Source organism: Coturnix japonica, chromosome 34, assembly GCF_054131305.1.
Source record: "Coturnix japonica strain WE chromosome 34, WE-NBRP24, whole genome shotgun sequence".
NCBI lineage: Eukaryota > Metazoa > Chordata > Aves > Galliformes > Phasianidae > Coturnix > Coturnix japonica.
In genome coordinates this window covers 4,356,633-4,413,593 of record NC_140696.1, presented here as the reverse complement: position 1 = coordinate 4,413,593, position 56,961 = coordinate 4,356,633, and the positions used below count along the sequence as shown (strand labels likewise).

Below are 56,961 nucleotides of genomic sequence, written 5' to 3'. Positions count from 1 at the left end.
CAGAGCAATTATGGATGCCTCTTCACTCCAGACCTAATGAGCATTCTAGTTCATCTCATTTGTATCCATCATTTTCCAGCCTGGAAAGTAAGTCTCCTCACACATCCTTGCCTGCTGAGATCGGTGTTTTTCCCATGCTAACCCTACAAGTCACCTCATTTCAGAGCAAGCCCTTCAGCTTCTTTATTTCCTTCAACAGCATGTGCTGTCTTATATGCTCAGTTAACATTTTCAAAGTGCATTTTGAATTGCTAACCACTTGAAAGGCAGGCTGATTGCTACTGAGAACAATGATTACTCTAGGGATGTCAGCAGGACACCACTAACTGGGAAGCTCTAAGTCAGAATTCAGGACTTGATGCCAAAAGCCAACAGAACAGAGAAGGGAGTACCAGGAAACAAGGGCAACACAACAGTTAAAACACAAACACGATGCTTTAAGTATGGGTTCACACCATTGTGCAGGCATACATCCATTTCTGCGTGTGGAGCATTTGGTTAACGTTTAAACTGGCGCTGTCTGGACTACCTGCATAAACAAAAGTCCTTGCTCAACTGTATTTGTCCTGTATAGCAAGGGCTCCATCTGCTGGGACACAAGACAGGCCTTAGGTTCTGGTGGGAACAGCACAGCAGGTTAGCAGCCAGCAGGCAGTTCAGGCTTCTCTGAAAACTATATAGAATCATTAGGGTCAAAAGGAAGCCTACAATGCCATCTGGTCAGTGCAATGAACAGGGACACCCGCATCTCTATCAGGTGTTCAGAGCCCATTCCAACCTAACTCTGGGTGTCTCTGAGGATGGGGCAACCTGTGCCACTGCCTCATCACATCTATTCACTGATGCTTGTATTCAGCAAGTTCATACAGCTGCAAACCTAGAATGCAGATAGCTGGATAAGACACTGGATGTTCTGTACTTGTTCAGGCTCTGAATACTGCTGAAACTTCTTTCATCTTTCCATCTGCTAAACCAAAATGGTCTGTGCTTCCTGGGGCATCGAGCTGAGAACAAAAGAGGAACAAGCAAGTGTGGCTTCCAATCATAGCTATGAAGTAGCTTTAAATCAGAATAAACCACCTCCCAGCCAGCCAGCCTCCTTCATTTTATTCCACTTCATACCTATCCATCCCCATAGCATTTGTAGTTTGTATGCTAAGCCTGTTTTCTGATGGACCCAAATCCCAGTCATGCAGTGCTTGTTCTACATATCAAGATAATCACTGTTAACATGGAAGAACTGCTGGCAGTCTCCCCCAGGAATACTTATTGTGAAATGAAAACAGAAGGGATGCTTCTGGTTTGCAGGCAACCCACAAGCTCATTTTACACACGCTTGTTTCTTGTGACAGAAATCTGGTATTTCAGTGGCAGCATGAAATAATGAGCAGACGTTTGTTCCCTCCCAACCCTTTAATTTAAAGCTATGCTTTGCAAGATTCAGTAAGAATTTGGTTAACAAAAATGCAGCAACATTTCAGTGTGGATTTTCCTATTTAGAACCAGGCTGTTCTACACTCAAACAGTGAGAAAAATAACCACAATAATATACGTAGTTCTCTTCATGGCTGTGATCTACCGAATTTAAAGCCATTATGCATACAAACACCGAGACCAAGGGCTTGAGATCAAATGGTAAAGCATTCTGGCAGCCAGCATAATGTATATGTCAAGTCTGGATTTAATATAATGGAATTTTGTAAAAGATGGCCATTTTATGAAATTAGAGCATTTTTCTAATATTTTATTCATAAAAAATACCCAAAGAACACCCAACCACAGCATGAAGGAGGCTGTGATATCTGAGAAGAACTTAAGAAATCCACACAGCTTCCCTTTGCCCTATTAACAGATTTGCTACTTCTGTCCATCACTGTCACAACAATCACAGCATGCCACAATTACTGTGCGGATGCTGAAGGCCAAAGTATTCCCCCAGCCACTCCCCATCCTTTGAAAACACACCACATCTTCACTAAGAGAAAGAAAGACACGGCGATTCCTCTATACACAAAATGACTTCTTGGGTATTTTCCTTTTCAGGGACTTGAGGATAGTCCTTCTTCTGAAGTCCTCCCTTCAGCCCTGGGAAGTGGAATGATTACAGGCAGCCCCATGCAATGCAAATGGACCACCATTGCACAGCAACCCTCCTTGCTACCCACATGGTGGCATCATTACTAAACAAATAAGGGAAGTGATGAATTTCCAGGCTCTGTCTCATAACTGGTAGCCCAAGGAAGGAACCTGAGATTTTACTGCATGGTTTGCTAACACATTTTCCAGACACACATTGCCAAGTTTTCCTTTAGCCCAACAGAGAGGAAGAAATGAAAATCAGGGACAGTGTTCTGTATTTGCAGAGCATCTGATATCAGTGTGCACAGTTCTGAATGAAGCCTTCCAATGATGCTGTAACACATGATATTCAACAACCCACCCCTGTATCTAAGTGACAGGATAGAGAGATGTGGAGTCTCGCATCAGGGTAATTTTAATCTGAGCATCTCTGGACTGTAATTGTAATAAACCTGTGTCTGCCATAGCCCTGAGCTTTCATCTTGCTGTGCATCTTCACTCCACTCCTAATTTTCATAACAATAGCATCAACAGAAGCATTCTCTCATCAGTTTCATCGGTTTTGACATATGCCTCAATATTTAATGACTAGAATAGACTGTTTTCCATTTATAGGTCCCTTGTTCCATTTTCATTTCAAGGTACTCAGAATTTTCCTATTTCACCTCAGACTGATGAATACACTTGTTTACCATCCACACTGCTGACATCCCTTGGAAATGCTGTGCCCAGCAATTGCTGAGAGATGTTATATTTCTGTTTAACTCATTGATACAGCTATACTCATCCTCAGCACAAAGCCATGACATTTTTTCCCCACTTTCTGATAGTACCAGGTTAATAAACACTCCTAAAAATGGCAATATCCCCAGGCTGCATACTACAGGCATATTATTGCATCCACTATAAGTCTCAGACTGGGGATCAAACTCATTCATTCTCTATGTAGGCCATAGAATGAAGCAGCACATCAAGTTACGCTGCAAGACCCATTAATCTTCCCCTGTAGAAATGAAGTCAAATAGATGGAGTCATCCCATGTTCAGTAGTACCAGAATTCAGTCTGGAATCACTGACACCTTCAGCATTTTTAGGTAACACACAGCTGGAATCAAAAATACTCAAAATTAATACAAATCAGTGCTTGACTTTACCTTGCTTGCCTGAGAATGGAGTGCAAGCAGCACCTACTTTGTAGATGATTCCTTCAACAAAACACAGAAGGCACAAAAGGGGGCATTCCTTATCACCAACCCTGTCTTACTGCCACATCAGTCAGAGCAACAAATTGTCTTAAGCATATAATGATAAGCATATAATGATAGGCTGGCAGAGCTTTACTCTTTCCTGAGGTAAAGAATTTTGACTACAATGGCTGAGTGCTGCATATAGCAGTGATAAACCAGCCCACTGAGAACAGAAAGGAAGATCCTTGTCAAGAGCAATCTAGCTTAGCACATGCTATCTACTAACCATCAGTGCTTTATCTATTCTGAATATCAGCTTCTAACACTTCTTTAAATTCAGAAATGTAAGGAGCTGTAGTTGGATGTAATTCAGCTTAAGGTCCAGCTCTGTTGGAAATTTACCACCAGGATGACCAATTTTTAGCATTACTTGCAGAGCACAAAAGCTGCAAAAAATCATGGGTTTCTGCTGCTAAAGATCATCCCATCCTCCTCTAAGATCACTGTAATCAATGTGACAGAGGAGAATCTGAAACGAGGAGACATTTTCTACTTCACTGTACAAAACACAGAGCAGGAACGGGCTGCATTCCTAACTACCAGCAATCACAAGCATCTTGATGAATGAAGGTAAGATGATTTACAGGAAGCTTGTAGCATCTTTAAGCATCTTTCCTGGGTGTAATTTCTACCCTGACCACAGCCTAAAGCTCTTCCTTTTCTATCCCTTCTATCTATGACAATATTCACTCCTCTCTTTGTTTTTCTCTCAGCCCACGTAAGTTGATACTTAAAGGTTTTGGAACATAGAAACGGGCTGAACAGAATTCACATCAAATTAACAGATTCAAAAGCCTCTGCTTGTGGGTTTCAGTGCATTGCTGGGGTCAGCCAACAGCTCAAATCAGATAGAGCCTGAAGAAATCCTTATGATCTGCAGCACACTGCCCAGCAATTATTGTCATGCACATGCCTCAGATGCAGAGTAGACCACAGATCCTAAGAACTGTTATTGATTTCATTATCCTTCCTTATGGGGCACCTACTTACACACTCATTGCAAAAGCAAGCTGTTACTGAGACAAACATCTTCACTGCAATCCTCAAATTCATGATCTGTTCAGCAAACAAGCTCCAGAAGAGGAAGATGTTTCAACTCTTCCATCTCTCACTCTAGAAATCCTGCTTGCTTAGAAAACAAAGACAGATGTTTGGTTATGAAATGAGTCTTCGTTGTTCTTGCAGTTTGCTCCTCCATTTGCTTGTAGGACGATGCTGTGCTGCTGGAGAGAAATTAACACCCAGTCACCAAGATTTCAACGCAGTGAAGCTCCAGGAAATCCAGCAATGTCGATGGGCATCTATAGTTAGAAGCACTAATCCTAACAGAGCATGGGCTGTGAATTATTTATGAAACAACTCTTTCCCTTCTTGCAGTTCAACTCCAAAAAAATCCACAACATGCTGGAAACATCTGGCTCTTTATCTGTAACAACTGACACGTGTGTTTGAAATACATTAACAGGCTTCTGGACGTGTTTGATAGCAAATGCAGACCTTCTGCATTCAGGGTTCAGGGGACTGCTCACAAAATGCCCACACAGCCTTGTGAGGAGCACGGCAGCCCAAAGGGCTGAGCAAGCATCATGGAAACCAATTGCTGAGGTACAGATCCCACCTTCAGCTCACATCACAACGCTGATGTGCCACTTTAGATCAGGTGCTAGCAAATGTGTCAGCTTTTCTGCAGTCTTTGTCCACCTACTCTGTCCCACAGCCACATAACATGGAACTCACCTATAGCTGATCCAACATTCCTTCCCTTCTGAATATCCACAAGAACAAAGCTAAAGATTCATAACCGCACAGTTAGTAAAAGCAGCTAGTTTAGGAGATGGCTTGTTCTATGCATCTGTTAAACCAGAAATATCCCCTTTTACATAACCCCAGCAACATCAGAGCATCTGGTTTGCCCAGAGATGAACTTCTCAGTAAGTGATCTCATTGTTCTTTTGCCTCAGTATGAATGATGCGATGCAGCACAAAAAGCTCCATTTGCTTGCACTGTGAGGGCTGGAACTTGCTTCCCCAGCCAGCAACAGCCAGACCACCCAGCATCTCCCAGCTCAGACAGCAGGCACAGCTTCCACATTGTAGGCTCCAAAGAGCTTTCTGTGTTATCTTCCAGACATGTTATTTTGTCTTCAGTTCCAAACAGACACACAGTGTACTTACAAAACAATATTTACATTTGAGAGCATTGCCATTAACCAGTTGGGTGGTTTTTTTTTCCCCTTTTCCTTTACTTTTGAAGGTCAGTCATAAATAATTCAGAGCTACATGCTGAAGGAACACATAATGCTCAACCTTTTACATACACCAGGGTTAAAGGACAACTTATCATCAATAGAAAGATCCCAGACACTGTAATCTGCACTGCTACATATATTTAGTGAGTTTAAGCACAGGCATAAGCACAAAACCAGGAGGTGTTTCAAGGAGTTCAGTCACCACCATGCACAGACATACTTCATCCCGTGGCACACAGGATGCTGATAGGCCACCTTATCTCAACGTGTAGTTAGAGCATAGCTAAGCATACACTGAATACGTTAAAGCCTCAGACTGTTTACAGTTGGTCATTTCTCAGCTACAGCCTGTGGCTCACAGAGTCTTTAAGTTACTGTGTGCAAAAAAGCTAGGATATTGTACAGAAGATCTCACTATTCTTGCATGTTTCCTATGCTCTACCACTACACCTTACTACCAACCAGCATCACACTGAAAACTCCATTTGCTGGGCTTCTACCCTCACCAAGCTCAATTGTCCTGCCTTCAAATTTTATCCTCCACAAGGCAGGGAGAAGAGTATCACAACCAGGACAGGATTCTTTACCTGAAGCTTTGGCTGCCTGCAGCTCTCAGCAGCTCTTCTCTTTGGAGGAGGCTATTAAAAACCATTTGTTTTTAACACAGTCAAAGTAACAGCATGGTTCGCATTGCTATCCCTTTACAACCTGCTTATGGAGATTCTCCTTGATTCTCACAGTAACACATTGTGACAGCTTGCTTAAAGGTTCACTAAAACATTTGCAATGAAAGCAACCAAAACTCTTGCTCTGACAGAAAGAACTCATTCCTGCCTCTCCTCTAACAAACTGTGTCCTATCCTCATGTTACTAAAGACAGAGGGGGAAGTAATTACAAGTTAAATATCCAAGCACAGTGACATAGGAGGAGCAAGTAGATCAAAGGGTAATAACCTAAACCTCAACTCTCCTGTGTTTTCAGAACAGCAGTGTTGCCTAGTAATTCCAGGAACTGAACACCCCCCACATTCAGTTTCCAGTTAGAAAAGGGAGGTAATGATATACATAGCTGCAATAGATCTGCTCAGTCTTCCTTCAAAAGGAGGTAATATTACTGAAGTCTGAATGTTTCATTGGATCCTTAAGCATCAATTACTCAATTCCAGTCCATCAGCAAGATCTGAAGGACGTATGGATAGGAATACAAAGTCACAAGTCTTTATTCCAGAAGTCAAAGACTTTCCCTTGCTTATTCCATATGTTTTTTAACTTTAAACTCTGAGAATGCCTAGAATTAGTAAAATGGCAAAGGCAGATCAATGAACAGGAGGGCTGAAGCTTGATGATCCTTGAGGTCCCTTCCAACCCAAGCCATTCTATGAACATAACTGTGAGAGAGAAAATAACCTCAAGTTCAGCTTTGTTTGCGCAGGCTTTTAGCAGCTTGCTTGTGCTTCTAACATGTCTGTTGGTCATTCAACTGGAACTCTAGTCCTAAGCTAAGAATATATCACACTGAGGAACTCCACCTGCATAAGTAGTCAAAATTAGAAGCTGAAGCAGAAAAGACATTTCATGAGGTATTTCAAGCTTTGGTATTCTGCCAATGTAAACTGAAAGCAAAAGAGTAAGTGCAGCAGGTCATACAGCCTAACTGAACCAGAATAACTCACTTCAAACCTTCTTCTGTTGCAATAATCCAAAGCTCAAACATCTGAAAGTAAGTTGGCTCCATCTAGTTCCTGTCCAGATACAAACAAGCAAAAGCTTCCTAAAGTATTGTACACTGTTTGCAAACTGAGCTGGTTATTATGCAAAGTGGTTTCCTCCAAGCAATGAACACACAATCCTCTTCCTACCCAGGGACAGATTCTGTATCTCAAACTCAGAGAGTCAATGGTTTGTTTTCCTTTGTCTAAGAAAGCAGTAGAGGGAGGTGGGGAGGGAAGAGCATCGTTTCCTAGGTGCCAATTTCCACACTACTTCAAAGCTCTTCAAAAGCTGACAGCTCAGGACAGAGGTTCCCAAGCACCACCTCTGCATTTTCCCAATGTCTCCCATTACAATCTAAACAGAGTTGCAGTCACAGCAGCCCAGGAGGAACGACGGCTGCTATGCAGCTGACACACAGTAAGTGGTTGAAGGGCAATATCTTCATTGCTTGCTTGAACAAAGACTGTGTCCTATCCGAGTCAGGCTGCAGGGTTGATTAATTCCATGAAACGTATTGTTATGACAAAACATACAAGTGCCACTCAGGACAGATTTATCCTATATCTGTCAGATCCAGGAAATGACTCACCAAAAGTTGGGATCTACTTTCCTGTAGCATCTATTCCTGACTTGATGATTAGCCTCTACAATGCAAGATACTGAGAATTAACCTGCATACAGGATACAAAGGGATTTTGAATATAACACACAGAAGAAGGTGCAGGTGGTAACCCAGGGAGGGGTAGCGAAAGGAGTGGACCAGTAAGCAGCTTCCTAAACATCTTGAATGCCAAGAGAAGGAAAATCCTGTTCTGTGTTCAGTGTTCTGGGCAAAGGCACAGTGTTCTAAATGACTGAACCAGCATGCAAGTGAGCATCCTCAGCTAACAGCATACCAATGAGATTTTCCCCTACATCGCTTCTCATTTCCATTTCTACCTTTAACCTTGTTGTCCTTCCCACTCCCTCACCTCCATCTTTTAAATAAATATTTTGTATTTTAAAGTTAGTTGCAGAAATACAGTTTGGAGCTTTTCCAGGTTGGAGCCTTCAAGTCCCTGTCAGCAGAAGCCTGTGAGTTAGAGAGAAATTTGCAAAAATCTGACACCTGCCACTTTCCATTGAGCTTTGGGTGGAAAATGTCCCTGGCTTCTTCCATTTTTAATGTCAGACTCAGCCTGGCGGAAGAGATTACCTCCAGGTAAAGTCATTCAGAACAGGAGTTTGTGTCTGCCAAGCCCCTCCTCTTTCACCACCAGAACAGCAACGTGTACTTGGGCTGAGCATCTCTTTTCCAGTGGCAATGTTTAATAGAAGAGGTGCGTGTTGTCTGTAACTGCAGGATTGCTGCCTCTCAGACTGTATGTCTGAAACTGGGGCTAACAATACTTGAATACTTTTTCCTCTACAGGAATGGAGCAAGCATGATAAAAATGATAGAGGTCTGATCATCTGAAGGGACAGAACAGGTGCCACAAGTCAGCTCCAGCTTCCCAGAAATGTAACAGCCCCCAGATGTGTAAGAAAGGGGAGAATCTCAGCTGTATAGTTTTGTTCCAGAGGTTATGGGATTATGCATTATTTTCCAACCTGACCTGTATCTTTACCTAGCAAACAGTCTCCTCCTATGCTATCTATCAGCACTTACACATCTCTATGTTGCAATTAGGAAGGAAATGGGCATTAAGAAGTTTATCTGAGTTTATTCTGCATTAGTGTGGATGTTGGTGAGCTTTAGATCTGAAAGTATTTTTGTAAGAAAAGAAACTTTGAAACACTTGGATTTTTCTCCCCATATTCTCCAAGATCAAGGCCTCCATCCTAGTAAGGGGTATGGCATGGAAGAACTGGCAAATCAACATACTTCTCTCAGTGGGAACTACATAATACTGTATTAGAGAGGTAATGATCCATTGTTGGACAGCATACAAGGCTTGCAGACAGCTCCAGATAAAAAGGATGCTGCCTTGCAGGTGATACATTCAGACTAGGACTCAAGTAATAGACTGTAGGTTGCCTACAGTTACCAGCCCTGACAGAACACTGAGATCCAACAGCTCACTTGCTTCCCTATATACACTTATTGGGGAACCTGTCTTCCTGACATTCCTCCAAGCCATCTCCAGCCTGAAATCAAGGCACTCAAATTCATCAGCCAGCTATTTCAGACACCTACACGCCCAATGGAGATGCTTGGGGAAGTCTTGCACATCTGTACATTCCCCACTGAGCTTAATGGATTCCTTTAGTACAACACAAAGTAGATTTTTTTAGTCGCATCTTCAGAAACTTGCTTCAAGTGTCATTTTGAGCTGAATATTATAACCTGAATGTTCTAAAATAGAAGGAAATGGAAGCAAAAGATGTCATTCTTTCCTCACTAATGTCGTAAGATACTGATGCTCTTTATTTATTGATGGTGTGCTCTCACTCCAGCCTCGCAATCTCAACAACTTCATGAATATTTCTGTGTGCACAGGAAGGAAATTGTTATGCGTCTGTCCTTACTACAGGGACCGTGAAGTTTTTTTCCTTAGAGATGCTGGGCTATTGTTATTCAGCTTTCAAGAAGCTTAAACAAACCTGTCTTGTCCACCTGCTCCCCCTTTAACTAGAACTAAAAGGAAGCACAGGCTACAATGCAGTAGTTTACAGAACAGAAGTCATCATGTCTATAATTTGATCAGTACATCAGGTAAAGCTGCATCCTTTTATTACATGCCAATTTATTGGAAGTCTCCCATCTGAATATTGCCCATGCAATGACTCACTCTAATTGCCAAGATCTCAGTCTCAGGTTTGATTTGTGCCACTGAGACTGTCAGAAAAGGTTTCCCAATTGAGCTGTAAACCTTTCCAAGTGTCTTTTAGCCATGCAGAGACAGCATCAGTGACCACACTGGTATCTTAATAGGAGCTGAAAGAACAGGTCTTGGAACCTTCGCTCCTTACAGCTCGTATTAAATTAGTAATATACATTAAATGATTATCTTAGATGGCATTATTTATACATAACCTCACAGGACATTTGCCTCGAGCAAGCTGCAAAAGAAAAGCTGAGCAATTATGCACCTCACATATGCATGAGTGTACAACAAGTTTGCACATGTAAGTGTGCCTGGGCAGCTTCATAGGCTTCAGCATTTTCAGAGCATATGGACACAGGGCACCAACCCAGATCCATTAAGAATGCACTAAGCCAGCACTTTTAGACTGAAACAGTCATTTTTCAACAGACTGAAGTTTAATTTATCAGTGGGTATGATGCATACATCTCATCAGAAGAAAAATACCTGGTGTCTCTCTCACCATAAGCATAGCACAGTATTTTGATGCCAACTACAGTGACCATAAAGCACACAGCCTGCCCTGAAACCATCCTAGATTTGTTGTTTCCTCATAACTCACTCCACACATTTGAGCCTGTCAGAACAGTTGCACACTGCGTTATATCAATACAAGAGCTGAATAACAATGAAGAGAATGTTTCAGAAATTCAAGCTGTTCCAACCAAGAGGTAAACATGCCTCTCAATCCAGTAAGACATCGAGACCACAGCACACAGTCATTAAAACTAAATATTGAGCAATTTCAATAGAAGCATGCATGCTTCAGCATTCATATTATTCTTGGGATCTCCTAATCTTGACTCTGTAGAACTATATGTTCTATGTGGCATTGGCAAAAAATGGATTTATCCTAAATGGCTTCATTAATGCTTCCTGCAACACTGGATACCTAATGAAATTATTCTGTTGTTCCAGCCACCACAGTGAGAAGATCTGACTGCTGAAAAGGAAAATACAACTCAAGTGCAACAATTGTAAACACAAGAAGGAAGAAACACACCATGCCAAACCAAAACACATACACAACCTACAAACAGCCTTCATCTTATGACACCAAATCACTTCTAAGCATCTAAGAAAGACCATTTTCAGGTGGTTAGCAAAGCAACAGCTTGTTGACTCTCAGAGAAAAGCTAGAGCAGACTCCAATACTCAATACTCTCAATACTCAATAATAGACTCCAATACTTTGAGCTGGTGCTCAAAACCAGCCATTCAATAGCAATAGAACACAACTCCAGTTTATTGCTTCCCACTGGTTATTCTTGAATAAATAGGCTTTTAACATTCCACATATTGCAAGCGAAATCCATATTAGCAAGGGCTAAACCAAAAGCCCCAGGGACAGAGGGCTTCTGCCTGGCCCCTCGCTTGCAGCGAGCTGGCTGCCATTCAAAACCACATTACCCCCATCCCATCTTCACTTTGCAGGACTTTTTAACCCTGACCTAGAAGAAAACAAATGTTTTTTATAGAGCAAGCCCACAAATCTCCACTGATGATTTGAATTGCAGCCTCTTTGCCCCTGCTGTGGCAGGTCACTGTAACAGCATGGGGATGAGGACACCTATCAAGCAGCTGGGTGATGTTTTCAGGTTTGTTTCCTGCAATGCTGCAAACCTTTGTCCACTTGTAAATTGAGTCTGGTGATCAGCAGCAGCCAACAGATCGGTTTTACAACATGTCATGGTTACGAGTAATGAGATTAATAAACGAGAGAAAAATTTCTACAAAATAAGTAATTTCCTCGCCTTTTCTGGTTCAGAACAAATCTTCCTGTTTCCTTTTGGAGCCCAAAGACCTCACCCCATTGCTAACTGCTCTTAGGGGATTCGATTTCACTCAATCCTCCTCTAACATCCTTTTTTCTTACCCTGTATTTAACATCACATGCCCAAACCAATCCCTACTCCAGAAGAGATTCATTTACTCCAAAAACATAATACAAAAACCTTTAGTCATAATTGACTCAAGCAAGTCAGTAGCACAAAATAGTCTTTCTTACCTCAAAGAGAAAAGCATAATATATTAATCTTTAAAGTGTCCTGTATTAAAAACATTTTCTAAACAAAAGACACATATAGAAATATTCCTTAAAATGAAAACAGCTGCTGTTTTGTATGGTATGCTTTTCTATTTCATAGTGAAGGTGTATTTTTACAGGATAAATGTTTCGGAACTAAACTGTGTGGCCTGAGCTGCTTTAAGACTAAGCAGAGCTTTAAGAAGCTTTTTAGTTGTTTGTTTCCCCATTGAAGATGCACTTACTGACAGCGAGTGCTAAGGCTGGTTGAAGTGAGACTTTTGACTAATATTAAATGACTAATGGTGCTTTTATGATCAATTATTGAAGCCTGCATGAGAGAGAAGAGACTTCCAAACAACTGGTTTGTAAGTAAATGTCTGAGCACTGATGTGGTGCGAAGTAAGCTTTGCAACAGCAGCCTTGTGAAAGCTGCATGGAGGGTTTATTTTCTGCCCTAGTATTCCTCCTTGTCTGTTTTGAGCTCTCCCATAAAGAGGTCGACTTATTTTCATGGCTTGCTTTGTCAAAGTGTGTTTTGCCAAAGGCTGAACCTAGCAGAGCTTTGCTCAGTGGCTTCCCCGTGTTCTTTTGGTTGTCCTTGCAGATGCCACCTGTCTTTCTACTGGCTGCATCAATAAGCTCCTTCAATAACTTCATCTGAATGTAGTAACTTTCTACTCAGAGTAATGGAGAGCAGACAAAAAGACTAGATGTAAGAGGGCTGGGTTTGCAATTGCCATGTACCAGCACTCCTGGAGAAAAACATAGAAAAGTGATAATAGAGCTGCATTCTTTGCTCTTTCTTTTCCTGAATGTCCAAGAAGGATCTATGATTAGGTTTAGAGAGGATCTGCCTACAAGTTTCTGCTAGCTGAGGTATAGGAATGAGCTGAGAAGGTCTGGGCAGGTTCTTGGGATGTGTGTGTTTGAGGGGGTATTATTCTTGATGGGACTTAAAGAAATAAGGAGGAGGCCTATGTTGATGTGGGACTGGGAAGACCAGGCAAAGCTGGTGTGTGGCCCATGAGGGTTTCTACAGGTGTTCTGCATGCAGCTATTTTAATCCAAACCTTAATTTTTCTTAACATTCGTGACAGCAACAGTTCATCTACTCTGCTCTTCCCCTGCTGAGAGATGTCTGATATACCTTTTCCATGCTGTGCTGGTGTTGTATGAGAGGAAGAGAAATAATTTATGAGCCTGCTGGAAGAATTAGCCCCTTCTGGGGATTAAAAAAAGAATAGAGCACTGTTCATAAGACCTACATAAGCCCCAAACAGTCAGCAGACATTGTGAGAGAGGATCTGCTCATGTGAGTGGCATGTTTGTCCCAGCACATGCTGACCCCAGCCCTTACTGGGTGACACTGGTGGAACATCCCTTACTATAACAGGTATGAATGCCAGAGGGAGAATCCCCACTGAACCCCAAAGTGTAGTTTCCTCTCGAGGAACTTACTGGAATGACTGGAGCATGGAAGCAGGCTGAGGAATTTCTTGTCTGAGATGATGGAGGAGACTTTATATGCATGGTCTCTTCTGATTCTCAGGATCCTCCCCCCTTTCTGCAGTCACCTCCCAGCTATCCCAGCTCTGTTTCTGTGGAGGATGGGCAGCTAGCACTGGGTGACACCACATCTCTCTCTCTCTGTTTCTGATGCATTTATTCTATGAAAGCAAAGCAGCACGCCGGGTATTTACAGCATTGCTTGGGACATCTTCTGTCAGACTTGTAATGCGGAGAGACAGATGCAGTGTTGCTTCTCTTCTGGAGAGGGAGATAAAGGATTAAATACACTTTTCTCCATTGATTTATGTCCTACACTGAAAATTGATGATATTCCCTCAGATCCACTCAACCATTTGAAAGCAAGCAGCCTGTTTGATCAAATGTTTGGGGAGAAGTTAGGAGGGTGTCCAGCTCCCAGCTATGGTGTGTGATGCTCCGTAGGAACTGTTCCATTCACCTGTGCTGTCAGGCTATATTAGTCAAACACTGTCCATCAGTTTCCTCACTGTTACAGAGAACAGATGTTTTGGAGAGGAGTCGTGGTTTTATTTTCACCTCTGAAGCAAGGAGGGGTAAAGGAAATTGCTTATAACATATGAAGAGAATTTCCATCCGTGTTACTTCTCTCAAATGGATCTACCTCTATCTCGGGTCCTGCTTTGTCTGGGGTAGCAACGTGTCCCATCTTCCAGTAAATGCTTGCAAAGCTCATACCTTAATAAGGAGTTAAGGTAAGTATGTCCCATAGAGCTTATTGTAGCCCTGGTGTTAGCATAGCTGTGGCAACAGATTGTCACAGAGCAGCCATCTGAACACTCTATCAGCTCCTTGGTTGCTTTCACATCTCCTGTGGTCTTCCAGGTGGCCAACAAGACCATTCTGTTCCTATCTGTGTGGGGAGGCTGCAAGGTCTTGGTTTATCTGTGCGGGAGATGTACCCCAGGGTACACAGGTAAAGGTGTAAGCATGCCCTGTGTGCATGAAGTACAACAGATCAGAGCAGGTGTGTGTATAAAACACCATTCCCACGGCCCTGCTGGGAGCAGTGAGGTTTAGAAGCATTTTAGTGAAGCATTAAAAAGTTCATTTCTGGCTGTTTCAGCTCAAAGGTGGACAGAGCTGCCCGTGAGCTCTGCTCCCTATCACATTGGGAACTGTTTCATCTTCACAGCAGAAAACCTGGTAAAGCTGAGGGACTATTTCTTAATCATCCATGGTCTGATCAAATCTTAGGATTTTTTTCTCCTAGAGACTCAGACCTACTCAGAAAGGAAAACTAATATAGATAGGAAGTAAACCTTCAGTAAGACCAAAAGCTGTAATTCTGGAGCTTAGCTGCTATGTAGACATTGTATATATTGAATGTATACGTGTGTTTGTAGCTCTGAAGATCATTTCTGCTTTCCCCAAGAGCCGCTGAGGGATGAATCTGATTTTTTTCCATGCTGCCTCCAAACTTAACCGCTCCGACACTCGTAAAATCCTTCCATCTCCTCCCGAGGTAAATCTCTATATGTCACTGCTAGAAGTTAGCTCTACCTCACCCACATGACTGGTCTTCACTATTAATCCCAGCTGATGGCAGGGAGGGGCTCTTCTGGGAGGCAGCCATGTGGTGAACATTGAGCGCAGTGTTTTCCCCCGCTTCTCTCCTTTCCTTTTCAGACGTGCAAAATCACTCCGTGCTGCTGTCGATGTGAACTCCTTGCTGCTCTGTCTCTTCTCTTCCAGACTCCAGGCCCTGAATTAACAGCCATAGATCTGTGAGCTCTGGCTGAATCTGGACGGAATATGGACAAGGAGATGAATATCAGAAGGGAAGAAAGAGTGAAGTTGGTTATTTCTCTGGCACATGGATGCAATTACTCTCGGCGCATTCCAGAGGCGTTCTTTTGAATCCCGTGCAGGTCTGCCTGCTGTTCATGGGAGACAGAAGGAAGAAGGGAGGAAAAGTCCCTTTCTTACTCGGAGACGGAATGTCTGCACTTTCCATCTTCTTTTTAGGTAGGTTGGTTTTTTGCTGTTTAATCCAACTTCCACCCGCCCCTCTCTGTGCGACTGAAATTCATTTCTCATGAGCTATTTGGATCTGCGGAGGAAAAAAACTTATGGCAAACTCTGTTTTCAGTGTTGTTTGGATTCAGTGCTTTTTGTGTTGGTTTAGTTATTAGCAGGTTGATGGCCGGGGACCTTTTAGTACCCAGATTCGTTATGTTTCCTTCGTTTAGGAGTCATGGTCATACAGACCCCTCTTGGAATGTGTGTTTTTAGTTTAAAAAGGGCAACGTTTTTTGAGCGTTGTACCACTAAGGGGTTTGAACTTCTTCGGTAAAACAAGGTGAACAAAATGTCTTTGTTCCAGCCGTAGTGTCGGATTCGTTTCCCTGTTTTGCTTTGCTCAAATATTTAACGTTCAGGTTTTTAGAATAAAAAAAAGGGTTATTGTTTCCAATTGATGCCTCTGATTAAAAACAGATGTGTTGAAGTGCGAGAGGGAGGAGTTAAGGGGGGAAAGAATAGGAGAAGGAGGGGGAAACAAAAGGGAGAAAGCAAGAAAAAGGGAGGGAAAAGGGCTGCTGAAATAAAGGGGGGAAAGATAGAAGTTATTGGTTAAATAGGAGCAGAAAACTGGGGAGAGAGACTGAAGGGCTGAACAGAGCTGTCTGGTAAAGCCTGTAAAGAAAGGGTTTGCAGTCCTGTGGTCTGTTGAGGGGGGGGACTTGCACATGGGACTGACTCAGAAGCAGCCTGGGTATCTGCATCTCCAGAGGCACTGGGATGTGATGAGTGAGCTTCTGTCTTCACTCTGCTCACCACATAGTGCTGACAAACAGACAGCTCTGAAATCTGTTGTGGTTGAGCAAATCTGATTCCTGGGTCCTCCTGCCCCCCCAAAACCCTGGGTACTGGTGTGAATGGGGCACAAGTCTTTGATTCCCATGGAAGAGCTAAGCCCCGCAGGGTGATGGGCTGATGTGGGTGGATACAGTTAAAATAAAGGCTTCAGACAGGATGATAGGAAGAAATGCTGTGGGAAGCAGCCTTCATTTAGACTCACAGGTGTGAAACGTGGACCAGCCAGATTTCTAAATGCCCAAAAGTCTTCCTGCAGAGGCCACGTGTTGAAGGCTTGGAGCAGTATGGATAAGCTGCTGCCACAGGAGTGTTGTAGTGATAAGAGTAACTCTCTTTTGTGTGACCACTGCTGGTTTTATCTGGGGAACACAATGGCCTTTAACCATTCTTCTTTCTTTGGGATCTCTGTAATGCTTACAAGGCATAAGCCCAGCAGAGGAGACAAGCCATGCCCTGAAGAGCTTTTGCACTGAATCAACATCCAAGTTCCTCAGTTTCTCTAGGAGTTGTTCCAGCTGTGGTAAAGGGAGGATGAGCAGCTGCCCAAAGCTCACAGCCAAACCAGGAACGTCTCATTTTCCTGGTGCTTTGTTAGTATTGAACTGCCCTGTGATTTACCCTTGTTGTATCTGCATTGTCAATGGGCAACAAGGTGTAGAAGTATCAGTGAGTGTGTGCTTCTGCTCACTGTTGAAGTAAAGAAGTAATGTGGAGATAGGAGTTTGAAGCCAAGGAAACCTCAAAGGAAAGTCGCTGGTTCAGAGTATTCATTCACACTGCTAGTATATGTATATGGTCCTTGTATTTGATACTGGTTACCTGTATGGTAAGTAGACAGCTTTGTGACCTCTCTATATGGTGTCTTTGGGAAAAGATGAGTACAGTTTAGTGAATGATGGCACAGGGAATTTATGTACCGTACTGAGGCTGATGGATATAGGTGCAGCCGGTAGCTCTGATTTGTGCACTTAGTCTGGCTTATGATATGGTGCACTCAGTGTGTAGGCATTGGTATGTTACACAGGAGTGATTCTGCTGGAGTGGACGCAGCTGTAATGGCAGCACTACCTTCTGTACAGATGTAGCTGAGCTCTGTTCTCCCAGCTCTAAGGTCAGTGCATCTCTTACAGGGCTGTCCCAGGGGTGCACAGTTACTGCACTGAACACCAAGACTTGATCGTCTCACTGTGCTGGGAAAGGTTATGGTGCAAATCCCTGTAGTGCTTGTTGGCATGAGCAATTGGGTCTGACAGCATGCATTTGCCTAGGTATCCACCAGATATCCTGAAAATCCTTGCTGAAATGGGAGCTGCTCTGCAGCATTTGGCAGTGGCAGGTCAGCCTGGGGCTGTGCTTTCCTACACTGACTCTCAGGCTTCTGAGACTTGCTTCCCCTCCTGCTTTAAGAGGCATCCTGAATGGTGCCCTGTCATGCTTCCTTAAAGCCCTTCTCCTTAAAGCTGTGCAACATGTTCCAGAAAAGCCAAGAACCTGTTCTAAAAAACAGCACTGCTGCTTCTAGTGGGCTTAATGAACTTCCTAATAGACTGCTTCTGCCTCAACTAGTAGAACAAAAGGGAGATGTTTTGAACAACTGGAATATTAAGCTGATGCATCTTATATCTGCTGCTGCTCTGGGTACTTCCCACATTTCTGAGGTTATGGATGTAGGATACACTTGCAAACTCCTGGTTTTCTCATGGCTCCTTCTGTTGGCTTTATCAGTTTGTTCTATGGAGTATTTAGCTGGGGTGATGATTTTGTGTCATGTTTTAACAGCTCAGAACAGGATCAGAATAAGAAAATAAGCTTCTGTACAGGATTCTGCCATTGGATTTCATCTTTTCCTTCATTGGGTTGTGAAGGAAGGAAGGTGATCACTCTTGGTGCATCGAGCCAAAGAGGGAGCTGTTCTTCAACTTCACAACAGCTGATAATTGCATGAGCTTATTTTCTTCAGCAGTCAACAAAACAGCAACTGGATGCAAGAACTGTTGGGAGGTGTGAATTTAGCTCTAGGACAGGGCCCAGAGCTCCTTACTGGAATGCTGCTCTAAGAAACCCTAGGGCAAGGGAACAAAGATGATATGCATCCATTTGCTGCTCTAGGGCGAGTTCAAGGAGGCAAGACAATTGAGTGAGCTGCTATCTGGTGGGATATCAGAGTTATCAGCTCTGGCTGTGAGATAGAAAGATTCTTTTAAAGTCAGGGTGGGTTTGCATCACATTCCCTATCAGGGCACTCAATAAGAATGTCCTCTCTTTCTCCAGCATTGCTTTCTTTTACATGAAAGCGTTTGGATTTCTGGCATTTAGAAAACCTTAGCTTTACTTTGAGGACTGGTTTCATCCCTCCTTTTCTGTTTTACCATAAGGAGAAAAAGGGTAAACCTCTAGAGTGGGGGAAAGCAGCAGGCCAAGTTAGGGTTGAAATACTGAAGCCCCATCTCTTATTCCTAAGAAATAGCGTGCTGAGGGGAGGCATGATTTCTGAATTTCCCATGTGAAACAATTTGTGCTTGGCCATTGTGCCCACAGCGGGCCCTGTTTATACAGAATTAGTGGTCTGTTTCTGTGGGGCACTCGGGGCCACTTCAGAGGGACGTTTTGTGTAACATAAGAGCAGGCTTCCCAGCAATGCCTGTCATTGCACAACTGGCTTGGAGAGAGACCCTGATGTTTATCCTCTGGATCACAACAGATGCCCCTGTCTTCCTCAAGGCAAACACAGGGCTTTATAGGGAACTTAACAGGTTTGCAGCCTGGGATTTGTTTGAGATCTTAGGAACTGCCTGAAAAGAAATGTAAACAGTCACTCCAACAAAGCAGAGAGTGTGTTTGCAAAAACCTGTGGAAGCAGATTGTTATGTGATGCAAAATGTGCGTGTTTAGTAGCAATGAAGAAGGGTGTTGCAAACTGCTTTCCATGCCTCTTCCCGGCAGTATTTGCTCCCAAAGCTTTAGTCCAATGATTCTTCTGGTTTGCAGCTAAAACACCCCCATCTGTTAACCAAGACTTGTGTATATTGCACAGTACAGATATGAGTTCTATATGTGTGCAAAGAAAGCTTGGCTCTTGGGGATGTGATGTGATGTTGTGCATATCGCTTGCACTAATCTGTTACAAAACAGAGGCTACTTTGGGTGCAGTGGGAACTTGGTGGTGCCCTGTCTGTAAGATGAATGGGTCTCCTTTTTTCCTCAAGCTGTTTCTTCATCTGTTTTTAGAAATGGTTATTTTACAGAAGCAGCCCAGCGAAAAGCCAAGGGTGAAGTCAGGTCATTGAGGTCTGTGAATAGAAGCTGAGTGGACAGGGTAGTGGAAGATGAGGAAATGGAGAGAGCAGGAAGCACAGCAGTGGCAAACGTGGCAAGTGATGGGAAGTCAACAGGGGGAAAGAGGATCCTTCAGTTTACTTCTTCAGTTTGCTTGAGTGGAATGACAAGGCAGCGGAGCTCTGCTACCATCAGCCTACATCTCCAGACAGGGCTTCAGACCCAGCCTAAAACACACTTTTTACACGGGCACAGTACAGAGAAGGAAAGTGTTGGCAGTAGAGCTCTGGCTGTGGATTGGCACTCAAGGTAGAGCTGGTCCTCGTCCTCTTTTCCAGAAGCTCACTGAGTACTGGAAGAGCAACCAGGGAATGTGAGTAGGATGGAAGCTGCCCTGCCTTGGCATAACACTGCTGCTAGCATTTCTAAAGCCCTTTTCCCTGTTGTCTCTGCTTTTCCATGTGACTAATTAGGAAAACTCACCTTTCCTAAGTCACAAGGAGGACTGAACAATTGTGAAATGCATTGAAGGTGATGAACAACATGGAAAAAATCGTGACAAGTCTTTCTCCTGTTCCTTCCTCTTTGCATTGGTTCTAATTAAATTTGTAGGTTTTTTTTTTTTTAAACTCAGCATTTCTCTTAATGGGCCAGACACAGTTTCGTGCCGTTAGAATTGCTGTCCTTCGAGAATCAATATACATTACAGAGGGTATTTTCAGCCTGGCTTTTCTTCCACGTAGCTGACATCCCCATTTTAGTGGCTGCAAAATGAATACGAAGCTTCACTGTGACTCGTTCCCGACTGACTAGGTGGAAAGGTGAAAGTTCAGCTTAGTGCCTGCAGTTTAATTGCCTGTGGTAGGAAAAGGTCAGTGAGAATTTTGTTGTGCTTACAATATATGCATTTGCAGAAGGGAGGCTGTTCTCCTGGAAACAGTCTTTTGAAATGGAGCGTGCACAGTTAGAGGCAACTGCTGGCAATGACAGTAGACTGCATGTGGTCTGCCATAGCACTGCTGCTTGTGTAGCATCCTTTGTGCTAAGCGTCATGTATAAGGGCCATGCTGGGTAGAGAATACCTAGGAGAGTAGGGATACTGGGAGTTCCTAATAGAGAAGGAAACTGAGACACAGGGGTGTATATGACATGACAAGGTAGCAATATTGTTGTATGTCTTAAGCCCTTGTGCTCTGATTCAAAACTGTTTTCCTTTCTAGAGTGTCCCAAAACACAAGCTGAAGTGATTAGTGGCAAGCAACTGAATCTGTCAGCCATCATATATCAGTGTCCTGAGCAGTCATTGAGATGAATTCTAAGAGATGAGAAGGTTTGAGTTATCCCTACTTAATTAAAAAGAGGAATCATGGATTTTATAGCATCAGTGAGCTAAGAAACTTCCACACGTAGAATAAATGTCACTAGAAGAGCCCTCACAAAAGAAATTGAGCTGCATGTGTTCAGTTCATGAATGAGTTTACCCTCTCCCAAGTGGAGAATGATCTCATGCCCATGATTTCCTTTGGCTTTTGAAGCTGTAATGTTATTCAGCAGGTGGGTCTCTCCTTACATGCTCAGGTAGCATTCAGTGTAAGAGGCTTCACCAGAACCAGTGCGTGAAACACCAAGTGGCCCCGTTCCCTTCCCCATATGTGCCTCAGCAAAAAGCAGCAGAACGAGGTAGTTTTCCAGTGCTCGCAATATTTATGAGATGCGTGTTGGCTCAGTCTCATTGCTCAGACTTGCTTAGGCTATTCTTTTTTTTTTTGCATTTTAAAGCCTTGATAAAATTTTAAAGGCCATAGAACTGTTTAATATGGATGTGAAGCTTTATCTGTAGGGTGGGGTGTTCGTGTGTATGGGGGGGGGAGGAACCTCTCGCGTAACACAGCAAGGCTTGACTATTGAACTAGAATAGTCAGACACTTATTTTTCTGTTCCAAAAAAGAGAAGAAAATTGAAGGGTTTTCAACCTTGAAGGCAAATCACTTTGTGACTTCATTGTTTAAATTTAGGTTTTGTTTTGCGGGAGGCTGAGGGGGGGAAGGAGGATCGTTAGACTCGAAGCAAAAGCCTTATAGCCCAGGGACTGTCACTTCTGATTACTTCCAGTGACACTTCCAATTATTTCCAATCACAATTCCAGGGACAAGAGGAAAAAAGCCACGTTCTCCAACATCAGGGTTTCCTTTCTGAACAAAAGATGGCTTATCAAACCTCTGCTGTAAAAGGTACCATTGCCAGATTTGGAAATCTGTTCCAGTAGGGTAATTCCAAAGCAAATCTGATGGGAGTGAGGCTCCAGGCCAGTGTCTGGCGGTGTGTCCTGCTGGGATTCTGCCTTCTTGGGTAATATTGGGGGATTGCTTCATTTGCCTCAGGCATTTACTGGCTCTTGGGCTCAATTCACCGCAGCAATATGCAGCTTCAGCAAATGTCTGTCTGATGCTCCGCGGGTCATAAACTATGAACACACAGAAGTACTGCTGATGGGAAAGCTAACTTTTTTCTATGCTCAAAATGGGAAATGTCTGCTGCTGGGACTCTGCTGACTTATTGGGTAACTTGCTGTATAGATTTTGGTGCAGTGATAAAAAGCTGTGAGTTATTATGCCCTTCAGAAAGCCCCTGGGACTGGAAGGCCGCAGGGAGGCAGCAGAATGACTGATGAGAGAGCAGGATTCCTCAGGGCTTGTGCCTCAAGGCCAAAGTTGACTGCTGCTGTTTCCAATGGCAGTGGCAGATGAAGGCTGACCCCAGCTTGTTGTAGGAACAGAAGTATAAATCTTAAATATTTGCTGGCTTTTAGCTGTGTGGGCAGTAAAAGAGCTCTCTCCCAGTCCAACTTTTGCATTCATTCTGAAGGTGTTGTTGCATTGTGCATCCATGTCTGTAGGTCTGTATTGAAGCTAGCATCCCTCGCAGCTGTGGCTGAGGTGTCCCATGTGGAACACTCAGTCCTCACTCCAGAGTCCCAGCATTTCTCATAAGGAGCTGTTTTCCCACATCCATTCAATCTGGATTGATGTTTCCACAGTACTGCTTTGTCATGCTCTGATGTGGTCTGTGCTCTGGGCAAAACCCCTCTCTTTCCTTTGTTTCCAGCTCTTGCTTGGAAACAATAGGGATTTTTGTAAGACAAAGCATAACTTTTGTTTTCACAAATACTGTATTTTTTTCTCATTTCTTTTCCAAAGGGGATTTTTAAGTAATCCAGAGCTCTGTCTGGTGGAGCACCATTCAGGATGTCCAGATTCCATTGTTGGTTTTGCCAGTAACTGTGATTTAAGTAATTGCAGGCTCCATTTTTAAGTGCCTGTTAGTTTTGAATGTCTCTGTTTCAAGTGGTAAGCTGCTTATAAAGGGCCAGTACTGCTGTGCAGATGGAAATGCAGAGTCTCATGAACTTGATGTGCTCACACCAACTACATTAGGTGCCCTTAAAGCAGTCGGGATTTTGGGATGCAGTTGAAAACGTTGGCTCCAGCTGCTGCGTGCTCCTTTGTGAGCATAGAGATGAAGCAAACTTTCTTTTGTGAGATGTAAAACGCTTTGAAGTCACTGTAGAAATGGAGCTGCAGAAGTCAGGAGTGATAAGCCTGTTAAGACACATCAGGCATCAGGTTTAATGAGTGAAGATGAAGCTGCAGTTCAAGAGATTCCCCATCAGTGTCACTCAGTGTGGCAAACAGCATCCCAGTGTATCTGGCTTTGTTAAAGCTCCTTCCATGTAGCCCAAAGCTACTCCTGGAGCAAACTAAGGAGACAATTCTGCAGCTGCTTGTTAATTCAGGCCCAATGTGACCTGGTACAACCAATGTACCTCTGAGCTCCTCTGCTCTGGAGTTAATGATCCTGCATTGCACAATGCTTTTTCCTCCAATTGAGTTCCCATCTTTTTCTTATTTAGTAATGCCTTGGGCATGTTGTTTCCATTGTGGGATGGTGATGAATACATACCCATTAGAAAAAGGCACTGAATGCAGTGGAGGCATTCTTTCTAACTTGTCAGCAAGCATTTTTCCTTACCCCATGTCTTCTCCTCTGTGAAGTCACCAGGAGGAAAGGACAGAAGGCAAAATCAAAACGTGAATGGAACAAACCTTGTTGTACCAGATGCATGTATTCAGGATATTTTCTTGGTTGTAAGTGCTCTGTCACAGGGACCATTTCCTTGCTTGTTTGCACTGTTGCTACAACACTGCACACTTGAAAGCTCTCACAGCAAGCCAGAATGTCTTAAACTTAGTTTTCTTCCTGCTTGCTGTCTGACACCAGGCGCCAGGTTCGCATCTGCTTGTGTGAAACCCATGCGAGGTAATTCTACATCATAAATTCATGCAGTGACAAGGGAAGCCAGGAACCCCAAATGCTCAGAGAGCATCTGAAAAACTAACTGAGGCTCTGAGGGTGCTCATTGAAGGGGGGGGGGGTGGCTTTAAATCAGGTTTGGTTCTGGCCAGATCTCAAAGCAGCTGCTGCTTGCAAGCTTTACTTTGCTAAAGATTAGAGAAAGCAATGAGTTTCCCATCAGTTTGTCACCAAGATCATCTATCTTATGAACTTGATTATATCTGGTTTGAGTTCCTGTGATGTTTCTCTTCTTTACCTGAGCTCTTGGTGCTTTTATTTAATGCTGACTTAGCTAAAGAGTGATTAGTGGTAGTGCAGAGCAGACCTGCACCAGGTACCACTCTCTTCTACTCTCTTCTAAGTGCACAGGGCTCGTGTAAGGCTTTATCTGTTAGGCTCTGTCAGAGGTCATCTGCAGCAACTGTTTTAAAAGTGTGGTCCCTGGATGTTTTCCACAATACCTATTTATTTTAATCTTTTCTTTTAGAGGCATTTAAATCTAGGGAATATTAAATGCAGTTCTCCAGGTATATTCTCAATTGGCTTTTTTTCTGCTCCTGGAACAACCAGCCAGGCAATATTGGCACTTCATATTTTTCTCTCATATCAGTGTTCTTCTGAGGGCTCCTGAAGGCATGGAATGTCCTTTTGCTGCCTCTGAAATAAAAGGGGCCATCTGTTCTTTGTCTTTGGAAACCAATGCGCTGATAAAAACTCATGCTTTGTTTTAAAGAAAATAATGCTGATGTGCAGCAAACCCTTCCCCAGCTCAAGTATGTAATAAATGAACAATTAAAAAAGAGTTTGGTGCTTCAGTGATTATGTTTGTACTTAAAAGCTTAAAATTCATTATCAACTTTTAAATCAGATGAGAGAGCATGATGGAAGGGGAGATGGTTACCATCAGGATCTCTGATGTGTCCACACTGAATGAAGTCTAGGAGAAGGCCACATCTAGAGTGGATTTGAGTTACAGGAGATGATGGAATTTGGGTGCATGTAACTGGTCTTAGGGGAGCAGCTCTGCTCATTGCTTTAAATCATTCTGGAGCTTTACTTTTCTGTCTCGGCACTGTCAGAGCCTATAATCCTCAACCAAAGGAGGCCATCCTGCCCTACCAAGAGAAGGGCTTAAAGTGAGGAATCCCCTTCAGCAAAGATGTGGCAAGCAGACTGATAATGTAAAGGAAAGGAAAAATATCCTGAGCCCACATGCATAAAGCTACGGCTTGATTGTGATGTAGAAATAGAAACAAAATAATAAGAATTCCCTGAATACAGGGAAATGGTGGAACCCCACAACAAGCAAGTGCTTATTGCTAAACCATGCATTATAACAACAGTAATTGAGCAGGTAATGATTACGCATGCTTTATAAACACACCATCAGTTATGTTCAGTCTGCCGACAGGGAAGAGTTGATGTAGCAGATTAAGTGTTATTTCTGCATTTTAAATAGCAGTCACTGTTCATATATTCTCTATGGCTACTTTCAATCCAAAAGAAAGTAATGCATAATATATGACTGTTGAGAGTAGATGCCAGGGAAAATGTCCTAGACAGTTGGAAGAGATTAAACATTAGGCTTGCATCAATCTTTGAGGTGTGCTATGGAAGTTGAGAGAGTTCCTCCTTCTGGGTAGGGGAACTCTGTTCATTATCCAGCTTTCCTATCTCCTGGAAGATGGAGCAGAGTGCTCTCCTATGCTTAAGGTGGAAATAGTGACCTCCTGTATAAAGTACAGTGATTAATGCCTGAGAAATGGCATACATAACTCAATACTATCTTTACTGCAGGAGACTGAGCTGTCTGTAAGTCAAAGAGATGGGGAGGCAGGAATCTGTGGCTCTGTTTCCCTATTTAATTGGACCGAAAGCTTTGCACTGATAAAACTGAAATCTGTTGGTTGTTAATTTGCCTGTCATCTCCACCGTGATCCCAGCAGGTGGCTCGGAGTCCTTTTGGAGCTTTGGTTTCCCCATCTGTAAAAAGGGAAATGCCTTGTCCATTATATCATGTGTTTTACGGTCTTCAGATAAAACTATGCAGAGTATTGGTAAATAGTTTGATTATGTTTTGGTTGGTCTTTCCTTTCCAAAGAGCTTGTAGGCTGCTGTCTGTTTTCATTTGTATTTCCTGCCCCTGTGTTGAGACAGAGCCATGAATCCCTTCCTTGCATTTAGTGAAGATGAGCCATGTAAGTCCTTACTTCAATTCTCTATTAATTTTGTAGGAAATATGCTCAGCCATACCTCTTAAAAGAAGAAATGCCTGAGTCCTGTCTCCTGTGTTTAGAGTATACAAAACTCATATACTTTAATCTAAAAAGAAAATGCTCTTTTGAGAATAAACAGCCTGAATAAAACATTTCTGAGCAACCCACAACAACTGCCCTCCCTTCGTACCATCCCCCAAAGTGCAGTTTTCATCCTGCAGGATGCCAGAAGCTGCTGGCTGCTAAGTTAGGGGGTTACGTGAGATTTAGACAAATCAGACCATGTATTGTGCCTTTGTGCCTGCTCCAGTGCTGCCGTTACCTGTTATCAATCCAAATGAGCCTTTTGAGGATCAGTCTTTCTTACTTGGCTTATTCTGCATTAATGTCAAATGAGCCTCACTGCCTGGTGGGCAGATGCTCTGGGTTTGTTTCTAGATGTTAAGGAGGGCCAGATGTGGAGGGTTGTGTGGTCTGGGACCTAAGAACTACTGTTATCTCCAGCAAGGAGCCATTTGATTTCTCCCTCTACCAGGCAAACTTGGTCAGCTAAAATTCTTCCATTTCAGCTGAAGTAACACAGGAAGCTGAGACCTGGGGATAAACTTAGGCTTGAAACTGGTAGACAAAGAGTGTGCAGCTCCTGTCAGTGCAGATAAGGCAACCAGAGAGCAAATAGGCATGTTAATTATCAGTGCGAGATTCACACATTAAAACTGTGTCCCAGACAGAATGCCAGCATCTAATATGCATGTGCTATAGAATAAGAGGTGCAATAAGGGTGAGGATACCCGCTTAGCCTGGTATCCTGCTTCAAGTAATTAATAGGTGCTGATCTAAGGGGAAGAATACAGGAATGGGGTAAAGATAAGGTGAACTCTTCCCCTGGCCTGGTGTTCATAGACATTAATATGTTAACAGTGTTGTAGGGACTTTCAGAAGGTCTAGCTGCAGAGATTCAATGCATTTCTAGGTGTTACTTACACTAGAGGCACAGATGTATGCAGTTGCATCCATGGCCAGCACATGTAGAGTGCAAGCCATAATGACATCTCTAACAGGATTCAAATGCCTTGCAACTCAGAGGAAGACAACACTTACAGAGGGAAATATCTTTGTATAATTACATACATTGAGGTGAAATTCACTGTGTATTCATTAGTGCAAAGTTCATCACTTTGCTCTAGTTAACGGCAAATAGCCCAAGTACACTTTGCCATATTTTCCTCTGGCCCACAAGTTTGCTGTAGTTATTCATGCCCTGGATTCATTTCTATGAGCTGTCACTATTGCATCAGCCCCTGCCTTCCAGATGCTTTGGAAACTCTGCAGTAACCCCCATGTATGAGTATTTCACTTTCTTGCAGAGACTCTGTCAGTGAGTCACACTCCTGCCTGAAAGCAAGCACTAAAACAAGGAGCTGGGAAGTACTGCGCCAGATTATGAAAGGGTAGTTTAAATCAAATATCAGTAAAATTGGATATCCTATGGGTCTTCTCAAACCTCAGTGCTCCTCTGGGCAGTGCCTGACAATTCCTTCTGGGATTAAATCCTTCCTGACATGTAATCTCAACTAAAATCCACTGCAATGTGGTTCCATGTCAGGTGGAAATGGAAGGACACTCCATATATGTCCTTCCACTCATAGTATGCTGAATTGCAAGCTTACAAGGGAAAGTTGTTGAATATTAGGAAAAACTGTATTTACATATTTTAGGACAAATAGCTCATGTAACTTGATTTGAGTCTTTGAAATATATCTTCCTGAACAGAAGGTCAGTGTTTTAAATGTATTTTCTTGTAGCCAGATGCTTCATTTCCTAATGTACATTCCTGAGGGAAACTGTTCTTTTGCCTTTGCAAGTCTGTAAAACTATAATAGTTGGTGCTTGACATCATGTCTTCTCACTAAATGTGAGTAGCCATAGAGGTAGCTGTTATCAGAAAAGGAAATACCTACCCTATGTGTGACTCCTCCACACCAGATGAGGAGGGCAACAGAATGTTTCAAGGACTGCACTCAGGTCTCACTTCTGCTGCTCTAAAGTTGTGAGAAAGGGCAATGTTTGTAAGGTTTTGCTCCTGATGAGCCTCCTGGAGCTCTGAGTTTCCTAAGCCTCAGGTGGCTTAGTGAAGCTGGAACACCAGGTCCCCCTGCAGCATTGCAGCCTGTTTGTGTCTGCCTGATTCAGGTCAGCAGAAATGCGTAAACAATTGGAATGTGATGCTTTGTTCAGGAGCTGGTGCCTGGAGAGCTGTTCCTAGTCTGGGTCGGAGTAAAGGTCCCTGCAGTAAACCCCTGGCACAAGGCAGCTCTTCAGCTTTCTGAAACAATGCAGCCAAGCACAATTTAGCTTGAGGAAGGAATGTGAATTGTTTAAGACTGGGAGATGACTCTGGGCTATGCTTGCTGTCAGATATATACAAAGCTCAGTCAGAATGTGCTGTCTTGTATCTCTTGGCGCCTCCGCACGTTTTACCTGATTACCTTGTATAGTAAATGTTGTTTTATACGCACCAGTGTGTCCAGGCTGATGCAGACAGGAGGATGACGTGAAAGATGCTCTGCCCAGTTCAACAGACGCTGCAACTGATACCCTAAAAAGAAGGAGAGAATTAAGCAACTCATCATGTAAATCCCAGCCTTGGTTCTGAGTGATTCCTGGATCCTAACGCCAACCGACAGCTCAGGCTGGAGCCCAGGCTCAGGACAGCCCCTGCTCCGGGCACAGGAAACAACTCGAAGCAATAGAATGCAGGGAGGTGACTGACTGCCTTGCCTTGCCTTGGTTTCAGTGGATGAAAACAGCAAGCTTCGTCATGGGCCTTTGTTCTGGATCCCTTCTTGTTTGGAAGGGGTCTTTATTAGATAGTTCAAAGGACCCTATAGTCTAGAAGGCAAGGACCTTCAAGAGCCGATGAAGTATCCTACAAACACCAGCCTTGTGTGTACTGAGTTCAGAATCACATAACTCAGTGGATTTTTCCTTAATTCTAGTGGCAGTATTTCTCCCACAGTACCAGCAGTCACCTCCCAAAACTGAGACACCCATCTCTATAGACCTATAGAGCAAGGGGCTGTGAACCTTATGAAGCCAACAGATCTTGTTAGTGTGACCTGAAGTCTGTCCTAAGCAATTACTGCCAAGTTATCTATATTCCTCCATTTCCTTTAGGATAATTCTAATAGCCAAGTCTTTGCTCAGTTTGGCTTCAAACACCATGTCTGGCTTTGCTGAATGTTCCCAACTCCTTTTAAATCAGATCTTCAACAAAGAGTCTGCTCTAATGTCACTGCCTGCTGTCTGTGATGGTTCTTCCAACCAGCCAATTTTGGATAAGAATAGAAGATGCTCAGGAATAACATTACTGTAGCTGAGAAATGAAAACCACACACAATTTAGCAGGATTAAAACCAGTTATAACAAAAGGTCTAACACAATAGCTTGGAGTCTGTAGTTTGTCTGTTTCCAACTGGCATCCAGCTGACTACACCACACAGCTCGGTTTCGTCTGCAGACTCCTGAGGATGCATTAGATCCCACTGTTGGTGTCATTTATAAAGATATTAAAGGTTATTGATCCCAGTAGTGCTCCCTGAGGGACCATGCTTGTTGCTGACCTCCGTTTGGACACAGAACCATTGACCACCACTCACTGGGCATGATTTTGCAGCCAGTTCCTTGTCCGTCAAACAGTCCACTGATCAAACCCATGTCTTTCCAACCTGAAGAAAAGGATATTATGGGGAACCACAACAAAGGCCAAACTGAAGTCCAGTTATGAGAAAGGATGAGAACTGCTATTCTCTACTTCGTGCAGCACTGAAACAAAATATATTGTCTGATGGTTTAGCTTAATATAAGTAATATCAAGCCATGTATCTAATGGACATCAACCAGTCAAATTATATAGTCTAGAAAATAGGCAAAGAAGCAAAGTTTTGTGATGTAGTAACTTAATCCTGAACAGAAAAGCCTCAAATACACTCTGTTTTACAGCTGCTTTAGCCTTTGCAGTGCAGTTGAATTCAGCACATCAAGAGCCTTGCAATAGCAGGGAGGCACCAGTCTGCTGCTCGTGTTCATTGCATTTATTTTTCTTGCTTTATTTATTTGATCTTAAATGTTCTTTGGGGGAATCTCTTATCAGCTCTAAAATGTGGTTGCACCAGTAAATAAGAAGCAGTGACATTAAAAGTAATTGACATTAAAATGTTGTGACATTAAAATTAATCATGTTTGATGGATGCTGGAGACGGAATCCGCAAGGCTCCCGGGTTTATGTTTTAGCAAGTTCTGACATTCATTCTCCCCCTCAATTCTTGCAGCTGTTACATAACTGCCTTCCCCTCCTGCTGTCCCCAAACCCTCGTGCAGGGAGGCGTCACTGGTTTGGAAGGGAGAAGGGCTTTCTCAAAGGCTTAAGGTAAAAAGATAATCCAGCCGGGCTACTGGGTGAGGTTGACGATGAAATGGACCACTAGGAAGTTTACAGTGGAGCTGGTGGAGTTGCTTTGGAGTGTTTGCTTGCTGTGCTACAGCAGCTTGAGGCAGAAGAAGCCTTGCAAAACCTGGCACTGGCAGTAAAAATTGTTTCCTTTTCTTATTTAGTAATAAAAGGGGAAATAGTTAAAATTGTGCAAGGGTCAGTAGGAACTGCTGCCAGCTCTGCTCATGTAGCACAGCGCATGTTGAACTGAAACTGCGGTCTTTGTTCAGGACCTGGACTTTTTGGAGGAGCTGGAGGGGATGTGGTATAATGTGACACCCACGTTTTGCAGCCCAGTGGTGAGTGCCAGGGATGGCTGATGTCTGTTCACTGTTCCTGGGTTCCTGTTGTGCAGCCAGCATGGGGTAGAAATCATGACTGCCAGCTTCTCCCTTTGGTGGCTGCAGGTCTCTCCAAGGAGATGCTTCCCCCAAGCAGGGAGCGAGAGGGAGATGCAGAACTTCTTGCTTTCAGTGTTAACATTTTCCAGATTCCTTTTTTGGCGATGTGAGGCTGCAGGGGCCTCAGAGAACCAAAGCAATGCATTGGGCAGGAAGCCAGCTACCTCCTCACAGCTTGATCTCTGTGCTGGCTTCGCTTTCTGTCCTATTTGGAAACTAGAAGTAATAAGCTGATTTTTCTCATCCCTCAATGGACTGTGTTTGGCATACGGTGCCAGTCTCCTGTTTCTGAAAGACCCAACAGAAGAAGCTTGCATGGGTTCCAGTGTAACTTCACTTGTACAAGAAGCAAAAACTCTGTGCCACGGGTTAATTTTGGTGATGGTGAGAAAGCTTGGATCAACTGGGAGGTGTTCTGGGTTGAATTGGAACTTCTAAACTGTAGAACTAAATACTATTAAGGATGCTCCTGCAATGTGAAACTAGTTAACTGAGTGCCACTGGACAAAGTCCACTGGGCTTAAAATCAAGGTAAATAAGTGTCAAAATGTTTTGGCATGTACTTTCCTTCTCTTGTTATGTTTTGGTGATATCCAGGCTCCTGAAGAATTGTAGATAGGCTTGGGTGCTCACTGTTCCTACAAGTGTAGGGTAAAGCAGGGAAATTACAGCTGGGATATCAAATGGTGCTTTGCAGAGGTGCTGAATACCTGCAGCTTCAAATGCATTCCGTGAAGGGTAGGAGGGTAAACTGCACCTTGGGGAGGCAGAGGGAGAGCAGAGTGTTCAGTTCAGACAGGCAGTGCTTGCATCTTGTCTGCCTTCTGACTGAAAATGCCCTCTTAAACAAAGAGGGGGAGAGCTGTGTGTCAGTTTCTATTACAGAAACTTTTGTTTTCTAGAGAAATAAAACCAGCAGAAATACACGAGCGCTGCAGTGGCCAACCACGAGCTCTGTTGGCTGCTTCTTATGGCAATTGTGGCTCGATGATCATGGGAATTTTTGAAGGCCATATTAAACCATTGGAACCCTGAATAGCAATGATATGAAAAGTAGATTTCAGCTTGGAATAAAACAGATTTGGATGTTGTTGTGAAGAGTTGTGTTGCATTTCCAGAATCACCCATAGGGCATGGAGGCAAAGCAACAGAACTGGAGTGTTCCAGCAACATGGTTCCAGTTAGCAAGATCAGCACTGCTGGATAATGCAAACTACTCAGCAGATGGTAATATTTTACCTTAGCAAATCTGCCTTCATCCTGTTTGCAACTTTCTATGGTCAATTAATGATGTACTCTTCTGACACTTAGAAGTAAATTTCAGCCCTCTCCAAGTAAATATTAGGGAGAACTCAATGCCAAATGTACATAAGCATTTACTTACAAGCTCATCCAATTGGGAAGCAATATCAGGTGATATATCTAATTAACTACAAGAGCTTGGATTTTACTGTCATGTGGAAAGAAATTTAAGCAAGAAAACAACTGGTACCGGAGTAAAGAAACTGCAGCCAGCTGTGACCTGCTCACAGATACTGTCAGCAGTAAAAGAGGCTAAATTCATCAACTAAATTATGTGCTCAGCTATATCCCCACAGACCACACATGCTAGGAGAGCTGGAGTTTACTGTAAATGTGGCTGACAGATGGCTGCCAGACATTACAATGGACTTAATCATTGCAAAGCCCACCACCCTGGTCTGGCAGCTGTGTACACAGTGCGTCATGGCTGCTGGGGCCACACTGGGGTGCTCAGGAACCTCTCTGAAGCCAAGGCAGGAGAGCAGCACAGCATGATTTACCCGGGTGGTCTGGAGGCTGTGGTTGGAAGGCCTAAGGTTGTCACAGGGCTTTATAAAGCAGAAGGGGTTTGGGGAGGGCCCTGTGCCGGTTGTTAGCTAAAGGAAGGGTTGGATTATGCCAGGAAGGATGCCAGTTCTATAGTCTTTGTAAGCCCCTGTTTGAGGACTTGACCACCCTTGTAGTAATGCTTATCCTAATGTCTGACTGGAATCCCCCTTTTCACAACCTGCTGTTGCCTCCCATCCATTCCTTGTGTACCTCTGAGAAGAGTGATTCAGATTTCTCTACAACCTTGTTATTCCTTCTGCAAGGCTTACATATTCATCCCTAAGGCATGCAGGTACACTCACATAAATTTACAAGGACAGAAGTGAGGCACAGAAGCTGCAGCTTGTCCAGGAACCCTTCCATCTGTAACAGGGCTTGAGGTCCTTTCCCAGAGTTCAAGCTTAGATGAGTTCCCTGAGAAATGCCCACTGCCAACTCTCCTAAATCATTCAGCAAAATTATTCAATCATTTCTCTTTGGACTGTACTGACCTGTTTCCATGGAATGCCTGTATTCTTGCACCAGCACTGGAGATCTCATGTTCCCCAGTTTATATGCTTTCCCTTTTGCAGAAAAAAGTCCTTGAGGTGCTACAGCAAAGTGAATGTGAGCTGACAGAATGTACTCAGGGCAAATGCCAACAGCATTGTGGTCTGCACTGGAAAGGATGTGGGTATCAGGTGATAAAGATGATCTCTCCCATCTACGCAGCAGTGTTGGGACTGGGTTCAGTTTGGGGCTTCCCATTATGAGATGTGGATATATAAGAAATAGACTAGCAAATTCCAAAGTACAGTTGTTCACAAGATAGGAATAATGTAATAGCCTGGTTATTTTTTGTTCCAGGAATAGGCTTTAACACTTCATGTTATTGCTTCAACGTTTCCTGTTGTATGACAGTAAGTGCCTGATGTGTGTTGAAGCAAAGGAAATGAGTTGGCCAAGCTGTGGTAGGGACCTCAGTCTGATTAAGAGTAAGGGAAAAGTTCTTTGCTTTTGGGTTGATGGTCGGATCTCCTATGAACATTGACTGTATGGAAATGGAGAGCCCCAGTAGTAGATTCAGCTGTCCATGTGTGCCACCCATTCCTCCTAGGCTTACTTCTCTATACTTCACCTGACCTTTACAGTCTGTTTCCTGATAAGATTCCTGACCTTTTCACTTCCAATTAGCAGACTCATTCAGCTGTTGCCTGAACCACATCTTTATCATCCTCTTTCTTTTCAGTATCTTGGAAACACTGTGCTTGCTCACTAGAGCTCGATGATGTATTGTAGCTCTTAGCCAGACCTTCCTTGCTCTCCCTTGCTGCCCAGATGCCACTTCTCTCTGCAGACACACTTGGGGCATCCCTCACTCCAGAGAAGGGATGTGTGCCGGAGGAGAACTAGATTACTCTTTTGTGCAAAGGTCACAGCAATATTTGGCAAGCATGATGCTTGCGTGTTCTCATTCAGGGCTTCCCCTAGCAATGGCCCAAGGCTTTTACAGACTTCCCTGCTCTGTGAAGCCCTTGGTATTTGCAAACATGCAAAATATACGTAACGTGCATTTCAGTTGCTGCCATGAGAGCCCTGCGGTGAGCAGAGAAGAAAATCTGCTTCCCTCCCTCTCCCATTGCAGGGGTAGAAATGAGTGCTGGCAAGTAGCTGAACATAGCTTGGCTCTGACAGATTTTAAATGGTAATTTAACGCTTTGAACTTCTGAAACAAGCCAAGGGTTGTGATAACCTACATGAAGCTTAAAAAAGAAATTGTGGATTTGTGTAGAAAAACATTAAAAAGTTAGATTTTCCTTAACTTTTCAGATACAGAAACTTCCAAAGTAGCAAAACGATGTTCTTCATTTTCTTCTACTGCTTTTTAAGTTGCAGCAACAACATGATCAACTTAACTAACGTGATTAATGAGGCACTGCTGTGTAGCTATGTCCTTTTTCGGGCGGCAGGCTGTTGTTATGTGGAATAGATCCAGAAGTCTGGGGAACGTGGAGGTCTGGTCTTCAGCTCATAAACTACAATCCTGTGGGTGATGGAATCCTCCTGAGACCTCCCATCTCTGGCTATTGCCAGTGCACTGGAGTATCTGAGAAACAGAGATTGCTAGGTAGAGTATCTGTAACCCTACCCCTTCTAGAGTCACTGTTCTTGTTCCTTGCGCTATGCTCAGCCTGAAAGATTGCACCTTCTGTTCATCCCAGGAGTTCAACATCTTTCACAAGACTCATGGGGATGATGGGGAGGAGCTGCTGCTGCTGTTCATTTTCTGCCCTAGGCTAGGCTGTAGCTGAGTGTTTGAGATTGAGTGAGTACGAGGATATGAAAAGTGACAGAGTGCTAATACATTAGGCATTCATTCTGTATCATATTAGTAGCGCTTGTAGTGGATAAGTGAGATGTCATACCATGTTATGTGCAATTATGGGTGCAGAACTGAGCATCTCGCTGAAATAATGTGGATGTGCTGAACAGGGACCGAGGCCTGCACCTTAAAACAATACCCAACTTTGAAAATGCCTAAAATTCAGACAAAACATAAAGTTTCTGAGTACCTCCTAGTTTTCTTAGTACCCTTCCTGGCATGCTTAACAAGTTGAAGTTCTGAGACAAAGCAGCAACAAAGCAGAATCAGTCCAGTGCTTTCTGGTTCCCCTGTTACTTTAAGGCTATGAGGAAGAATTCTTACCGCAACAAGGGAATCAGGAATCTATCTCAACCTCTTTTCCTCCTTCCCATGTTCACAGTTCTCAGCTGTTGCAACCAGATCCTTCTTTTCAGTGTCCATCAACACCATCCAAGATGTGTCATCCTCTTGTGCTCCTCAGCACAAAGTCTTTTAAAGTGGGCAAAGCAGCCCAGAGATACTTGCAGAGAAAGAGAGAATCAGAAATCCTCAGGTGCTTCAGCCCCCCTGAGGGATCTGTGTTGTGTGGACAAGCTCTGTGCAGATCTGATCCACACAGCTGCAAATCATAAGCTGCATCTCTAAAAAGCTTAGCTGAGCTGTGTAAACTGAAGACACCTTGACCATTTTACTGGTAGAATGCCTGGACTGAAGGCTAAGGGACTTCACACGTTGCTCTGTACAAACACTCTGTGAAGCATTAAATAGGAAGATGCGGTTCTGATGTCTTGTTTGCTGTTCTTTGTGGTCTCTGGGGATATAAACCCAGAACTGCCTACTTGCACTTTATTTTAAAATGCAACAAGAAAAAGGACAACCACAGTACGTACATAGCTGCTGGCTGTCTCTGGAGATCCGGAGGTAATTGAATGCTTCAGTGTCTTTCCAGTATTCCAGAGTTTCTGCAGGCTTTGGACTCAGTTGTGTGTTGGTATGGAAGGTAAACTTCCTGCTGGCTTTTCCAGGGACCGTTCTAGCTCTTGCTTCTAGGAATCTGTAAGTCAGATCCTCAGCATGTATGTGGCCCTTAGTACTGTGGGACTGATCTTTCATCTGAATCTACTAGAGAAACCCCAAGCTCTCCCCCAGCATGTTGTATCCTTGTTGCTAGAGCCACTTGGGAGACCCAGACTTGTATCTCATTCCTGCCTTGGAGCAGTGAGATATGCTGTGCTTGGAGCATTGATAGGCACACTATGTGCTGGTAATAATGGCTATCCCAGAGCTTTCCTCTTCATCCAGATAAGGGACTGACTGGCTGCTCCCATACAGGGGAAGAATGGCCAACAGAGCCCAATGTCCATGCAGCAGAGTTTCTTTAGTAAGGATCTGTGTGCCGCCTGCCAGGTTCTTGCCCCTCCTGCACTTCTTGCTCTGTCCTTACAAATCTCTTAACAATCACAGGCTCTGCTTTGTGCAGTGCTGCTGCTTTCTCTTCTCTTTGGACCTTCCTAGCTCTGCAGTGGTTTCAATTCCAAAGGCTTCACGTCACCATTTGGAAACTCGGCAGCATGCCGGACTGCTCTTTGCTTTCTGCTTAACAGCCTCCTCCAGCCTCAGCCCCAGCACATGTGGTTCCAATTACAGGGGACCTCTGCAATGCGATGTGGATATGGACGAGGATAGGACGACCTCTTTCCTTCTGACACAGCCAGCCTGTCCCTGCGGGAGCTGACTGTGAGCTCACATATTTCTTGTTTGAGACGCTTGTGCTTCACAACTGAATTCCTGAAATCAAAGGGAGGCGGAGGGGAGCGGGCTGCAGGCAGCGTGCTGGGGGGCAGCTCCTGGTCACTTGGAGCACGCGAGCTCTCGGGAGAAGGAGACCTCTGGCCTTTATGGCTCTGCCAGCCAAGGAATACAGAAAGCAGATGTCCCAGAGCACAGCCTTGGCTGAGTTAATTATCCTTAGGAGACTTACAGCCGCCCCCAGCTTTTCCTCCCTTGCCCAAAGAATGCAAAATAGCTGTCTGTAAGAAAACACCATTTTATGTTTATTCTGGCCTAAAATGCTGTCAGTGCAACTAGACGTTAGGGCTAGCATAGGCCAGTAGTGGACACAGGATGTCAACCTTGTGGGTCCTCCTTATAGCTCAGGCACAACCCAGTGTGGCTATTTGCTGGGCTCACTTATCTACAGAAGGAACTGCAGGAGGTTTGGAAAGGGAGATGAGCTACAGGACTTGATGTGCAGGTCTGTCCTATCACTGTAATTATTGAGGGGGGAAAGAATGATCTGTTTGTCAGTGGAGGAAAAACTGTAGAATTAGTGTCTGTTGTGTCATTGATACTTCAATGATTGGAGCTTCAGAATCACTCAGGTGTGAGATTTTTACTCCAAATACAATTCCGTGCTCAGAAAAGCATCCAGCCTCCTATTTAAGCATGTAAAACTCAAAACCTGTCTGTTACAGAATGCTCCAGTTGCATTCCACAGTGCTCTCACAAGCAGTGAGAGCTGGCTCTGGTTTTTCCATGAAGCAGCTTAGTAAATCTGTTCCTACAAGGCAGCAGGGAGATGGGGCTCTAACAGATGGGAAGTCTTAAATTCCTGGCATGAAGGAGTGGTTCAAAGTTGCAACACTGCAGACCGAGCTGTGCTTTTGTGTTTAACTCTCAAATGTTGTTCTTATATGTATCAAGACAGAATACGCTGTCTTTAAATCCGTGCATGGGATCATAGAATCACCACAGTTGGAAAAGACCTCCAAGATCATCCAGTCTAATCATCCACCTATCACCGACGCTTCCATACTAAACCACATCCCTCGGTACAACATCTAAGACACCCATTTAGCACATATGTGCACGATTATTCAGCTAGAGAAACGTTATCTGTCTGGATAATTCTGCAGACAGGACTGTAGGGGTGGGTTAATGCTGTTTAAGCAGAAATCTGGGCTTTGAGAAGAATGCGTTACTCAGAAGACTAAAAGACCAAAACTTCCTTTATAAAAAGACCACATTTGTGGGTAGTGGGATCAGACCAAGGTGTGCAAATAATTCCTTTTATAGGGTCCCAAGGAGGACTCAAGAGATTGGACTATAAACGTATTGCCTATGTTTGAAACTATTTGTCTTTAGCAAATGGAGAACCTATTGCAGTTGGATTGGAAGTTGCCCAGACAGTACTACATACTACACAGTGCTTAAATGACAGCCTTCAAGACTGATGTTTCCAGAACAAAGTCAGGTTAGGTGACTGCCCTGGGATGACCCACGGTGTGAAGAGTTCTTACTTTTAATGTTTGCATTTAGTAAAGCCCTTTTAAAACCTGGCTTAACTTAAGCAAGTGTTTATACCTCACCTCACCAACTTGAGCCTAAGGAATGGGAGTAGAAACACAAGCTATAATTTTCCTGTGACTCAAGACATCATACACTAGAAACAGACCAAGGATTCCTGCAGCTTCAGGGTTTCTTTGGAAAAGTTACGGTCACCAACTCAAGTTTGTCTTATTGGATAAAAAAAAAGCCAAAATAAATATAAAAAGACAAAAAAAAAGGTGTTAAGTTTAGCTTTAAAAAGTGCTTCATCAGACAATTCCCAGCAGCAAGGACCCATTTTTAACACCGAGTGATCTCAGTGCTGGTGTGGTTGGGGCCAGGTTGGAAAATCTCACTGTGGATTTCTTGTATCACAGTTCTCTGAAGCTTTTATGGGCGCTTCTTTCTAAGCGTGGCAGTTAGGTGATAAAGCACGGACTTTTACTTTTGAAAGTAACACCTATATTGAGCGTTGCTCCCTAATTCATCTGCCTTCCAAAGCTAATGAAAGATTTAACTCTGGAAGCTTTTTAGCTTTTAGCACATGAACTCGCCTACAAATAATTTCAGCCAAACATGTATTTTCCATCTGATCCTGTGTGCCTGTTCTGTGCCTGACATCTATGTATATTTGATATTATCAGATGCACGTGAGTTTTTGTGGCTATATGCATATACTTGTTAATGGATGGCCATGAAAATAAGTCTAGCTTTCATGATAGCACGTGTGATTGTATTCAGTATGAAAACACATCTTTGTTTGGTCGTAATTAGGTGAGGTCTGCTGGCCCACAGTTGCACTGAGCTTGGTACTTGCATTGCACTACAGCTGACCTGCTTTTATCATAGAATCATAGAATAGCCTGGATGGAAATGGACAAAAATGATCATGTAGTTTCAACCCCCAGCTATGTGCAGGGTCGCCAACCACCAAACCAGGCTGCCCAGAGCCACATCCATCCTGCCCTTGAATGAATGCATATTCATTTTTACTTGATTTATGTTTGCTTTGGCGTTCTTAACAATGCTTGTTGGTCTGGAGTGTGCTGGGTGACTGAGCTATTGTCTTCTGAACAATGGTGCACTGCTGGAGCATGATGATGATACAGGAGATCCACAAGCCAATGCTTTGTGGCGCTGCTGCTCTGCAAGAACAAACTGACCTCCCCCTGCAGTCATGCAATGTGTCTGAGTAAGGCCTGAGTAAAGCTGAAGCAATTCCTGAATTACTGTTCGTGGCAGAGTCCCACACAGGATGTGGAACTGGAAGAGGGTTTTTGGGTGAGAAGTGCAGAGCTTGCACACACATTGCCTTATTGAGCAAGGCAGTAGGTCTGACTTTTGGGAAAACCATCCGTTGTCTGTGCTGTATCCGTGGTCTGAGTGCAGGGCTGCTCTGGATGTGCTCTGCCCTCGTGTGGTTCTGGAGCTCTGAGAGGGGCTGCTCTCATTTGTGCTTCAGCCCTGCTTGCTGCAGTGATACCCACACTCTAAATGCTGTGAATGTCTGTTCACTTCCAGCCCTTTTCAGATGCTGCACTGGGCATTTCCACAACTGGTACCTTGCATTAAGTACTTCCAGCAATCCATATTTCAAGCTTCCTTTTGACTTTGCACAGAGCTTGGATTTCTTGTAGAGTTTGTGGGCTTCGAAAACAATAAGGACTAAAGGGACATGTTTTTTGAATAGGAATGTCAGCTGTGTCATGGAAAAGCAGGCAAGCCCTGTGCCTGGTGGGCACTTATTGCCGGGGCTCAGTTTGAATCTCAGAGCACATTAACTGGGGGCAACAAGAACAGAATGCGATGTGAGCTCTCCTGAAAACAGTCTGTCCAAGCCGGTTTGCTTATTGCTGTTACACTCCATCAAAATGCAATTTATGATCCTGACCCAGGCATCAAATGTAAAACTCCATTTTAAAATCCAGAATACCTTGTGAGATCTACACAAAGCCTCAGAGCCCTGCTGGCGCAGCCTTTGAAGCTGCTGCAAAATGTTATGTGAATGCTCACGATTGTGGCACTTTAATTAAACTTATTGATCAGTCATCTAGTGAGTGTCAGCATGTTAATGAAGGCAGCCGGCAGCAGTGTGGCTGCAAGAGAAAGCAGGCATTTCCCTTAGCAGAAGGTATAATTGTATTTGGCAGATGGAGCTTTGAGCCCAGTGAACCCAGTGATAAACTGGATTAATTTTCCCTTTAAAGAAAGCAACTAATGTGGCTGAAAAGGAGCTTTCGTAGCCATCAATTCATGCAGAGATGTGTGTAGAGGAGAAGGGTTTAATCCTTTGCAAGACTCTTCTTGTCTTCTCTTTCCAGGCGTTTTTATACACGTGCACACATGTAGAAGCTGATGCCTTTGGTACAAGCACTTAACAGTATTGATTCAATATCAGGAGCTTGAGATGTGACAACCGAGAGGCAAATCTGAGAATAGGAGCAGGAGAGAGGAGTATTTTTAGACCATGCTAGTCCTGAGGAAACAGAAAAAGCCGACACAGCATCTCTTTGGATGGCGTTTTTGCTTCTTTTTGTAGTGAAAAGTAAAGGCAACGTTAAAAATCCACTGCTTGAATCCAAGTGCAGGAGCAGCCTGTGTAACTGCAGCTGTTGCCAGTAATCTCGCTACGTAATCACGGCATTGTGCATTGAAATACACACGTGGAGTATATCTTCCTAGCGCTGCCAGCTCAGTTTTAATCAGCTTCGTGTTAATTGATCTAAGAACCAGGAGATTTCACGTGAGAAAAAGCACTGATTATCAAAACTGGGAGATGTGCAAAGCCAAGAGCCGGCCCCTGCTTCGGTTTGGTTCCAGCAGGAACCAGGATACAGAAAAAGGCTCCGATTGAAGCAGCTCCGGATGCGCCACCTCCCGGCTCTGGGTTGGGGCTTTGGCTGTGGCCGGGCTGTCACACTTAATAACGTGTGAAGGACTCGGCTTCCCTCTAGTGGTTCTCCTGGGTAATTTCTTTTCCTTCTCAGTCTCTCTTTGATCATTTCTGAGTTGGTTTTTTTTTGTTGTTATTTCGATGCTGCCATTGAAAGACCGTTCGCTATTCTGCTTAATGCCCTTGTTCCCAGGCTGGTACCTTGTCTGCAGTGATAGGGAAGAGACTAAGCACCATCAGGCTAACAACAAAACCATGACAGATAGGGGTAAAGCTATGGGCTGGGAGAGTCTTCCAGACTGAAATGCCATTTCTGAATTAAGGGGATAAAAGGTGAGGGCAAAAACAAGGAGATAATCTGCAACTCTGATTGCAATGGGGACATAGATGCATAGATGAGCAAAACGATAGTGTGACTTCAGTACTGACAGCTCTGGAGTGCAAAGCCATCTGTTCTTCATGCTTCAATATTGGTGTGAAATGATCTCCTTGTGTACGTATGAACATCTCCCTGAATCAGCTGCAATCTGTGCAGGAAGTCAAGCTGTTGGGTTTTCTTTGATGCCACGAAGCATACAAGGAAGAATGCAGCGAAATCTAAGCTGCGAGCACAGAAATGGATCCTTACTCACAGCCTCTGACCACCAGCATTTATCTTTCAGCTTCCTGTTCTGTCTGGCTGGCTGAGGCTCAAACTGAATTTAAAAGAGTGGCCGAAGAAAACGTGACTTTGCCTTGTCACCATCGCCTGGGCCTCCTGGAACAAGGCAGCCTGGACATTGAGTGGCTGCTGCACACATCTGAATCAGTGCAGAAAGCGGTAGGTTCATCCACGATCTGCTGGGCAAACAGCCCAACAGACCTATTGCTATGCTGGTATCAATAGCAGCCATTGGTTTAAAGAGAAATCTGTGAACTCCTTTGCAGTTTATACTGAGAAAGTAAGGAGAAAACCTAGCTGATGTGTTTAAAGTGTGTGAAAGTGAAGTAATCACTCGTCCTGTATTAAGGAGGTAGTGATGCAACTGTGTTTTCCTTAGATCAATGGTATTATTTTATCAGTCGTCTCCAGATAAACTCAGAAGTGCCCTTTGGGCTTTCAGGAATTCTATTTCATAGGCACAGGCTTTGAAACCTTGGGGGGAAGGAAAAAGTATAGTCATTAAGTACTTATAAAATCGGGTCTGCAGTAACTTGAATCAGAAGAATGATTACTTTGCTGTTCATGTTGAACCCAGCCACAATCAGTGGCTACTTGTAGCATCAGATGATTGGTGCTAGTACAGATGCTCAAATATGAACCCTTAGTGCAAATATAGTTCATGTATCAGCCTCAGATTTGAAATCCAGGTTTAATTTTCCACCTTGCTCTGGGCTTCCTGGTTGACCCTGGGTAAGGCATTTAGTGATACAGGACCTTAGCCTGTAGATTCTGGAAAGACTTTGTTCTGTTGTTCCATACAGAAGTAAAATTACAGCTGTCCATCTCTGCTCCTCAGGTGATCACCTACTCTGGAGGCCACGTTTATGATGACCTGAATGAAGAACAGAAGGGCCGTGTTTCATTCACCTCCAACTTCCGTGCTGGAGATGCATCTCTGCAGATCATCTCCCTGCAGTCCAGTGATGCAGGGAAGTACATATGTAAGGTGAAGAATGCTGGGCAGTACGAATGGGCTCACATCACCCTGAATGTTGTAGGTAAGATCACTTTATCATTCTTTCAAAGACATATAAAGATATATAGATATCTAGGCATATTTCCTGTAGGGAGATTCATTACATTAGGGTATAAATACACACAGACATCTCTTGATCAGGTTTCATTAAGCTTGTATCTGCTTTTGCATATTTTGGCATAGGACAGAACACAGGAAGAGCCCAGAGAATTACTTTGTGGTAAGCGTAACCCACTTGCAGCATCTCCTTTCTAAATTATCCTATGATCTCATCATGCAAACTAGAGTGATATCCTAGCAACCATCACTCTGTCCAAAACTCTTGCTGAGGACTCTGTGTCCCTGAAGCCCAAACTGACCCAAGTCAGTGAAGGTGATGAATAAGCCACTGGAGTTAGCGTTTATCTTCCATGATTCCAGTTTATTGCTTGGCATTTGGAACCTGTTATCACTCCGTGTAAGTCCTGCTGTGACCCATCAGATCATGTGGGGAGAAGGAAGAAATGGAGGAGCAGGAAAGGATTTCAGGGAAAGGATGTTCTCTAAAGAGAATGCCTAGAAGAAGGCTTTGATACAGCTCCATTGGCACATGTATCCATGAAGCAGGCAGACTCAAAACAGAATGTGTTCTTTCTACTTCCTACACTATAATGCTGCACAAGGTTACAGTTAAAGTCCACTGACAAACATCACTAGTGTAAATAATAATAATTTTAAAGGGTTTTAAGAAAATAATCTGCTGTGTGTGCACAACCTGTGTTCTGTTTTGTACAGAGAAACCTTCCAAGCCCAAGTGCTGGCTAGAAGGAGAGCTATCAGAAGGGAAAGACCTGTTCCTGCAGTGCCGTTCTTCCTCTGGCACTGCACCCATCTCCTACCGGTGGCAGCGTATAAATGAGGAAGATGAGAAAGCTGAACATCTCCCACCTACATCAAGAGTCAGTAAGTCACTTCTTCTTAAAGCTCTCCATGTGCTGAAAGCCACATAACCACCCACAGGCACACTGTGTGTCTGCCTTGGAACCGGGGAGTGCGTGCTGGCAGTGAGAGCAGTGCTTTACCAGAACTTGACTACAGCAGGATGCTGTATTGGGCTCCACCCTGAGCAAGGAAGTGCACAAGTTCTCATGTTTTGCAAAAGACTGAAAAATAGTGTTTCCTGAGTTATGGCTGATCTTGAACTGATTTGATCTGCAAGTTCAGTGCTCATTTTTGTGTCCCATCCATCCATTTTTAGTCTTTTTTTGATTAATGTGAGTGTTGTTTTTTTCCTGTTTCAGACATTTCTAATCCAGGTCAAGTCTTACTGAAGAACCTCACTCAGATGAGTACAGGGTTGTACCAATGTATGGCCACCAATGAGGCCGGACAACAGAGCTGTGTTGTTCGGGTAACAGTGCAGCGTGAGTATTGCACATAACTGGTCTTCTCACCTCTGTATAAGCAATGTAGGTCCTCAGCTGACCCACTTCTCTGCATGAGCCCTGTGCCACACCTTTGCCCTTTTGTACTCCAGTCACATGGAACAGTTCTCAATTGCTCAGCAGTGTTTCCATACAGCCTGGAGTGATAAATGCTGTTTTGGTCTGTTAGAAATACTGATCTGAGGAATGACCAACAAAATTCCTTGCTGCATTTGAAACAGCAAGCTATTTCCAGGCAGCCCACAAGGGCTGTAATGTGCGAAGGGAAAAAGCAACTTTGGGCACAGCTTGGTTTTAATCCAGATTCAATACATTTGGCCCAACCAGTAGAGAATAAAATCGGTATCTATATGATTAATCACATCAAAGGTGTGTGGTATCTGCCTATGGTGTCTTTGCATATGCATGCAAGGAAATGGGTGGAGTTGAGCACGGGCATTGACAGCAAATCCAACCAAACAATGCAGTTTGGAAAGCTTTTGTGTGTAAATCTCAGGGGAGATCAGAGCCTGAACTGCTGAAACGAACGACTGCTGACAGAGATTGCTTCTATGGAGTTTCCATAGCTTTGGAATGTATCTGCTGAGCCAGGACTGAAGTAGCTGCATTAAGGTCATGCAGCAAGGAAAACCTGCTCCCCTCAGGCATCTGAAGTGTCCTGGCAGCTTTTATATCAATTGAACTGAATTGGTTTACAACCTCATTTCGATTTGCTAAAGCCTCCACAGGGACAAGCCCTAAGGAAACAACTTACAGCCAAACCCAACCTAGCTGCCCTTATCAAAAGGTTTCATGCAGGTTCAGCCAAGGGCTTAGAAACATTGGGAAGTGCTGTTTCATTAACCTCCTTATTTTGAATGAAGAAATGCCTTATATTGGCACAGCACAGTTTTCCTTTCTCCCATCCTTTCTGTCCCTCTCGGGTCACTTTTTTCCCCTAAAACTGAACAATTCACTCAATAAGCAGACAGAGAACATTTGAGGATTCAGACCTCATGGGGAAATATCTGTAGTTCACTCTTGCCTTCAGAAAATTGGTACTTTTCTTTGAGCGTGGGTTGCGCTGTCTGCCTCTATTATGCTTTTTGTGGTTCTGGGCTCTTACATAAGGATTTTTTCCTCCCCATCTCAGTTGTGACTCACAGCTGAAAGCACAGCTCCTGTGATCCCACCCTTCTAGAAGAGAATACTTTTCTCAGTATTATCTCGTGTATTTAAGATAAGTTGGCTCAACCGCATTGAGCCACTTAAGTAGTCTAAATTCTGATTTATAAATGCAGATATAACTTCTAGTGTGAAACAGAATGTGTCTGTTTGGCCACTATTGAGTGTTTACCTGTTAATCTCTTTATTTTCCTGACAACAGATGCCCAAAATATTGGCATGATTGCTGGAGCGGTTTGTGGTGTCGTGGTGGGACTTTGCCTCCTGATCCTGGTGGTGAGGCTGACAATAAGGAGGAAAGAAAAGAAGAGGTATGAGGAAGAGGAGGCCCCAAATGAAATCAGGTAACACCTTTCCCTTAATCTCCTGTTTTTCAGTTTCCTGCACACCCAACATGCTCCAAATTAACGTCTCTTTTCACTCCAGGTTTCAATAACCCAGGCACTGGTTTCATTCCATAAAGCTTTTACATTCCTGAGACATCACTGACACTGTTAAGATTTCTGTTGGGAATTTTCTAAGGTTCTCATGGTCTTTCCTGAGTCTTCTGAGCAACCGTGCTCAGGGTGAGAAACCCCCTGAGCCTCTGTGTGCAGAGCTGGGAAGCCTCACCCCTGATTAAGAGTCCTAAGAACACTGACACATGTTCTTTGAACTCATCTGTCCCATGTGTGTGAGCTCTGCCACTCACTCCTCTTGGTCTTCAGCCAATTGAGCTCAGGGAGCAAAGTTATTATATATATATATATATATATATATATATATATATATTTCCAGGAATGAGGTTTAGCTGCTCCTGTCCCTAAAGAACCCTCTCACCTCATTCCACCTTACTTCTGCCTGCCCTCATACAACACCCACCCACGTGTAGTTAAGCAGGCATCTTTATAATCCATTCAGCAGCTGATTACTCTGCTGGTGGTCAGGTTGCTGGTATGGCCAGCAAGAAGGCAGTCTCTGCTCATTGCTTCCCTTGCATTTCTTGTTCTCTTTGCTTTCAAACCTTGCTTGCCTTTTTATTCTCATCTGAGCCTCTTTCGTCATCTTTTCACACCTCTCCTCTCTCTCTGGGCTCAGTTTCTGTGCTATTTTCACTGCTCGCATTTTTTAAACCAGTAGAACAGGTCTCTGCTAATCCTGTATAGGTAATTTGTCATTATGAATAAAGATAACAGAGCAGACAGTTCTGAGCTGTTTGCACTGACACCAGGCATTTGTTCCGCGGACTTCAAATCCACACACAAAGAGCCAGTTGTGCACACATGTATTCTAAAGCCATTTGGCCAATAGCTCTGCAGAGCTACAGCAAATTCAACCTACTGAGTTATGTTGCACAGAATTCAAGGAAGCCTTGCTAAATGTGGACAAATGTGTCTTGTTGAACCTCAGCAAGCAACAATTGAGCAGCAATTCAGGGTAGTAAAATGTGTAATTGTTTCTGTTCTTGTGGTATGTTTGATTGCAGAGAAGATGCAGAGGCACCCAAAGCTCATCTTGTCAAGCCCAGCTCCTCATCCTCTGGTTCCAGGAGCTCACGCTCGGGTTCCTCCTCAACCAGGTCGACAGCCAACAGTGCCTCTCGCAGCCAGCGGACTTTGTCAACTGAAGCTACACCCCATCTGACTCCTCCACAGTACAGCCAGAGGGAGGTGGGAGGGAAGGAAATGGAGCCAAAGAAAGTCGACTATGCCAACCTGATGAAAATGGGAGCCACGTTGGTCATGGTGCCTGCCCAGAGCCGAGCGTTCCAGACCGTGTGAGTGCTCTGACTCCATCCAAAAACACACCACGTACCACCAGCCACATAGGAATTGTTAGATTAGCTAGTTACCTCCCTGGTCAGCTTAATTTTAGTCACCTGTGACAATTCGCACCACAAGAAGCCCTCCCACTCAACTCTTTCATAGCACTTGAGGTTCAGAGATGGATTATTTTTTGTTCTCCTGTTGTTAAAAGAAAGATAAAATTGAGGGGGAAAGGGAGCCTTCTTTTTCAAGTACCTTTCTAGAAAGCAGAACACTGAGCATCTTAAAACTACAGCTGAAAACAAGGTCAGCTAAGCGCTGTATGAATGAAATGAAGCCAAACCTCAGGACTTTTTAAAAGGGATCAACAGAGATGGAAAGATATCTGGTATTCCAAGTGAGGTTTAGGGGGAAGGGTCTTTTGTACTGTTACTGGAGAAGCTTCCAGATGAATGCATGGTCTTACCTGGAGATTTCAAGGCAGTTCATCTGCTGAAGATACTCTGGTGGTCAACCTTGAAGGGAACTGACACACGCTTGCCTATTTTCTGTATGCAGCCTTCGAGGGAAACACTTCTGGGGGCTGCAATTAAAACAGATAGGAAAGGTCAAGAGATCCAGTAGTACAGAGCCTACAAGTCAAGGAAGATACTTCAGCCTCCATGCCAAGGAAGCAGAGATACTTCAATTGCTAGGATAAGACTAATGATGCATCCAGGGAAATGCAGCCCAGCTGCTTGTATGGACAGCACTGAAAAGCTGCAGTAACTTCACCAGAGTTGTATCTGTGTCACGCGAGCCTTAGTGAGATGAGAACTGAAGCCAAAATGAAGGCATGCCTCAAAAACTGAGAGCTGCTAACCAACCAAAAAGCCCAGAGGATGGATTTGGAAGATGTGTTTGCTACAGCCAGGTTGTGAATTCACCAGTGTTGGGGTGAACCATATAGAAACCTCAGAGAGCTCTTCATAAACTGAATATCAGCATTCCTGGGCTGACCTTCACACATCCAGGTAAGATGGAGTAAATGGGAAATAGGGACAGGATTCCTGTAGGGGCAGATGGTCCCAGAACTGTCTGTCATTTATACTTTCCTCTGAAGGACTTGACTCTGACCACTGCTACACAGAAGACACTGAGCTTGTAGATTCTAAATCCTTTTCTGAGACCCCATCATCCCATTTATTTGAGATTTTAGAAGGTCTGACTGAAACGAGGCCATGTTTGGGCCACTTCCCTATAAGAAATAGGTTTCAAATTAGCCCTATACCACCTGAAAACTTCTCTTCCTAAAGCAATCACCATCTTCATCACACATACTGCTTGCTTTCTGTACTGCAGTCAGCACAAACCACCCCCAGAAGGCCAAAATACTGTTTGTTGTGAGGGGGTGGGGGGCATTGAGCCACTAGCTGATAGAAGGGAATCAACAGCTGTTTAATAAGCTTTTACTTTCACCAGTATGAGACACTGGGTCATTTTGCCTAGGCACCATTTCAGAGCCACATTCAGCTGTGCTCTGGTTGGAGGTAGCAGCTGCTCAGTGTCTGACTCCTCTTTTTGTAGGCCCTGAAGGCATAGGTGCTGCTCCTGAGTTCTTCCAAAGCATTCCAGGTCTAAGACTTGTGAAGGTTTGTGGTTTTTAAGTTTGCTGACTGTGATGTCACCTGTGATGCAGATTACCTGCAACACCTATTCTATGAAGAGTAAAGCAGGAGTGAGTTTCTCAGCAAAGCAAACACCCCAAGCAACCTCATTAATACAAAATGAGGATAACAGTCCAAACAGTCCAGCTAGTTACAGCCTAAGTACCTAATACTGGAGGCTGGTTTGAGTCACAGGCCAGGCTTGCAATTAGCAAAGGGTGCTGTGCTCCATTGCAGCCTGGGGGCTGCTTGGTGCCAGCAAGCAGAATTCCCCCTATCCTATGCCCAACAGCCTCTTCCCTGGAGAAAAGAGTTCATTTAAAAGGTATCTCATTTCCAAAGGGATGTTTTCTGGGCTCCAGAAAACCAGGAGTTGGACAAGGGAAACAAATGAACCATAAGCCAAACTTGATTGTGTAAAATAGCGTGTTTAAAGCATTTACTGTCATATACCAGTTATTACTAGTGTGATTAAATGCATACAATGTTATGTAGCTTTCTTATGTCTAAGCAGCTAAACTGAGCTTACATCTCTTCTACCTGCTATAATTGGTGTACCTGTACTGTGTCTGAACAACTCAGAGGAAAGCAAATATTTATTATTGATTCCTTTGAATCAATGATTTCATATTATTATTTTTTGGTTGTTTTGTAAATAAACGAGCTGCAGCTGAAGTGCTACAGCTCAACTAAACCCGTATCCATGCTCCATCTTCTGTGCTAAGAGATACTGCATGCTGTCAAGTTGAATCCAAGGGAAAAAAGATAGGGGTAAAAATAGTATTTTTAAGTTAACGAGAACTATGTGTATATTTGTGTCAAGATTACAGCTCTTTTTCACTCTACATTATGCAACATAGTGTGAAATCTTGGCTGTGTTGGGGTGAATTTGGACTTTCACTCAACTTACCTGAGTTGCTATGGCTGAAGACATAGGTGCTGCAGGCTAATGTGGTAACACTGCCAATGCAGACACAGCACTGATAACATCTCCCAGCTCTCTCCTACTCCCACATACACCATCTTGCAGCTGAACCACCCAGTGCCTTTCAGCTCCTCTCTGTGCATGAGATGGCGACGAAACCCTGAGTGTCTTTCAGACACAGCTGAGATCTTGGCTGCAGATAAACACTTCCAAGCAGCTCACAGGACCCTCCAGTCGCAGGGATGTGGGTGGAACACAATATGGCTCCAGTTCATTTCTCTTACAGTGATTTCAGCCTTCTTTCTCCCCGGGGGGGTTGTTTTGCAAAGAAATCACACAACATCAGCAATTTTCTCTACTGAAACCTGTAAGTTGCAACATAAGGCAGTATTTAAAGCACCATGACAGCAGTGGGCTCATATAGGTGTGTCCTATGTGATGATGGGGCCATCCCAAACCCTGCTGACATCCCAAACCCTGATGAAGAGCAGTTGTGCAATGGGCTCCTTTTGTTCACTATCAAGAACCTGGGGTTATCTTGAATCAATCTATTAGGCCTTTCATTTTTGCACTGCAGTGTAAATAGGCTATTTCAGCCAAATGTGCTCACAGCATTTCATTTCTAACCCACTCCCAAATGCCAGCAGGGCTATTCTTAGCTCCTACTGAAGCACTACAGCAAGGTTGAGGCTGCTTTCTCTCAAACCCCGCCTTCCATGCTTGAAGGCCACGACCCCCCCCAGCTTTCCGCCGCCATTTTGCCTTCTCTGCCCCCTCCCACTCCTGCTGCCCATCATCTCTCTCGAAGGCTCTGATTGGTTCCCGCCCGCACGAAGCCCCGCCCCCTTCCGTTGCGGTTAGGGAGTTGGGGGGGGGGAACGTAGGGGAAAGCGCATGAAGGTTCGAGAATACCGGCCGGCCGGCACCGCCCCCTTTTCCGCTACGTCATTTGCGTAGCGTGTTCCGGTGGGCTGCTATTGGCTGGAAGGGCTGAGGAAGGAGCGAGCGGATTGGTTGGAGTTGAGAAAAGGGGCGGGTCCTTCTGGAAGGTTCTGTAGGGGTATATAAAGGCGGCGGGGCGGGAGCGGAGCGCTCTCATTCAGCAGCACACCGCCAGCGAGCAGCTCCATTGTGTGTGTGGTAACCGCTGATCGCGCCGCTCAGGTAACGGGGCCTGCTGTGTGTGTGGGGGGGATCGAGCAGGGGATACATAGGGAGAGCGGATGGGGAAGGGTGAGGGGGTTGGGGAGCTGAATAGGGGGTTATTACAGCGTTATTAGCTGCTTTCAGTGGGCCTTGGGGGCTAACGGCTCTCCGCATGCCGTCCGTTGGCTGCTGGCTGTTCCCCATTGCACATAATGGCGGCTGCGCTCAGCTCTATTGATTCCTGCGCTCCTCAGGCAGCTAAGAAAGCGGCAGGGGGTTAAAGGGCTGTTCTATGGGGGTGGGCCGATGGGAATTGGGTATGTAAGGGCCGTAGTCCCATAGAGATGTGTGGGGGGGCCCGTTCGTGTGCTCTATGCCGTTATAAAGCCGCTTGGTGCTGTGCCAGGCCCCGCTCCTGCCAAGCTCGGCCCATGAGGGGCGGCGGGAGCCGTTACCCCGCGGCCAAGATGGCGGCCGTAACCGCGGCGGGGCATGCTGGGAAATGGAGTCCGCGGCCACGTGGCGCTGAGCAACATGGCGGCTGTGCGCCGGCAGTCGCTATTCATTGGGGCTGTGCAATGGGGAGCGACTAGTGGTGTAGCAGGGCATAGCAGCGAGATAGATCCGCTCCATTTTACTCAAGACCTCCTATTTACTCGATTATTACAACGAACAGCTGAAATAACGCATCGATTTCATTGTTTTTTCCAGACAAAATGTCGAAGGGACCAGCTGTTGGTATCGATCTCGGAACCACCTATTCCTGTGTTGGTGTGTTCCAACATGGGAAGGTGGAAATCATCGCCAATGACCAGGGGAACAGGACCACGCCAAGCTACGTCGCTTTCACAGATACTGAGAGGTTGATTGGTGACGCTGCCAAGAACCAAGTTGCAATGAATCCCACCAATACAGTCTTTGGTAAGAAGGCTGCAGGGCTTAACTATTAGTGTGTGTAGGATTTGGGCTTGGCTACCCAAATACTGCTTGGGTTTGGCTGCTAAATACTGCTTAGTTGTGTCTGCTTTGTGACAGAAGCATATGCATCTCCAAATGATGATATCTCAGAATGCAATTGGGTATTTGTGCTGTGATTAACATGATTTTTACACGATCTATTTTTGTTTTCTAGATGCAAAACGGTTGATTGGGCGTAGATTTGATGATTCTGTTGTCCAGTCTGATATGAAGCACTGGCCTTTCACTGTGGTGAATGATGCTGGCAGGCCAAAAGTCCAGGTGGAATACAAAGGAGAGACAAAGAGCTTCTACCCAGAAGAAATTTCTTCCATGGTCCTAACCAAAATGAAGGAAATTGCAGAAGCATATCTTGGGAAGGTACAGCCCTGGTCTTAAAGTGTAATAAATAGCTGTAGGCCATTAATTTATCTGATATCCATAACTTAATCCTTTTCTTTGCTTTTTTGCAGACTGTAACTAATGCTGTAGTCACTGTACCAGCCTATTTTAATGACTCCCAGCGCCAGGCCACAAAAGATGCTGGAACCATTGCAGGGCTTAATGTACTGCGAATCATCAATGAGCCAACAGCTGCTGCTATAGCCTATGGTCTGGATAAGAAGGTATGTTAAACAGTGCCAACTGTCTGATGTGGAACTAGTAAATCTGCCAAGTTAAACAGAACTGCATTAGGAGAATCAATGTTTCTTTGCAGGTTGGTGCTGAAAGGAACGTTCTTATTTTCGACCTTGGAGGTGGCACCTTTGATGTGTCAATTCTGACTATTGAAGATGGCATCTTTGAGGTGAAATCCACTGCAGGTGACACTCACTTGGGTGGAGAAGATTTTGACAACCGCATGGTCAACCACTTCATTGCTGAATTCAAGCGCAAGCACAAGAAAGACATCAGTGAGAACAAGAGAGCAGTTCGTCGCCTTCGTACTGCATGTGAACGTGCAAAGCGTACCCTGTCGTCGAGCACACAAGCCAGTATTGAAATCGATTCTCTCTATGAGGGTATTGACTTCTACACATCCATCACGAGAGCTCGCTTTGAAGAGCTGAATGCTGACCTGTTCCGTGGCACCCTTGATCCTGTGGAGAAGGCCCTGAGGGATGCCAAGCTGGACAAGTCACAGATCCATGACATCGTGCTGGTTGGGGGCTCTACCCGCATCCCAAAGATTCAGAAACTGCTGCAAGACTTCTTCAATGGCAAAGAGTTGAACAAGAGCATCAATCCTGATGAAGCCGTGGCTTATGGTGCAGGTAATTACAGCTGACAGAATGTGTGTTCTCTATACTATAATGGGGTGGGTTTCTTAGTGAGCAGGGTGCTGTCTGAGCTGGCTTCAGACCTGCCCTAGTACTGCTTTGGTTTCTCCCACCTGGGTTGGCAGTGCTTTTCAAAGCAATAGGATTTGGACTTGCAATGATGAATCAGATTCCAAAGCCATTCGTAGTTTCCACCAGAAGTCTACTAATGATGGCCAAAACCTTCCTTGGATGTCTGAGCGAGTTGCGGGGCAGTTATAGCACATGCTCCATCTGGTACAAGGTTCTTAATGTTGTGTTCTTGTTCCACAGCTGTTCAGGCTGCAATTCTGTCTGGAGACAAGTCTGAGAACGTCCAGGATCTGCTGCTGTTGGATGTGACTCCTCTGTCTCTGGGTATTGAGACTGCTGGAGGTGTCATGACAGTCCTGATCAAGCGCAATACCACCATTCCCACCAAGCAGACTCAGACGTTCACTACTTACTCTGACAACCAGCCCGGTGTGCTGATTCAGGTAGGTGTGCAGCACTTGATTGATCTGATAGGACATTTCACGTAACACATTGTGCAATCTGTGATTGGTTCCTGATGTAAGTTTTAAGCAGGAGACCTTTTAGCAATTAGCATTAGTGAATACCTGGTTGCAGTGATGAAAGTGATTCCTAAGCCATTCGTAGTTTCCACCAGAAGTCGAAAGACTTGTGTTGGTCCAAGTACCTTCCTTGGATGTCTGAGCGACCAAAGCACTTTAGTGTAATAGTAGTCCATTATAACTGTACATAGTCAAGGCTGATCATTTGTTCCCTGCTTCTGTTGTAGGTATATGAAGGAGAACGTGCCATGACTAAGGACAACAACTTGCTGGGCAAGTTTGAGCTGACTGGTATTCCCCCTGCTCCCAGAGGTGTACCTCAGATTGAAGTAACCTTTGATATTGATGCCAATGGCATCCTGAATGTGTCTGCTGTGGATAAGAGCACTGGCAAGGAGAACAAGATTACGATAACAAATGACAAAGGTAAACACAATGTGTTTCTAAGGGTGGGACACTTGGCAACGTCCCTTCAGGAAACTGGAGTGTCCAACTTAGTTTTTTAGCTTTACCAAGGCTGGGTAATAATGTCCTCTGATTACAGATGTGAGCCTTGGCTTTTAGTGGAGCAATTCTTAGGCTTATCAAAGCCTATGAATTCATTTAAGATAAAGGCACTTGGTAATCATTAGTCCTGCATTCATATCCCAGTTAATTTAGATAAAGGATATAATTTTGTATGCCTATAGCAGGTTGCTAATACTCTACTAAAAACAGTTGACCAGGAAGTTGTAACGTGAAATGTTTTGTGTTCTGCAGGCCGGCTGAGCAAGGAAGACATTGAGAGGATGGTTCAGGAAGCAGAGAAATACAAGGCAGAAGATGAGAAGCAGCGTGACAAAGTGTCCTCTAAGAACTCCCTGGAGTCCTATGCATTCAACATGAAAGCTACTGTTGAAGATGAGAAGCTCCAGGGCAAGATTTCTGATGAGGACAAACAGAAAATCCTGGACAAATGCAATGAAATCATCAACTGGCTGGACAAGAATCAGGTATGGTGTTAGTGTTGCATCAGTGTTAATCTCCAGCATTGCTTCCAAGTTGGAAGCCAGCTCAGAATGAGGGATTGCTACTGGTTGCAGTGATGAAAGTGATTCCTAAGCCATTCGTAGTTTCCACCAGAAGTCGAAAGACTTGTGTTGGTCCAAGTACCTTCCTTGGATGTCTGAGCGACCACAGTTAGCAAGCACCGAGCTTTTCACTCTCCTAATTGTGGACTGGTGAGCAGAAGTGTCACCTGTATAGTTGCGTGATAGCTGCCTTTATTAGACAAGGCAAAGTGTTTTCATCCTAGTCTAGTGCAGGCCTAACTGTTGTGCAGCCTTACTTCTGAGGCTGTGTGAGCTAAATAAACTAAGCCCATCTAGTGCCAATTAGTAATGTTAAGGCTGTGTCTGTCCAATTGTGTCAGCACCAAATGCTGAGCTCTCTTGTCTCTTTCAGACTGCTGAGAAGGAAGAGTTTGAGCACCAGCAGAAAGAGCTGGAGAAGGTGTGCAACCCCATCATCACCAAGCTGTACCAGAGCGCAGGTGGGATGCCTGGAGGAATGCCTGGGGGCTTCCCTGGTGGTGGAGCTCCTCCCTCTGGTGGAGCTTCTTCTGGACCAACCATCGAGGAGGTGGATTAAAGATGCTGGGCAATGCATTCCACTAGCAGTTAGTGTTGGAGGACCCCCTGCCTGGGGGTTAGATTGAAGGACCCAAACCTGTAGGCACATCTGGGTATATTGCCAGATTAAAACTCCATAACTGAGCTGCTGTAAAAAAAAATAAAAATAAAAAATAAAATGAATAAATAAAATTAATTTTCTGGGCATTTTAGATACTTGAACATGTGCACAGGAGGGGAGGTGAATACCATTGCACTTTACAGTACTGTAAACAAGTGGAAATGCAATTCATGTCTTAAAGAATAAAAACTATTTAATGGGCATCACAATGTTTCTCTGTTGGTTTCTTTATACGTAAGGACTGTGTTAAAACAGTGCATAAAATCCTGTTTCTTCAGGTGATCCTGTAGTAGCTGAGCTGTAGCTTCTGCTTCTAATAGCAAAGGTCAGTCAGCTTTCTGAAGAGAAACTGCTTTCTGTTTGCACAGTAAGTGACAGATTCAATAATGATGGAGGGTAAGTTGATCTGCCATGTGAGTATCTGCTGCTAAACACAAGCTAAACTTACAGCTTCAAAGGCTGTAGGGCCTGACTTAGTTCCTCCTAAAGAAAAGCTTGTATATATGCACAGGTTCATTGGTGCCTGATGGCAGCTGTTCAGTATCTAAAGGGGATTAAAGTAACAGACAACAGCATGGTCTGTTGTGATGGGATGAGAGGAAGTTTGGAACAATAAGATGGGATTTAAAGAGAAAGGTGTGGTTTTATTACTGCAACAGAGGGCAGTAAGGCACTGACACAGCATTACCAGGTAGGTGGCACCCAGAGATGGAAATGGAACACTGGTTGCCAACCAGTAGATCCAGATTGCCTAAAGCTTTATCTAATCTGGCCTTGGGTCCCCCAGCATGAGGCAGGTATGGAGCAGATCTAGAGCCTCTGTGATAAAGAAATGAGGCAGCTGTGCTTGTTAGGCTTGGGGAAGGCTGAGGAGATCACATCATAACCTTGAAGGGAGTTTGTGAGCATGAAATGGGCTGACTCAATGCATCTGATAGCAACAGGACAAGAGTGAAGGGGTTTAAACTAGAAGAGGTGAGATGTTAGATG

The 56,961-nt window shown here is 44.1% G+C and overlaps 2 protein-coding genes and 3 non-coding genes across 5 annotated transcripts; all 5 read left to right on the top strand.

The window, feature by feature from the left end:
- Window positions 1-15,262: 15,262 nt before the first annotated feature.
- Window positions 15,263-50,039, top strand: CLMP (CXADR like cell adhesion molecule). Its single transcript, XM_015884061.3, has 7 exons — window positions 15,263-15,676; window positions 42,344-42,501; window positions 43,181-43,382; window positions 44,135-44,302; window positions 44,641-44,763; window positions 46,151-46,292; window positions 47,414-50,039. Exons 1-7 carry the CDS (start codon window positions 15,529-15,531, stop codon window positions 47,706-47,708), a joined length of 1,236 nt encoding a protein of 411 aa, XP_015739547.2. The 5' UTR covers window positions 15,263-15,528; the 3' UTR covers window positions 47,709-50,039.
- Window positions 50,040-51,375: 1,336 nt separating this feature from the next.
- Window positions 51,376-56,174, top strand: HSPA8 (heat shock protein family A (Hsp70) member 8). The gene is given in 9 exon segments (NM_001323200.2): window positions 51,376-51,428; window positions 52,122-52,331; window positions 52,543-52,748; window positions 52,841-52,993; window positions 53,086-53,641; window positions 53,960-54,162; window positions 54,468-54,666; window positions 55,000-55,232; window positions 55,684-56,174. Coding segments are annotated over 8 exon segments (1,941 nt in total). The 5' UTR covers window positions 51,376-51,428; window positions 52,122-52,126; the 3' UTR covers window positions 55,870-56,174.
- LOC116654383 (small nucleolar RNA SNORD14) lies at window positions 53,800-53,890 on the top strand. The gene has a single exon (XR_004309621.1). It is a non-coding gene; the product is annotated as a small nucleolar RNA SNORD14 (small nucleolar RNA).
- On the top strand, window positions 54,290-54,386 carry LOC116654385 (small nucleolar RNA SNORD14). The gene has a single exon (XR_004309623.2). It is a non-coding gene; the product is annotated as a small nucleolar RNA SNORD14 (small nucleolar RNA).
- LOC116654384 (small nucleolar RNA SNORD14) lies at window positions 55,317-55,413 on the top strand. Its single transcript, XR_004309622.1, has one exon. It is a non-coding gene; the product is annotated as a small nucleolar RNA SNORD14 (small nucleolar RNA).
- Window positions 56,175-56,961: the final 787 nt, after the last annotated feature.

What these genes read in the sequence shown, in the direction of transcription:
- CLMP (XM_015884061.3), top strand. Translation starts at nt 15,529, where the DNA reads ATGCAATTACTCTCGGCGCATTCCAGAGGCGTTCTTTTGAATCCCGTG. An exon ending in ACTTTCCATCTTCTTTTTAG is followed by an intron (nt 15,677 to 42,343) that starts GTAGGTTGGTTT and finishes TTTATCTTTCAG; the next exon opens with CTTCCTGTTCTGTCTGGCTG. An exon ending in CTGAATCAGTGCAGAAAGCG is followed by an intron (nt 42,502 to 43,180) that starts GTAGGTTCATCC and finishes TCTGCTCCTCAG; the next exon opens with GTGATCACCTACTCTGGAGG.